This window comes from Pristis pectinata, chromosome 37 (genome assembly GCF_009764475.1).
Source record: "Pristis pectinata isolate sPriPec2 chromosome 37, sPriPec2.1.pri, whole genome shotgun sequence".
Taxonomy (NCBI): Eukaryota; Metazoa; Chordata; class Chondrichthyes; order Rhinopristiformes; family Pristidae; genus Pristis; species Pristis pectinata.
The window spans coordinates 14442005-14514093 of NC_067440.1; the positions used below are offsets into that span (position 1 = coordinate 14442005).

The 72089-nt window shown below is 44.5% G+C and overlaps 2 protein-coding genes across 3 annotated transcripts; both read right to left on the reverse strand.

Moving 5' to 3' along the window:
* Positions 1-1632: 1632 nt before the first annotated feature.
* psmb6 (proteasome 20S subunit beta 6) lies at positions 1633-36392 on the reverse strand. Of its 2 annotated transcripts, XM_052044795.1 has the most exons (7): positions 36237-36392; positions 28383-28450; positions 19124-19255; positions 18639-18768; positions 9896-9967; positions 2406-2550; positions 1633-1918 (listed from the first exon to the last, which is right to left on the reverse strand). In XM_052044795.1, the coding sequence occupies exons 1-7, from the start codon at positions 36345-36347 to the stop codon at positions 1791-1793; spliced, it is 786 nt and encodes a 261-aa protein (XP_051900755.1). In that variant the 5' UTR covers positions 36348-36392; the 3' UTR covers positions 1633-1790. The 2 variants fall into 2 exon arrangements, with proteins under 2 accessions (XP_051900755.1, XP_051900756.1); XM_052044796.1 differs by lacking the exon at positions 9896-9967.
* An 8680-nt stretch (positions 36393-45072) lies between these two features.
* LOC127586668 (ceramide-1-phosphate transfer protein-like) lies at positions 45073-60516 on the reverse strand. The gene is made up of 4 exons (XM_052044785.1): positions 60304-60516; positions 51811-51881; positions 49754-49923; positions 45073-45612 (listed from the first exon to the last, which is right to left on the reverse strand). The coding sequence occupies exons 1-4, from the start codon at positions 60473-60475 to the stop codon at positions 45087-45089; spliced, it is 939 nt and encodes a 312-aa protein (XP_051900745.1). The 5' UTR covers positions 60476-60516; the 3' UTR covers positions 45073-45086.
* Positions 60517-72089: the final 11573 nt, after the last annotated feature.

The following is a 72089-nucleotide window of genomic DNA, read 5'->3' on the forward strand; positions in this document are numbered from 1 at the left end:
AGACGGCTGTGGAGGCCAAGTCGTTGGGTATATTTAAAGCGGAGGTTGATAGGTTCCTGATTAGTAAGGGTGTCAAAGATTATGGTGAGGAAGTAAAGGGTTAAGAAATTGTGACCGTACGTATAACTAATGAAACAAATATCACACACGCAAGCCCCTGAATCAAGACCAGGTGGTGATTACTGTATCTGGAACTTGATTGTAAGCCAATTATACTAAACAATAAGTGTGAGGTTTGTCTTAAACAATGAGTGTGATGGTTGTCTTTGCATCTTAGGCTCCCCAAGTGAAATTGGTGTAGTCGCATTGTTTAAGTATGTGACAAGGACCATATAAATTAATATCTGCCCCTCTGTATTGTGGAGACCTCCGATAAAGACACTGCATGAGAGTCAGGAGAGTTCTCCCTTGCACTGTACTGCTAATAAACGCGTTTTAACAGAATTAATCCATGGCACTGTGTGATTTTGCAGCAGGCAGGAGTGGGAACTTAAAATTGGGATAACAATGGGGAAGAAGGCAGGAGAATGAGATTGAGAGCGAAAAGTAAATCAGCCATGATAATGGTGGTGGAGCAGACTCAGTGGCCTAATTCTGCTCTCATGTCTTATGGACTCCCCTGACTCTGGATAAACTATTCAACCTTCTGCCCTATCAGTAATTTTCTCTCTGTATTTATGATCAATACATTGTTACAAGAAGCCCTGAATTGCTGCAAATGCTTAAATCAGCAGGGGGAGGAGGGCCGCAGATTACTTCACTCGGTGATCTGCAGAGAATGCCCTCGATATACTGGAGGTTAGCAGAGAGCTCCCTCAGATGCTGGCCATCTGCAGAGATCTCTCCCAGAGGCCGGGATCATGAAGAACTGAGATACTGGGCTCAGCTCCTGGAGTTCTGCAAGGGCAGGTCCGGGGGACAGTCAGTGCCTGGAGAACGCTCTCAGACCACACTGATCCGTAGGGAACTCTCTGATCTTGGAGATAAAGGATTTTAGATCTATCGGGAACTATCTCTGATTTTTGCCTCTGATAGGGTGTCATGCTAATTCATCACAGCACAGGAGGATCTAATCGAGCTGCCTAATATTGGAGTTCATAAGGTAGATGGTGAAAAGAAAAATGCACAGAGCAAGGAGAGTCCAGGCCAGAGGATAAACTTCTAACAAGGACCTTCCTTGTGCAAAAGAAGTGAAGATTTAAATTGTAAATGTCAAAACTAAAATGTGTTGGACAAGGGTGTTAAAGAGACACAGAAGCCAGGCAGACAAACAGCAGAAGAGTTGCAGGGGACTAAAAGCGCCTCCTGCTGTTCAACTTGTTCACCAGCTTGAGCAGAAGACTGGAGCCACAAGAGACTGCAGATGCTGGAATCTGGAGCAAAAATTAAACTGTTGGAGGAGCTCAGTGGGTCAAATCAGCATTTGGGGGTGATGGGGAGAGGAATTATTGATGAATCCTGATGCAGGGTTTCCCTCCCACAGATGCTGCTCGACCCACTGAGCTCCTCTGGCAGATATCTTTTTGTTTAGAGCATAAGATTGGTTGGTACAATTGGGAGACAAAGGGTTGAAGGTGTACAAGATTGTTGCAATGAAGTGAACCTAGACAAGACCAGATTTCAGTCAACATATTCTCATTTCCGCAATTTTATTTGTGACATTTTACAAGTCGCGGTCTGAAACATTGACTAACACTGTGCATTGCCAAGTCAGAGTCTTGAAATTACATTTTTCAGCAGCAGGACTATTCGGGTGCAATGCAAAATGACAGAGCTGAATTGCTCCATCTTCAAGCTGAAGCAAAGCAAGGTAGTTGGCTTCCCGAGACAACCTTGCGTTCAACTCCTTTCTGAGTGATGGCTGCGAGACGAATCACCCCACCACTTGAACCATCACGATCCATCGCAAGTGCAATAGCTGAAACACAAATTGAAGTTTTAAATCACAAACCGCATTAAAGTAAAAACTTGCTGTTCCTTAAGGGACTAACTTTTGTCAAGACACCACACACAACTTGCCATTCACTGAGTGCTATACCATTTAAATAGAGCTTATCAAAAATCTTTTTCACAAACAATTTCTGCCAAGATAACTAAACATGGACTTCCGTAAGGCCTTTGATAAGGTTCCACATGGTCAGCTGGTCTGGAAGGTTAGATCGCATGGAATCCAGGGAGAGGTTTAGAGGGAAATGGGCCAAACACAGGCAAATGGAACTAGCTCAGGTCGGCACTATGATATATGCTTCTTCCTTTTTCCTGATCAAACCAGTTTCCTGAACTTACCATCTTTGCTTTTTATCCTTACAGGGAAATGCTGACTCTGAACTTTTACCACCTCACTTTTAAACTCCTCCCACTTATCAGATACTGCAAAAGATGTTCAGCACTCAGTGTATACTTGCCATTTGCTGTGAAGTCCAAGCACTCCTCTTTTGTCATTCCGGGTTTGTAGGTGGAGTCAACATAACCATATATATAGGTACTTCCAGAGCCACCAATTGAGAATGGCTGCTGCACCATCATCCCACCCATTGGGACTGTGTATACCTAGAATCATAAACATTATTAATTCTTCTCCAATGCTCCAAAACATTCATTCAAATCAAGAGTGGGATCGTGCAAAGTACCTCAGACCTTTAGCAACTGCTGAAAATTCACTGCACTGGTGACCATTCAATCCACTGTGTCTGTTACGGCCAAAGAAACTTAGAAACAAAGAAAACAGAAGCAAGAGTAGGCCATTTAACCATTTGAGTCAATTCTGCCATTCACCCTCATATCTGACCTCCTATTTTAATACCACAATCCCACACTCTCCCCATACTCCTCGATGCCTTTTGCATCTAGGAATTTATGTATCTCCTTCTCAAATAAATTCAGCCTTCTGTGGCAGTGAATTCCAGATGTTTGCTACTTTCTACATGAAGAAATATATCCTTATCTTGGTCCTAAAAGATGAGCTGTTCGGCCTCAACCCTCTTTGAAGATCTTGTGCTAAACTTGCCCTGTTATGCTTATCCAGACCTTCTTAAATAGTCACAGAGTTATACAGCATGGAAAAAGGCCCTTCGGCCCAACGCGTCCATCCTTACCAAGATGTGTATAGGAGCTGGTCCCATCTGCTTGTGTTTGGTCCATAACGATCCAAACCTTTTCTATCCATGTACCTGTCTAAATGTCTTTTAAACATTGTAATTGCACCCACCTCTACAGCTTCCTCTGGCAGCTCGCTCCATATATCCACCACCCTGTGTGTGGAAAAAGTTGCCCCTCAGATCCACTTTAAATCCTCCCCCCCTCCCATCATCGTAAATCTATATTCTCCAGTTTTAGACACCTCTACATTACATAGCATCGATAGGGTGGATGGTCAAGGTTCATCTATGATTTTATATACCTCCAATAATGACACCCCTCAAACCTTCTTCGGTCCAAGGAAAAGGTCCCAGCCGATCCTTATAACTCAAGCTCTCTGGTCCTAGTAACATCCTTCATCAGAACTATAACATAGGTTTAAGGTGAGAGGTGAAAGATTTAAAAGGGACCCGAGGGACAACTTCTTCACTCAGAGGGTGGTGCATATATGTAGTGAGCTGCCAGTGAAAGTGGTTGAGGCAGGTACAATAACAACACTCAAAAGTCATTTGTATAAGTATGTGGATAGGAGGGGCGTAGAGGGATATGATCCAAACGCGGGTAAATGGGACTAGCTTGGTAGGCACTATGGTCAGCATGAATAAGTTGGGCCAAAGGGCCTGTTTTCAAGCGGTATCACTCTATGACTCTAACTGCACACAATACTCCAAGTGGGTCTCACCAACAACTTATGTAGTAGCAACATGACAACCCAACTCCTATACTTAATGCCCAATGAAGGCCAGCCTGCCAAATGCCTTCTTCACCAGTCTACCTATGTTGCCACTTTCAGGGAACTATGTACCTGTACCCCTAGGTCTCTCTGTTCTACAACACTTCTTAAGGCCCTACCATTTACTGTGCAAATCCCGATGCCCGAGCCCCTTTGGATCAGAAGCCCAACCCTACAGAGCACCCGAGGCCAACTCCTTTTGCAGAGGCTCGCCTAGAAGCCCACTTCTCTTCAGAACCTTCAGACCTGTATGGGAACAACTTGCCTCACAGGCCAGCTGAATCCACTCCAGGTCTGTCCTTAAGCAGTTACCTACCCTCCAGTCCAGGTGGCTTCACTCCAGGACTTTCAAGTCCGAACAGACGCAGCCACTTACCTCGGAAGCGTGGTAAGAAGGCTGGGCTGCAGGTGAGGCTGAATCAGCGTGGTTTCAAGACTCCCCTCCCCAGCATACTACTAGCTAACATCCAGGCCATTGAGAACAAAGTTGATGAACTAAGGGCAAGACTAACCTACCAAAGAGAACTGAGGGACTGCTGTGTGCTATGTCTCACCGAAACGTGGCTGACACCTGCTTGCCATGACTACGCCGTGCAACCCGAGGGCTTCTTAATTCATCGGGCAAAGTTAGAGGTTGAGGGGTCTGCTTCTTAATCAACACCTTGTGGTGCCTGAACATGATGACATGGCGAGTTCCTGCTCACCCAGCTTGGAGTATTCTAACTGTGAAGTGTCGCCCATATCCCCTGCCACGGGAGTTCACTTCAGCTATCCTGACAGCAGTCTACATTCCACCCCAGACAGACGTGAAGCCAGAACTCATGAACTATACTCTGTGGTCAACAGCCTTGAAATGGGATACTCTTAGCCCTCTTCATTGCTTGTGACTTCAACCAGGCCAACTTCAAGAGTGTGTTACCAGAATACCATTAAGCATGTCTCCTGTCCCACCAGGCCCAAACACTCTTGACCATTGCTATACAACCATCAAAGATGCCAATGGGCAGTACAGAAAGTCGTACAATGCTGGTCTGAGAAAACATATGAGCTTCTATGCGACTGCTTTGAGTCGGTAGACTGGTCCCTATTCAAAGACTCAGCTGCCAGCCTTGATGAGTATGTCACTCAGCTGCCAGTCTCGATGAGTATGTCACGGACTTTATCAGCAAGTGTGTTGAGGACTGTGTACCAAAGAGGACAATCAAGGAATTCCCAAACTGAAAACCATGGATGAACCAGCAGATCCACTCCCTACTGAAGTCTAGGACTGTAGCATTCAAATCAGATGACCCTGACCTATACAAGAAATCGAGATACGACCTCCGTAAAGCTATCAGAGGCAATACCAGTCCAAAATAGAGTCCCAGACAGCCGTCAGTTGTGGCAGGGCTACATTATAACAGGCTACAAAACGAAGATGGGCAGCATTGCCGACAAAAGTGCATCCCTTCCCGATGTGCTTAATGAATTCTATACATGTTTTGAATGGAAGGGGACTGGTATGTCACCACCCGCCAAGACACCCTCCAATGCACCTGAACCCGTAGTCACTGTTGCAGACACAAGATCAGTTTTCTAGAGAGTGAACCCGCAGTAGCATCTGACCTGGATGATCTTCCTGGCTGTGTCTTTAGATCTTGTGCAGATCAGCTGCTGGGGTTATTTGCAGACATTTTTAAACTCTCCCTGCTTCAACCTGAGGATCCCACCTGCTTTAAGACCACCATTATCATCCCAGTACCTAAAAACAAGGTAATGTGCCTTAATGACTACTGCCTGGCGGCTCTGACATGCACCACCATGAAGAGCTTCAAGAGGCTGGTCACGGCACGCATTAACTCCAGCCTCCCAAACAACCTCTACCCACTGCAATTCACCTACCGCTGAAAACAGGTCTACGGCGGACACCATCTCCCAGGCCCTACACTCATCTCTGGAGCATCTGGACAGTAAAGACACCTATGTTAGATTATTGTTTATTGATTACAGCTCTGCCTTCAATACTATAATTCCAAACAAACTCATTATCAAACTCCGAGACCTGGGACTCAACACCTCCCTCTGCAACTGGATCCTTGACATCCTGACCAACAAACTGCAATCAGCAAAGGATAGGCAGCAACACCTCCGCCATGATTATTCTCAACACTGGTGTTCTATAAGGCTGGGTCCTCAGCTCCCTACTCTACTCCCTATACACTTGTGACTGCGTGGCCAGATTCTGCTCTAACTTCATCTACAAGTTTGCAGATGATATCACTGTAGTGGGCCGTATCTCAAAAAAATGATGAATTGCAGTACAGGAAGGAGATAGAGAGCTTAATAACATGGTGTCATGACAACAACCTTTCCTTAAATGTCAGCAAAACAAGAGAGCTGGTCACTGACTTCAGGAAGGAGGGGCAGTGCACATGCTCCTGTATAAATCAACAGTGCTGAGGTCGAGAGGGTTGAGAGCTTCCAATTTCCTAGCCTGTCCTGGTCCAACTGCGTAGACACCACGGCCAAGAAAGCTCACCAGTGGCTCTACTTCCTCAGGACACTAAAGAAATTTGACAAGTCCCCATTGACCCTTACCAATTTTTCATCGATGCAGCACAGAAAGCATCCTGTCTGGATGCATCACGGCTTGGTATGGCAACTGCTTTGCCCGTGACCACAAGAAACCGCAGAGAGTTGTGGACACAGCTCAGCACATCACAGAAACCAGCTCCACCTCCATCATGTCTATACTTCTTGCTGCCTCACTAAAGCACCCCAGACATTCTCTCTTCTCTCCTCTCCCATCGCACAGAAGATATAAAGGCCTGAAAGCACATACCACCAGACTCCAGGACAGCTTCTATCCTGCTGTTGTAAGACTACTGAACAGCTCTCTGGTATGATAAGATGGACCCTTGACCTCACAATCTACCTCATTACGACCTTGCACCTTTATTGTCTACCTGCATTGCATTTTCTCTGTAGCTGTACACTTAATTCTGACTTCTGTATTGTTTTACCTTCTACTGCTTCAATGGACTGTGTAATGAATTGATCTGTATGAACGGTATGCAAGACAAGCTTTCCACTGTACCTCGGTACATGTTACAATAATAAACCAATTCCAATTCCATGGTTTAACTTAGCAAAATACAACACCTCATACATGTCAGAGTTAATTTCCATCTGCTATTCCTTGGCCACCTCCTCACTTCATCCTGTTGTAATCTTAGATAACCTCCTTCACTGTCCACTACACAACCAATTTTGGTGTCATCCGCAAACTTACTAATCACGTTAACAACATTGTCATCCAAATTGTTAATATAGATGACAAACAACAGTAGGCCCAGCACCGATCCCTGTGCACACCACTGGTCACTAGTCTGAATAACAACTCTCCACTATGACCCTCAGTCTCCTTCCACCAAGCCAATTTTGTATCTAATTGGCTAGCTAACCCTGAAGCCCACGTGATCTAATTTTCTGTACTAGCCTACCACGTGGGACCTCGTCAAATGCCAGAATCAGGTTTATTATCACTGACATATGTTGTGAAATTTGTTGTTTTGTGGCAGCAGTACAGTGCAAGACATAAAAATTACTAAGTTACAAAAAAAAAGTGCAAAAAGAGGAATAACAATGTTACAAGTTCATGGATTCATTGATCATTCAGAAATCTGATGGCAGAGGGGAAGAAGTTGTTCCTAAAAAGTTGAGTGTGGGTCTTCAGGATCCAGTATCTCCTCCTAATGGTAGTAACCCGGCGGGCATGTCCCAAATGTTGAGGGTCCTTAATGATGGATGCCACCTTCTTGAAAGACTGCCTCTTGAAGATGTCCTCAATGGCGGGGAGGGTTGTGCCCTTGATGGAGTTGGCTGAGTCTATAACCCTCTGCAGCCTCTTTTGATCCTGCGCATTGGAGCCTCCATACCGATGATGATGCAACCAGTCAGAATGCTCTTCACCATACATCCAAGGAAATTTGCAAGAGTCTTTGGTGACATACCAAATCTCCTTAAACTCCTAATGAAGTAGAGCCACTGGCGTGCCACCTTCTTGATTGCATCAATGTGTTGGGCACATTATATTCATATCCAGGAACTTAAAGCTGCTCACCTTTTCCACTGCTGACCCCTCAATGAGGACTGGTGTGTGTTCTCCAGACTTCCCCTTCCTGAAGTCCACAATCAATTCCTTGGTCTTTCTGACGTTGAGTGCGAGGTTGTTGTTGTGACACCACTCAACCAGCCGATTTCACTCCTGTAAGCCTCCTTGTCGCCATCTGAGATTTTACCAACAACGGTGGTGTCATCAGCGAATTTGAGCTGTGCCTAGCCACACAATCATGAGTGTAAAGAGAGTAGAGCTGTGGGCTAAGCACGCATCCTTGAGGTGCACCTGTGTTGATTGGCAATGAGGAGATGTTGTTACTGATCCGCACTGACTGTGGTCTCCGAATAAGGAGGTCAAGGATCCAGTTGCAGAGGGAGGTACAGAGTCCCAGGCTTTGAATTTTGTCAATTAGTACTGAAGGGATGATAGTGTTGAACGCCGAGCTATAATCGATAAACAGCAGCCTGACGCATGTTTTGCTGTTGTCTAGGTGCTTCTAAGCCGAGCAGAGAGCCAGTGAGATGGCATCCGCTCTAGACCTGTTGTGGCGGTAGGTAAATTGCAGCGGGTCCAGGTCCTTGCTCAGGCAGGAGTTAATTCTAGCCATGACCAACCTCTCAGCCTAACGGCATGAACATTGAATTCTCCCACTTTAGGTAACCCCCCCCAACATCATGCTTCTTCTCTTCGTCCCTTTCCTAGCTTCTTCTTTTCTACCTTCTTTTTCTCCTCTCTCTCCTTACCTTTGACCCATCCCCTGGTGGATCTACTCTCCCCTCCTCCCCCGCACCTGCCTATCACTATCTCTTACCTGCATCTACCTATCACTACCTTGTGCCCACACTGCCTCCCCTCTTTTGTCCACCTACCACTGCTCTGCTTTTCTCTTCTATACATTGGACTTCCCCTTTTCCTATCTTCAGTCCTGAAGAAAGGTCCTGACCAGAAACATTGACTACCTGCTTTTCTCCATGGATGTTGCCTGGCCTGCTGAGTTCCTCCAGCATCATCGTGTTTTTCATCTAGATTCCAGCATCTGCAGTCCTTTGTTTCTCTTGAAGCACTTCATCACAGTAGATATGAGTGCTACTAGGTGATAGTCATTGAGGCAGCATATCTTGATCTTCTTGGGCACTGGTATGATTGGTACCCTTTTGAAGCAGGTGGGAATCTCCAACCGCAGCAGTGAGAGTTTGAAGATGTCCTTGAATACTCCAGCCAGTTGGTCTGCACAGGTTTTCAGTACCCAGCCAGGTACATCATCAGTGCCTGATGTCTTGCGAGGGTTCACCCTCTTGAAAGATGTTCAGTTAACAGCCAACAAGACACAAGATCTGAGACACAGGGTCGTCAGATGCTGTGGGGATTCACACAGGTGTGTTATTGTGCCTTTCAAAGCATGCATGAAAAGGCATTAAGCTCATCAGGGAGTGAAGCATTGCTGACTTTTATGCTGTTAGGGCTGTTAGGTTTCGCCTTACAGGAAGTAATGGCATGCAAAGTCTGCCACAGACATCATGAGCCCAATTGTGTTTCTAACTTAACACGGAATTGCCTTTTCGCTCTCACGATGGCCTTCCGTAGATTATACCTGGACTTCTTGTAGGGTTCTGGATCGCCGTTCTTGAACGCCGCAGATCTAGCCCTCAGCAGACTGCAGATCTCCTGGTTCATCCAGGGTTTCTGGTTTGGAAAGACTTGGTATGTTCTCAAAGGCACACACTCATCCACGCAGGTCTTGATGAAGTTGGTGATGGCCGTGACATATTTATTCAGATCCGAAGATGAATCCCTCAATAAGGTCCAGTACACCAATTCAAAGCAGTCCTGTAAATGCTCCTCCACCTCCCTTGACGATACTTTCACTGTCCTCATCACTGATGCCAGGAGTAGAAGTACATATATAGCCAGGTGATCAGACTTACCAAAGTGTGGGCTTGCGATGGCACGGTAAGCGTTCTTGATGGTGGTGATCGAGTGCGTTGGCTCCTCTGGTCCTGCAGGTGACATGTTAGTGGTAGGTGGTCAGAAACTTCTCCAAGCTGGCCTGGTTGAAGTCCTCCGTGATGATTGGGAAGGCTCAGGGTGCACTGTCTAGTGACTGTTAATCACGGCGCTCAGCTCCTCCAGTGCCAGCTTGACATCTGCCGAAGGTGGATTGTACACCACTGCCAGGATGACAGCAGAGAATTCCCTTGGCAGGTAGAACGGATGACACTTGACCATGTGTTCCAGGTCATGAAAGCAGGACTGAGACAGAACCGCCACATCTGTGCACCACAATGAGTTAATCATGAAGCAAACACCACCAACTCTGCCTTTACCTGATGCTGCCATCCGGTCCATGCTGTGGATGCTGAAGACCTAGGGCTGCAGTGATGTGTCTGGAGTGCTGGGGCTGAGCCATGTCTCTGTGAAGCAGAGTACACAACAGTCCCTGATGTCCCTCTGGCACAGCAGTCTTGCTCTGAAGTCTTCAACTTTTTTTACCCCCCAGAGACTGTACATTAGCCAGGAGGATGGTGGTGGGGGGGAGGGGGGGGGGTTGCTGGGGCAGCCTTGGGACCCTGTGTTTCAGTTTTACCTGCAGCCCTGGCCCGCAGCCACCTTTCCTCAGACAATGGAGACGTTCTCCGAGCTTCCAGCTGCTTGCACTCTCTCCTGGAGTGGTCTGGGGTCCCGAGTCTGTCCGTTCTTAAGATCGCTAGTTTTTTTAAATGACTTGAAACAACGTTACTTACTGCAGTCTCTGTGGCTGCAGATTCCAGCTGTAGTAGTCGTAAACTGGAGTATTTTATAATTCCCTTCGGACCTGCACACAGAATGTTGCCCCTCTCTGGCACCATCTTGAAAGGTATCAGTTTAGCCTTTAGCCTTGCTAATGTCCATATAAAAAATGTCTACCACCCTGTTCTCATTATCAAATGTGATGAGGGTTTCTGCTGCTAGACATTGTAGTTCCAGATTTCAGGAAGGGCGATATGGATATTCATTAACATCAAAATGGAGGAAGTATCAGACATCTTAGTGACCATAAAAGTGATAAATCCCCAGGACCTGGTGAGATGTATCCCAGACAGGTACAGGAGGCAAGGCAGGAGATAGCTGGTCCCTGAGGGAGGACAGCAAGTGTGGAAAGCCATGAGTTGATCAGAAGTAGTCAGCACAACTTTGTTGATTGGAGATCCTATCTAACAAACTTGACTAGGTTCTTTGAGGGTGCAAAAGACTGCAGATACTGGATCAGGGTCTCAACCCTAAACACCCACCATCCCTCACCCTCCACACATGCTGCCTAACCCACTGAGTTCCTCCAGCAATTTGTTTTTTGCTTGATATTGATGAGGGCAGTGTGGTTGACGTAGTGTATGTGAGGTCCAAAGGCATGTTAACAAATTGGATCAAAAGTAGGTTTGATATTAGGAGACAGAGAGTGATGAAGGTTTGATTTTGTGATTGTAAGCCTTTGGACGGGGATATAACACAGGGCACAGGGATTGGTAGTGGGACCCTTACAATTTGTCATAAACTTTAACAGTTTATATATGAATGCAGGAGGTGTGATCAGTACATTTGTAGATGATATGAAAATTGGTGGTTTTGTTGAAAGTGAGGAGGTTGGTCTTGGGTTACAGAATGCTATTGATCAGTTGGTAACATGGAGAGAGAAATGGCAGATGGAATTTAATCCTGGTAAGTAGGAGGTGATGCATTCTGGGAGGTTTAATAAGGATAGGACATATACCATCAATGGTGGGGCCCTACAGGGCATTGAAGATCAGACAGATCTCGGTGTGCAAGTGCACAGATCCCCAAAAATGGCAGCAGAGATAGGTGGGGTGTTGAAGGCAGCATATAGGATGCTGGCCTTCATTAGCTGGGACATGGAATAACTTTACAGAACTTTGGCAAGGCCACAGCTGGAATATTGTACACAGTTCTAGTCACCATGCTACTGTAAGACCACTGGAGAGGGTGCAGAGATTTACTGAGATGGAATATTTCAGTTAGGAGAGACTGGATAGGCTGCTTGCTTTCTTTCTTTGGAGTGGTTGAGGGGGATTGATAGAGGGATGTAAAAATTATGAGGGGCATAGAAAGGTTGGATAGTGAGAAACTTTTCTCCATAACAAGATGTCTAAAACCAAAAGGTATAGGTTTATGGGGAGGAATAAGACGGTTAGAGGTTATCTGGAGAAAATAAATTTCACGCAAAAGGTGGTTGCAATCTAGAAGCATTGCCTGAGAAAGTAGTGGAAGCGTGTACTCTCACATTTAAAAAGTACCTGGATTAGCACTTGAATCACAAATGCTTGGGAGGCTATGGACCAAGTGCTGGTAAATGGGATTACTATAGATGGGTACTTGACAGATGGCATGGACACAGTGAGCCAAAGAAACTGTTTCAGTACTGTACATCTCTATGATACTTTTTCAGACTACAAGTTCCAGATTCCTACATAGACCAAACTAAAAAAATCTCTTTTCAACTCCATTTTAATCAGTCCTCCAATTACTTTATTGACTCTGGTCAGTGTAGTTGGTCTTTGTTACATCACTGTCAATTTTAGGTTGGGTTATTGCTCCAAAGAAAATAACCCAAACTGGCCAATAGTTCCTCACTGCTAATTATTGCCAGCCCCAAAACATAACCTTAAATATCCTACAGTCTCCAGTGCTATCACATTATTCCTATAATATGAAAGGCCCATAGCAGTATCCAAAAGAACAGAGCTATTAAATCACACAACCAATGCACCAACAGATCAGATCAATTCCTCTCCGTGGTTTCTACTGCTCTTTGACCACGTTCCACCTATTGTCTGCCAGCCCTGCCTCATCCCTTCCTCTAACCTCTTTATATTGGCTATCTCCTCTCTACACCCAGTCCTGATGCCATGATCTCAACCCGAAACATTGACTTATCCCCTCGCGTCCACAGATGCTTGCTGGGCCACTGAGCTTCTCCAGCAGTTTTGCTTTTGGCTTCAGATTCCAACATCTGCAGTCTCTTGTATCTCCATTTCAATATTCCACTGCAAAGTCTCTTCTAGGTTTGTACACTTTTGAAAATGTTTTCCTCCTCTCTTCGATAGGAATTCTGCAAATCCCTCTCTCACTGCTCCCCCTCTATGATTTCTTCTGCTCTTCGACCACATTCAACCTATCACCTGTCAGCCTCTGCTTTACCCCTCCTCCTCACCTCTTTATACTGGCCATCTCCCTTCTACCGAAACGTCAAACATCCTTCACCCTCCACAGCTGCCTGACAGAGTTCCTCCAGCTGTTTGTTTTTTGTTCCATTTTCCAGGATCTGCAGTCTGTTGTGTGTCAGATCAATCTCTCTTGTGCTACCACATCGTCAGGGAGGAGAGCAGCTCTCAGGAGCATCCCCTGCCCTAACCGGAATCAACAAATACAGAGCACAGATTTAAAGTCAGTAAATGAAAATCGAATTCCTACAGATGCTGGAAGTCTGCTATGTCCTCCTCTACACTCAAAGTGGTGAGAATATGGAATTTGCTCCCTCAGAACTTGAACTGACTAGCAGGTGCATTTAAGGGAAATCTGGATAAACATGAGGGAGGACATTGAAAAAACAGGTAGCCTATGTCCTGTTGTGTGCTGAAGATTTAACATATTTCAATGTAATACCTGTTAACTCGAGAGGGACCAATGTCCTTGTGGGCAGGTTTAAACCAGGTTGGCAGGGGGATGGTAACCAGAGTGTTTGATTAGATGATGGAGCAGTTGGTGTAAAGGTAAATGTAATATGCAGAGAGACTGTGAAGGAGGATAGACAGTGGATAGGGCATAAATGCAGTCAATTGGATGGGTTGAAATGTGTTTAATGTGAGAAGTTTTAAGAATAAGGGTGATGAACTTGGAGCATGGATCAGTACATGGAATTACAATGTTGTAGCCATTACAGAGACTTGGCTGTCACAAGGATAGGATTGGCTGCTTGATGTTCTGGGGTTTAGATGTTTCAAAGGGGATAGGGTGGGAGGTAAATGGGGGGGAGGGGGGGAGTGGCATTGCTAATCAGTGATAATATCACAGCTGCAGAAAGGGAGGATGTTGTGGAGGAATTGTCTACTGAGTCAGTGTGGGTGGAAGTCAGAAACAGGAAAGGAGCATTGACTCTATTGGGAGTATTCTATAGGTCCTCCAATAGCAACCAGGACGCCGAGGAGCAGGTAAGTAGGCAGATTTTGGAAAGGTGCTAGAATAACAGGGTTGTTGTCATAGGTGACTTGAAGTTCCCTAATTTTGATTGGCAGCACCTCAGTGCAAAAGGTTTAGATGGGGCAGAATTTGTCAGGTCCGTCCAGGAAATTACTGACACAGTTCATGAACAGGCTGACCAGAGGAGAGGCCATACTGGATCCAGTAGAAGGGAATGAACCTGGTCAGGTGACAGACCTCTCAGTGGGCGAGCAATTCAGAGATAGTGACCACAATTCCCTGACTTTTAGCATAGCCATGGATAAGGACAGGAGCAGATGATATGGGAAAGTATTTACTTGGAGGAGGGCTAATTACGATGGTATTAGGCAGGAATTTGGGAGCATAAATTGGGAACAGATGTTCTCAGGAAAATACACAGCAGAAATATGGAGGTTGTTTAGGGACCACTTGCATGGGATTCTAGATAGGTTTGTCCCACCGAGAAAGATGGTAAGGTAAATGAACCATGGTTTACAAGAGAGGTGGAACATTATAAGGTAGCCAGGAAGGAGCTTAAGGTCTTAGGAGAGCTAGAAGGGGACATGAGAATGACAAGAGTGAGGGTAGGACCGTTTAAGGATAAAGGGGGGAAATGTGCCTGAATGTGGAGGAGGTAGGGGAAGTGCTTAATGAATACTTTGCTTCAGTGTTCAATGGGGAGAGGGACTTTAATGAATGTGAGGTCAGCGTAGAACAGGCTAATGTGCTGGAGCACGTCGAGGATAAGAAAGAGGCAGTGTTGGAGCTTTTGAAAAACATTAGAATAGATAAGTCCCCAGAGCCGGACAGGACATACCCTAGGTTACTATGGGAAGCGAGGTAAGATTGCTGGGGCTTTAACAATGATCTTTGCATCCTCCCTGGCCACAGGAGCGGCACAGAGGACTGGAGGATGGCAAATGTTGTTCCATTGTTCAAGAAAGGTAATGGGGATAATCCTGGGAATTATAGACCAGTGATTCTTAGGGACAGGATTTACGAGTACTTGGAGAAGCATAGTTTTATTAGGGGTAGTCAGCATGGCTTTGTGAGGGGCAGGTCATGCCTCATGAGCCTAATTGAGTTTTTGGAGGAGGTGATAAAACAAACTGACAAAGGTATAGCGGTGGATGTGGAGTATATGGATTTTACTAAGGCTTTGACAAGGTTCCCCATGGTAGGCTCATCCAGAAAGTCATGAGGCATGGAATCCATGGAAACTTGGCTGCGTGGATTCAGAGTTAGCTTGCCCATAGAAGGCAGAGGGTGGTAGTAGGTGGAGCATATTCTGCATGGATGTTGGTGACTAGAGGTGTTCTGCAGGGATCTGTTCTGGGACCCTTGTTCTTTGTGATTTATATAAATGACTTGGATGAGGAAGTGGAAGGGTGGGTTAGTAAGTTTGCAGATGACATGGTGGTGGTGTTGTGTAGAGGGTTGCTGTAGATTACAGCAGGACATAGACACAATGCAGAGTTGGGCAGAGAAGTGGCAGATGGAGTTCAATCCAGAAAAGTGTGAATATGCAGAGAGAATATCCAGAGAGTATGCATTATGAGGAGAGACTAAGGGAGCTAGGGCTTTACTCTTTGGATTGGAGGATGACGAGAGGAGACTTGATAGAGGTGTACAAAATATTAAGAGGAATAGAGGGGACAGCCAGCACCTCTTTCCCAGGGCACCAATGCTCAATACAAGAGGGCATGGCTTTAAAGTAATGGGTGGGAAGTTCAAGGGAGATATCAGAGGAAGGTTTTTTTACCCAGAGAGTGGTTGGGACATGGAATGCGCTGCCTGTGGCAGTGGTGGAGGCAGGTACATTGGTCAAATTCAAGAGATTACTAGATAAGCATAGGGAGGAATTTAAAATGGAGGCATATATAGGAGGAAGGGGTTAGATAGTCTTAGGCGAGGTTTAAAGGTCAGCACAACATTGTGGGCCGAAGGGCCTGCATTGTGCTGTACTGTTCTATGTTATAACGTCCCAACTCTATGTAAGTGATACACTGGAAGATCAAACTTGAAGGCAGAATACAAGGTTAATGGCAGGATTCTTACCAGTGTGGAGGAACAGAGGAATCTTGGGGTCCAAGTCCATAGATCCCTCAAAGTCACTGCACAAGTTGATAGTGTGGTTAAGAAGGCATATGGTGTGCTGGCCTTCATCAATCAGGGGACTGAGTTCAAGAGCTGCAAGGTAATGTTGCAGCTCTATAAAACTCCGGTTAGACCACACTTAGAGTACTGTGTTTAATTCTGGTCGCTTCATTACAGAAAGAATGTGGAAGCTTTAGAAAGGACGCAGGGGAGATTTACTAGGATGCTGCCTGGATGTCTTATGAGAAAAGGTTGAGCAAGCTACGGCTTTTCTCTTTGGAGCACAGGAGGATGAGAGGCAACTTGATAGAGGTGTATACGATTATGAGAGGCATATATAGAGTGAACAGCCAGCACCTTTTTCCCAGGGTGGCGAAGACCAATACCAGAGGACATCTGTTTAGGGAAAGTGGAGGAAAGTTTAGGGGAGATGTCAAAGGAGGTTTTTTTTACACAGAGTGGTGGATGCCTAGAATACACTGTCGGGGCGGTGGTAGAGGCTGATACAATAGGGACATTTATCATTATTTAACATCTCTACAGTTGTCTCCTCTTTCATCTTATACAAACACTTAACCAACACTCATTGCCAATTGTGGAGATCACATGCTGTTAATCATAGAATCTCTTATATGAGCTTCTGCATAAGAACCTGTTAAGCAGATGGTGTGCAATTCAGGAGGCCAGGATTGAATCCAGGTTGCTGAAGTTGAGAGGCAGCAGCTCTATTAGCTGTGCCACTGTGCTACCCTTAAAAATCTTTCAGATCTTGGCACTTTTGGAGTGGAAGTAGAGGTAGGAAGGCATGAAGACAATGAGGGATTTGAAAACAAGACTGTGACTTTTTTTGTGTTTTAATATGGACCATGGTTACCTCAATCCAGAATGTCTTTCAGCTGCATGCACTTGTGCTGTAACTTACTAATTATCCTTTAAACAGAATTGACTGTTGGGTTATAGATTTATCACTTTTAGCTACTTCTGTTCTGTACTGATGAGTTTGAGGATCTAGGTTTTGTCAGTCGATGTACAGTCAAATAATCCTGGGCTAGATTATATTTGTGGGTCTAGATTTTGCCAAATTGAGAAAAAATGACTTCAAAGAATACACTCTTCTATCATGACATGAGATGATGATGACAGTAATGTGACCTGGCTGATCTCTTATACCACCAGAATCTGGTGATGCTCACAAAGTGAAGAATGATGCCCTGAGTGAGGAAAAACCGCACGTAAAGAACTAATGAGGGTGAGTTTACACCCAAGTGACCTGCATGATAATCTGGTAGACCCAGTTGCCCGGCCTCCAGAGAGTATGCACTATTTCCTTTTCGTTGATTTAAATGGAAAGAAAATCATCCTGGTTCTACATTGGGCAAATGATAGTCTCACCATATACCATCTGACAATGACAGGAGAGAGGTAAAACTCGAACACAAGAAAGTAGGATGAGTAGGCACCTGGCCTCTCAAGCCTACCCTGCACTTAACGTGATCATTGCTGACCTCAACTCCTCATTTGTCAGTGACTGGATCATCTCAGACGTTTACCAAGGTAATGACCCACACCCAGCGCGTGGCCTCAGTAGTTAGCTTCCCATCACAAAGTAACTACAATTTTTCTTGCAGTAACCTGAACTACACTCTTTCTTATAAAAGCCACATTGAGAAGATGAGATGAAAAACAAGTGCCTAAAACATCATCAGGAAGCTTGCAAATTCCAAATAGGGGCACACTCATCCATAATTAAGACCTCTGTGTTTGCCCTACTGTTACCCCACTGCAGAGTACCCTTGGCTGGTATAAAAATGCTCTTCCCATGCATAGGAAAGATCAGCTTTGTGCTGATATGTCAGCTGCAGAATTATCACTGGCTGAAGTCAATGAATGTCAACGATCAAAAACTGCTGCAATGAAATGAGACTGGACTGCAATACCAAAGTTCTGTGACTAGGCAAGGGGCAACATTCTCTTGATCTGCTCACTACTTGAGATGGGCTAAGCAGAGTTCAGGATCTTGTGGAGGTCAATGTGAATTTTCTACTGTACCGGGCAAGACTTTGATGGATGGACACCAGAAAACAAAATAGGAAGATAGTTTTCCACATTTACCTGTAATTTTAACTGGGACAGCATCAATAATGTGGGTAGGACAGAAAGGTTCTGAAGGGACTCCCAATTAAACTGAAAGCGAGACCAATGTAAAAGAACTGATAACTAGGAAGTTAAATATGGTCACTTGGAGATTCAGGGAAAAAGAATTACTTTATTCTCCTATTCCATCAGACTGAGGCCTCATAAACCAAATTCTTGAAATCAGTGAGGCACTGGGTTCGCAATTGAAATCCCTAAAATCTTTACCTGTCCACCATTTCTTCTGTCCCACCCAGCGACGATGATCCCAGCCATCAGCTCCTCCCGGTATTTATAACACATGTCTTTGAACAAATTGGCAGCAGTCTGCACCAGCGGAAGTTCATCAAGTTCAATGCTGCGAAGAAAGTGAAGTGGAGGAATAAAAAATGTGCTACAGCATCAGGCACCACAACTTCCATGAAAGCACACAACACAAACAGGTAGCGAGAGCCTGGGGACAGGTTGGATACAGAGAAAGCTCCTCTTTATTCAGCAGAACCTATTCTGGGCATCACACTCATTGACCCTTTACATAATGATTAAAGAATGGAAGGGAAATTGCCTAAAATCCATACTGATCAAGTTTGTACAGGAGGTCAGGGTGATCTTTTGATCTAATTGAAAATCTTTATCAGTAAATTTTCACAGAAGATCTTAACAAATAATGTCTCATTTCCTACTGCACATGAATAACATTTGATCAGACAGACCTGTGGAAGCCGAGCTGATAAGTCACTGCATCTGCAATTGCCTGGGTGTCAGCTGCCGATCCTGAGCGGCAGCAGAAGATCAGATCGTGAATAGGAGTCAGTTTATCTGTGACCCTGTTTGCAATGTATGATCTGTAAAAATGAAATAATGCTATGTCAAAAGCAGCACACAAAGTTGGAAAACAAATACCTCCAGGGAAAGAGCAGAGGAGTAAATGATTATTTGCATTTGTCATCAGTCCAACAATCACCACAAAACAACTTACTGAAGTATAATTTCTGTAAAACATAGGGACACACAACAGTCAATTTCTGTAGAGCAAGTTCTTGGAAAACATTGAGATTAATAGCTTGTCCACTTCTGAATGTCATTTGTTGTTTTGTCTACAGTAACTGGCTATATTCCTGAAGGTTCAATCACATGACATCTGTTGCCATTTCAATTCTTATTAGCGCTCTTGTTTCCTCCACTTTTGGATCAAGGTATTCTGTTACTTCCTAAAAATTGCTTAGCTGTACATAGGCACTAGCGTTTTCCCTTCCTTATGGTTACAGACTGAAAGTGTACTTATGCACAAGAACTGTTGGTTATACTTGGTTAAAGTTAAGGAAGAAACAATGAACTTGGGGCAAAAAAAACATAGTTTGGCAGTATCCATACTATTATGTCCAGATAAACATAAAAGTTAAGAGCAGAAGCATCCCACTCAGCCACCTTGATCCTGTGTCACCATTCAATAAGATCATGGCTGATCTGACTGTGATCTCAACTCCACATTCCAACTATCCTGGTAACCTTTCACTGTCCTTGCTGTCAAGTATCGATCTAACTGTTCTAATTCAAATACTGCTTCCGTTGCCCTTTGAGGAAGAGAGTTCCAAAGACCCATGATTCTCATTTAAAAAAAATATTGGTTCATCTGTCTTAAGTGGACAACACTTTATTAACAGTGACCCTTGATTCAAGACTTTCTCAAGAGGAAACATCTGTTCCACATGTACCCTGCCAAGACCCCTCAGGACCTTGTACGTTTCAATCATCGCCTCTCATTCATCAGAATTTGGTTACAAGTCTTGCCAATCCAGTTTTTCCTCACAAGATAACCCACCCATTCTAGGAATCAATCCAGTACACCTTCTCTGAACTGCTTCCTATGCTTTTACACCCTTCCTTAAGTACCCTATATAATTGGAAGAATAACCTCCCTACTTTTACATTCAATTCCACTCTAATTCTTCACCTAACTTTAGGAAGGATTGGTATTGGTTTATTATCGTCACTTGTAACGAGGTACAGTGAAAAGCTTGTCTTACAAACCGATCGTACAGGTCAATTCATTACACAGTGCAGTTACATTGAGTCAGTACAGAGTGCATTGATGTAGTACAGGTAAAAACAATAACAGTAGAGTAAAGTGTCACAGCTACAGAGAAAGTGCAGTGCAATAAGGTCCATCTCATTGAATAAGGGAACTGTTCAATAGTCTTATCACAATGGGGTAGAAGCTGTCCTTAAGTCTGGTGGTACGTGCCTTCAGGCTCCTATATCTTCTCCCCGATGGAAGAGGAGAGAAGAGAGAATGTCCTGGTTGGGTGGGGTCTTTGATTATGCTGGCTGCTTCACCAAGACAGCGATAGGTAAAGCCAGATCCAAGGAGGGGATGCTGGTGTCCATAATGCGCTGGGCTGTGTCCACAACTCTCTGCAGTTTCTTGAAGGTCTGAGATAGGGTGCAGAAAAGATTTACTAAAAGGGTTGAAAGTGTGAGATATTTCAGCTGCAATGTTAAACTGAAGAAGCTGGGGTCATCTTGTTGGAGCGAAAGGCTGAGAAATTTATAGGTGTGTATAAATTCATGACTGATTTAGACAGCAAAAATTGTTCTAATTTTGGGATAGTTCAAAGACTGGGGCAAAGATTTAGAATTTGGGCCAAAATATGCAAATGGTAGTGATGATCTGGAACTTACTGCCTGTAGGGGTGCTGGAAATCAGTGTCCTTAAAAGTGAATTGGATGGGCACTCGTGGCAATGAGACTGATGGAATGCTGGACGACAGACTCAACTGAGTCAAGCTGCTCTCCTGTGCCATAATTTCAAGATACTAATAATTCAAATTCTAGACACTCTGGATTTGCTATGATTGTAGTTTTCCCACAAACGATAGATGTATACAAAGTTATGAGTGGCAGAAATAGGTTTAAGCTGAGAAGTAAGAGGGTTAGAGGGAATCTGAGAAAAAAAATCATCCCGAGGGAGGTTGTGATCTGGAATGCACTGCCGAAGGGTGGTGAAGGCAAGTACACAACAGTTACAAAGGATCTGGATGAACAACTGAATCGCCAAGGCACGGAAGGTGACAGACCAAGTGCTGGTAAATGGGATTAACAAAGATGGGTACTTAATGGTCAGCATGGAGAGGGTGGATTTGCCTGTTGCTGTGCTGTACAACTCTACAATTTGAAGATCAACTGTGACAAAATGGAAAGACCCTCCAGGGATGTCCCACCAGCAATGGCAAATCTATGTTCCACACGATGAGAAAATGCTGATGGGCAGCCACAACATAATGTTAAACATTTCCCCAATTATGAACATAGAACAATACAGCACAGGAACAGGCCCTTCGGGCCCACGATGTTGTACCAAACTAACTAAATTAGTAATCAAATGCCCAACTAAACGGATCCCTTCTGCCTATATAATGTTCATATCCCTCCATTTTCTGCACATTCATGTGCCTACCTAAGAGCCTCTTGAACACCTCTATCCTATTTGCCTCCACCACCACCCCTGGCAGCTCATTCCAGGCACTCACCACTCTGTGTAAAAAAAACTTGTCCTGCACATCTCCTTTGAACTTACCCCCCTCACCTTAAATGCATGCCCTCTGGCACTTCAACCCTAGGAAAAAGATACTGGCTGTTTACTCTATCTATACCTCTCATAATCTTATAAATCTCTATCAGATCTCTCCTCAGCCTCCACCGCTCCAGAGAAAATAACTTCTGCTTATAGCACATGTCCTCTAATCCAGGCAGCATCTTCTTCTGCCAAACTTCTTCTGCACCCTCTCCAAAGTCTCCACATCCTTCCTGTAATGGGGCGACCAGAATTGAATGCAGTACTCCAGATGCAGTTTAACTAGAATTTCATAAAGCTGCAACATAATTTCCTGACTCTTGAAATCAATTCCTCGATTAGTAAAAGCAAGCATGCCATACACCTTCTTTACCACCCTATCAACCCGTGTAGCTATGGAGTTGGATCCCAAGATCCCTCTGCACATCAACATTGTTCAGGGTCTTCCCATATACAGCGTACTGTTCTTTACATTTGATTTCTCGAAGTGCAACACTTCACATTTGGCCGGGTTAAACTCCATCTGCCATTTCTCCGCCCATATCTGCAATTGATCTATCTGTATCCTTTGGCAGTCTTCTACGCTATCCACAACACCATCAATCTTTGTATTGTCCGAAAACTTACTAATCCACCCATCTAAGTTTTCATCCAGGTCATTTAAATATCACAAACAGCAGAGATTGTGCTGACCCAACAGTTCAAAGTTTGACTTCAAATACAAAACATGACATATAGTGTAGATGAGTTAATCATGAGTTGAAGCTTCACAGCACAATGCTGACCAAAAAGACCAAGGAATTGATTGTGGACTTCAGGAAGGAGAAGTCGGTAGAACACACACCAGTCTTCATTCAAGGGTCAGTGGTGGAAAGGGTGGGCAGCTTCAAGTTCCTGGGCATCAACATCTCAGATATCTATCTTGGGCCCAACATATTGATGCAATCACGAAGGAGGCATGTCAGCGCTCTACTTCATTGGGAGTTTGAGGAGATTTGGTATGTCACCAAAGACTCTACAAATTCCTACAGATGTATGGTGGAGAGCATTCTGACTGGTTACATCGCCGGCGGATATAGTGTCTGCAACGTGCAGGATCGAAAGAGACTGCAGAGTGTTAGAGACTCAGCCAGCTCCATCACAGGCACAACCCTCCCTGTCATCGAGGACAAGAGGTGGTGCCTCAAGAAGGCAGTATTCATCATTAAGGACCCTCACCACCCAGGATATACCCTCTTCACGTTATTACCATCAGGGAGGAGGTACAGGAGCCTGAAGAGCCACACTCAACGTTTTAGGAACAGCTTCTTTCCCTCTGCCATCAGATTTCTGAACGGTCCATGAACACTACCTCATTATTCCTCTTTTGCACTATTTATTTATTTTTGTAACTTATAGTAATTTTTATGTCTTACGGCACTGTACTGCTGCCGCAAAACAACAAATTTCAAGACACACGTCAGTGATAATAAACCTGACTGATTCTGCTATTGCTTCTGCAGCGCAGTCAATTATTGGCATAATATCGAAGAGTCACATTGCACAGAAGCAAGCTCTTTGGCCACTGTGTCCATACCACACATTAAGTACCCATCTAAACTAATCCCATTTACCAGCACCTTGTCTGCAGCCTTTTATACCTTGGCGATTCAAGTACTCACCTAAATACTTCTTAAGTAGGCATTTAAGATTCTAACCACCCTCTGCCCTCTGGGTGAAAAAAGTTCTTCCTTCAACTTTCTTTAAACCTTTTACCCCTTATCTTAAACCTAAGCTAACCTATGCGCTCTACTTTTAGACACACATGAATGTTCCTCAAAATTTTGTATATGTCTATTAGGTTCCCCCCTCAAACTATTTCATTCCAAGGGAAACAAACACTTTTCCAGTCCTCATAATTGAAACACTATCCTCGGTCACATCCTGGTGAATTTCCTCTGCACACTCTCCAGTGCTGTCAGATCTTCATAGTGTCAAATTGTACCAGATGCGGCTGAACCAATGTGTTATAAAGTTGTACAATAACTAACCTGCTCCGAGATCCCAGTTGCAGACTATTTCAACAACCCTTCCCATTCCCACACAGACCGTCCATCCTTGGCCTTATCTACTGCCAGGAAGAAGCCCAACACAAACTGGAGGAACAACACCTTATATTCTGCCTGGATAGTCTACAACCCAATGGCATGAATATTGAGTTTTCCAATTAAGGTAACCCCACTCCCCCCCCCCCCCCCCACTTCCAATCCTCCGGTCCTCCTATTTTCATCCCCTTTCCCACATCCCAATCCCAACCCCCCCCGACCCTCCCTTCACCCATTTTCATCCCCTTCCCTCTGTTGTTCCAATTACCCACTTCACACACAGGTTACCCCCCATCCCCTCCTCATCTCCCTCTAGCAGCAGTCTCCTATCTTCACATTCCCCTCCAGCCACCTTGCTCCATCTGTTCCCCCCCCCAACCTTTTTCCTCTCTCTCTCTGTCTGCATCTATCATTCACCTGCCACTGCCTTCCAACTCTACACCCGCTCTGCTCCGCTACCTGGGCACTACCTGCCCATCATCTTGCACCAGTCCACCAATCACGGAATCCTTTCTCACCATGCACCTTCTCCTCTTTATGCTGGCCATCTCGTCTCTCCACTCTTGGTCCTGGGGCAGGGTTTCGACCCAAAATGTTGACAGTTCCTTTCCTCCCACATGCTGCTTGACCCATTGAGTCCTTCCAGCAGATTGATTATTCCTTATATTCTATACCCCAGGGTATGGAGGAAACTATTCCATATGCCTTCGTCACCACCTTATGCTGCCACGTCAGGAATTCCTAGGCTTGTATATCAAGGTCCCTCTCTTCCTCCATTCTCAATAGGCACTACCATTCATTGGGCATGTCCTACCCTAATCAGTCCTCCAAAAATTTATCACCTTGCATACTTTCAAAATTAATTTTCATCTGCCATCGTTCTTCACATCTTACCAACTGATCAAAATCATTATGTAGCCTACAACGGTCCTCCACGCAATCAACAATACCATCAATTTTCATGTTATCTACAAACTTACTGATCATTCTACCTATATTCATTTTCAGATATATTTAACAAACAGTAAGGTTCCCAGCACCAATCCCTGTGGTACACCACTGGTCAAAGGTTTCCACTAAAACAATCATCCACCATCACCTTCTGTCTCCTATTACCAAACCAGTTTTGGATCCAATTTGCCAACTTGCTTCAGATCCCATGGCTCTAACATTTTGGATGAGCCTTCCACATGGGACCTTGTTGAAAGCCTTTGTGAAGTCCATGAAGATTACAACTACACTGCCCTCAATGCCTTTTGTTACCTCTTGAAAACATCAATCCAATTGGTCATTCAGGATATCCCCCTAATGAAGCCATGTTACCTTTGATTAAACCCTCTCTTCCCAAGTGTAGACTAATCCTGTCTGTCAAAATTCTTTTTCAATAGCTTCCCTAAATATTGATATTTGATTCACTGTCCTGTTACTACCTGGCTTATCCCTGTTGCCCTTCTTGAAGCCATACACTGATGGGGCTTAAGCAAAGGAATGATGAAGTGGAATGAATTATAATGTATGAATTGCAAATTTTCACTGAACCATAATATTCCTAAAAGTGCCCAGACAGAGTAGATGCTGAGAGGTTGTATTCCTTGGCCATCAAGTCTAGAATAGGGAACACAATTTCAGGTAATGGGGACTAAACATTTATGACTGAAGTCGGGAGAAATTTCTTCACTCAGAAGCGTGCGAATCTTTGGAATTGATTATCACAAAAGACCATGGAAGCTCAATCCATTTATGGCTGATATCAATAGATTATAGGAATCCATGGAATCAAAGTATTATGTAACCAGGTGTTAAAATGGAGTTGAAGTAGATCCAGGCATGGTCATTGTGACGGTCAGTATTCTGGATATCAGAAATGTAGATACAAGGTTGAGAAAACTAACACAACAAATTAAGAAGATTATGCTTGTACTGAAGAAAAAAAAATGATACAAATGTGAAAGCTGGGATAGATATGTCAAAAGAGACAACAGAATAGGAATGTGGGAATTGGGTTGTAGAAAAGTTAAGGGATAATTTGGAACTATTAAACAGAAGGGATGTTCCAAGTTGGGTCAAGAATAAGCAGCTATGGATGTTAATTATTTGACAGATAAATGGTAGCATCACAAAGTGTATACTTAGGACATGGTTTAGAAAGGATGTCTATGAAATGCAGGTGAGATAGCAACAGGGTTCATATTAGGATTACAAATTATAGCCAAGTTATCAGTTAGTAAAACCCAAGTGACGTGAACAATACAGGGAAATGTGCAGCTGGAAATCACAACAGATTTGCCATGGAGAAGAATAGATTGTTCATCAGAACAAATCTAAAACAATGCGTGCTCCTGAAGTCATTGTGTGCCTCTATCCTACCTATGCAATGCTGGAGTTTCTATGTGTTCTTAAAGAACCTTAATGTCAACTGTACCACTAAAGACAGATCAATGGACATGGCCCTCTTGAGGATGGCACATAAAGGACAACAGTCATATTGCAAACCTACTACGTTAACGGTATTCCTATACCAAACAACGATTAGTCCTGTTTTAAAGACAATGTTTGTTTTCAACTTCAAGTCATAACAAGTTTGGGCCAGAGGGAGCTGGTTGACAGTCACATACATTCAACCATGGTTACTGACATTTTGGAATCTATCAATGGTGAACTAATTCACAATTTTGAACCATGTGAAACATCTCTGCAGACTCTACCCAAAGAGCTAACTGAAATCCAAGGGTAACTCCACAAAGTGTTATATATGTTAATATGTAATGGACTCAGTTGAAACAAAAATAAAGAAAACAAAACATCTCATTGTGGATGACAAAGTTGGGGCTGCAATATACAAATCCATGCATGGCTTTAATTGACGATGCTATTTAGTATATCAGTGATGGTCACATTAAGAGTCATGGAGTTATATAGCATCGAAACATGCTCTTCAATCCACCCTGACCACATGCTGACCATCTATTACCTGTCTATACTAAAACTGATCTTAATCAGTTATTTGAAATGCTTCAGTAGACAAATGAAGACAAAACTTTTTGAATTAGAAGTATATGCAACAACTATACGTGATAATTTCAGATGAAGTTTGCATGATCAAAGGAGGCACTGTAGCAAGAGGGCCTTTAGTTTTCAACTAAGCCACTGTACATGAACTTAGTTAAGCAGGCTGGGAACTAATTAGGAAGAATAAAAGATGCAGTAGAATAAGCAGACAAAGTACAAAGGCCAGACTAACACAACAGATGGACGAACAGATAGAGACAAGGATGGTAGCTTTAAACAAATGAAAGGGAGGTAAATACATGGGCTAAGAGATGATAGTGCAGAGAAAGGCAGGAATGTCGATATTAGTAGCAACCCATCCTTTGGTTAGGCCGGTGCTTAATTACAAATTAAACATGATGAGGGACGTGAATTAGGAGTTAATATTTGTCCCACATTTCAGATTTTTAAGCAGCTGCCTGAGCAATTCGCAAGAAAACAGACTAAAGTTGATGATGATGGGCATGACCCTGAGTAACACTGTACGTGTGAACAGAGTCTTCCAGTGGAAATGAACAAAGAACTAGAAAGGATATAGAAAGAGGGGCCTTGAAATGGTTCGGCAGCGTGAACCTAGGGGAGAAAGAAGACACTTCGGTGCAAGTCACCAGCTCAGCCTGATCAACTAATAGGGAGAGCATAGTGACATCATCAGAAGAGCTACTACTTCACAGCTCTAGTGTCCAGAGTTCAATTCTGACCTCCCATCCATCTGTGTGGAGTGCACATTTTATTTTCATGTCTGAGTGGGTTTTCTCTGGATACTCCAGCTTTCTCCCACGTCCCAAAGATGAGCAGTTTGGTAGGATAATTGGACACTGTAAATTCCCCCTAGTGAATGGTAGAATTTGGGATAAGTTGATGGAAATATAGGGAGAATAAAAAGTGGGATTAGTGTAAATGGTTGGTGTGAACTCATCTGTTTCCATGCTATATGATTTTATGACTATAATTAATGCCAACAAAGGGTAATATTGAGATAGTAGTAAGTTCAGGTTTGTTTGCTGTACAGCGAATACATGTTATTGCTTACGTCACTTCTGTTTTCTAATATCATTATTTAGGTACCAAGTTTTGGTGAAGAGTGAGCCCTCATTTTAGAGTGAAGCAATGCCTCAAGGAAAGGATAAACTTAACATCACAGTACGCAATAAGCAACAGTACATATCTGAAATATCTGAAGAGTAGAGTGTGCATAAATTCAGTTTCTGTGTTCACCAGGCTCATTCTCTTATTACAAACAGTCTTTGAAACTAACAGTCTTACCCTGTTGTGGTCCTTGAATCTGCACCAATGACAACACCACCATCAAATTCTACGGCCATAATAGTAGTCTGCATCAAAAAAAAATCTGATTTTACAAAGGAAAACACAAACGAAACTCACCACAATAGGCAAGAGACTGATGATGCAAGAATAAAAAGCAAACACAATCAACAATCACAGTTAAACTCAGTTGCATATAATCATAAGAAAATAAGAAATTGGAAGAGTAGTAGGCCATCTGGCCACTCAAGTCTGCTCCACCAAAATCAGGATAATTTGACCTTGCCTTCAGCTCCATTTTTCTGACTGTTCCACATAACCTTTGGCTCCCTACTGAAAGTTTACCTTGCCTTGGAATGCCTTCAGTAATTCAGCCTTTACAAACTCTGGTGTAAAGAAGATTTACGTCCTTGAAAAGAACTTACTACCAATTGCCATCTTAAATGGGTTACAGCTAAATGGGTTACTCTAAAATTATGATCACTGATTCTAGATTTCCAAGAGGAAACATTGAAAACAGGATCTATCTTGTCAGGTCCCCCAGAATATCTCTGTGAATGCTCACTTCTCTGATTTCTTTCACATGGACTATAACCAAGATTCCATCCTTCACGTCTCAGATTCATCCATGATTACAGATGTATTCAAGAAATTCAGAGTTTTTTTGAATTGATATTGCTTGGGCATCCTAATATCCAAGTTTAATGCCATATGCTGGCACACGCATACTCTTGACTTCTCTCCAAAAGTAGTGATTTACTTTATCAAAACTGTTCAGTTCTGTTGTTTCTCTTCTATCTTCAAGAAAAGACATTTTTACTTATCCAGCATCAAAGGTAGCAATTCTTGAACTGTAGCACTCCAACAGTTCTTGCTCTCCTTTCACTTTTTTCTGACACCACTTCTTCCTTTCAGCATATCTGATCTTTCCCTCTCTAAACCCAAGAGATTTATCCTCAGCATAGCCACCAGCTTCACCCCCAGGCATCCCCACCTTCTTCTGCCACCTATGCCTCTGTACTTATTCCTTTGGCCAGTGGTCTGACATAGGATTTCAGCAACCCCCCCCCCCCCCCACCTTCTGCTTATTCACACTAACCTATCCATCTCCAAGCATCTGCTCCCGAAGGACTAACCACAACAATGGTATCAAACCTGCCAACCAGGGCAATGGTGTTGCTCCTAGGTGATCTCTAAGACTGACTGAGAGCTCTCCGAAACTTTAATTCATCTTTCCCTCTCGACCACGACCCCACCACTGATAATCAGCTACTGCCTCCCAGTCACTAACCTCATTTTCTTTGTAGATCCTGCCTTCACAACCTGAAACTCATTTGTCCCCCAAGCATGCACAAACTGCTTCTACCACCTCACCAAGATCCACAAATAGAACTGTCCTGGTAGACCCATTATTTCAGACTTTACTTGTGCCAGAAAACTTACTTTTTCCTGAAGACTCCATTCTTTCTGTCCTCATCTAAAATCTTCCCACTTGCACCCGAGATGCACCTGACACCTTCCACGTCCAACTGGCTGACCTACACCATGATCATTCACACGTTCACTCCCGAGGGCCCTATTGAGCATTGATGAATAGAAGGACCTTGGGGTACAAATCCATAGACCCCTGAAAGTAGCAGCACAGGTTGATAAAGCAGTGAAGATATTATATGGGATGCTTGCCCTCATTATGGTGGATTTGCCTAACATAAGAGGGCATGGGTTTTGGATGAGAGGGAGGAGGTTTAGAAGGTAACTGAGGATTTTTTCCCCATAGAAGCTGGTTGGATTCTGGAATGCGCTACCTGAGAGGTGGTGGCATCAGATAATCTCACAACATTCAAATATCTAGTCAAATACTTGAGTCACTAAGGCATAGAAATCTACAAACCTAAAGCAGGTAAATGCAATTAGTGCAGATGGATGCAATGGGTATCAGTGACATGGTGGGCTGAAGGGCTTGTTCCTGTGCTACACGATTCTATGTCTCAATCCCTCTGCATCTCCATTCCACATCAGTACAGTCTTTGGATCTATTATTTCTTCCTTGAGCAGAGGTCCAACCAGTCCACTTCCATCACCACCCTCCTTTTCCAGATTGAACGCATTCTCATTTTGAACAATTCATTCCTCCAGTCAAATAGTGTAGCCATGAAAACCCTCACGAGTCCCAGCTGTGAATGTCTCTTTGTAGAATTCATAACGATATCCTGATTTGAGTCCGACTCAGGCCCCTTCTTCATTTTTATTCCGAAATATTGCTTCCTGCTCTCATTCAGATCTTGGAAGTTTCACCTCCTTTGATTTTCACTCTGCTTTTACTGACGCTTTCTTTCCCCAACTTCTCCATCTGTAGGTCAGGGGCTGGTTAGCAACCAATATACATTAAAAGTCTACTGTCTCTCAACTATTGTGATAACAGCTCCTCCCTCCCTAATTTCTATAAGGAATCCACTTCATTCTCCAGCTTTGCTCTTCCTGTTCAGAAGATGACACTTTCCACAAGAATGCCTTCAAAAGAATGTCTTCTTTTTCCTGATGTGTGGTTCCCCTTCAGTACAGGTTACAGGGCTCTCAAATGCACCTGTTCCATTTCCTGCACTCCTGCTCTTACCAAAGAAAGCTCCTTGCCTTCCAGTGCATAAACCTCATAGTCAATGGATCATCCTCTACAGTTTCCGTACCTTCAATGTGGTCACCATCAGATACAGCTTTCCCTATCTCTCTCAGGTTCTTACTACTCCCGCTCCCCACCCTCCTACCTTCCCCCATCACCTGAACTCACCTATCACCTGCCTGCACGTTCTCCTCCCTTGACCTTCTTATTCCGGCTTCTGCCCTCTTCCTTTCCAGTCCTGATGAAGGGTCTCGACCCAAAACACCGACTGTTTATTTCCATCCATAGATGCTGCCTGACTGCTGAGTTCCTCCAGGATTCTGTGTGCATTCTTTCCCTCCCCTTTCAACATTCTAAATGAAGCATTACTCTGTGATTCTCTGGTTCATTCTTCCATTTCCACTGTCCACCTCCATTCTCACAACAACTTCCCATGCAAATACAGGCCAAACCTGCCCTTTTCTTTTCCCATCATCCAGCAGCCCAAATACTCCCTCTACGTGAAGCAGTAATTCACTCGTACTCTTTCCAATTTAGTGTATTATACTTGATACTAAAATCATGGTCTGCTTCACATTAGAGGAACCAATCTCAGAATGGCTACCCACTTTGCAGAACAAGATGGTGATCCTGAACTAACAATTGCCTGTCACTTCACTTCTTTAATTATCGATCTTCTTCTGACCTCTGCATCTTTGGCCTACACAAAGCCAAAAGCTCAAGAACCATTATCTCATCCTCCAGTTAGGCATGTTATGGCCCTCAGGGCTCAACATTAAATTCAATAATTTCAAACAACCACCCTCTCTAGATCATTTCAGAATTGGCCAGGTCTGATGAAAGGTATCATCAACCTGTAACAATAGTTGTATTTCACTCTTCACAGATGCTGCTTAGCTTGATAATTATTTCAGGACTATTAGTTCATTCTAATTTTTAGCTTACAAAACCAGCAATTCTCATTCAGTACCCTTTTGCAAAGTACTAGATTTTAAGATAACCTGTTCCTCAACATATTGGAATTGGTTTATTGTCACATGTACCGAGGTGCAGTGAAAAACTTGTCTTGCACACTATTCATACAGATCAATTCATTACACTGTGCATTGATATACAAGGTAAAAAATAACAGAATGCAGAATAAAGTGTAACAGCTACAGAGAAAGTGCAGTGCAGGCAGACAATAAGGTGCAAGGTCATAACGAGGTAGATCAAGAGGTCAAGAGTCCATCTTATCATACTAGGGAACCATTCAATACTTACAACAGTGGGACAGCAGCTGTCCTTGAGCCTGGTGGTACATGCTTTCAGACTTTTGTATCTTCTGCCCGATGGAAAAGGGGAGAGGAGAGAATATCCGGGATGGCTGGGATCTTTGATTATGGTGGCTGCTTTAGTGAGGCAGTGAGAAGTATAGACAGAGTCCATGGAGGGGAGGGTGGTTTCTGTGATGTGCTAACTTGTGTCCACAACTCTCTGCAGTTTCTTGCGGTCATGGGCAGAGCAGTTGCTATACTAATTTGTAATGCATCCAGATAAGATGCTTTCTATGGTACATCGATAAAAAATTGGTAAGGGTCGACGGGACATGCAAAATTTCTTTAGACTCCTGAGGAAGTAGAGGCGTTGGTGAGCTTTCTTAGTCGTGGTGTCCACATGGTTGGACCAGGACAGGCTATTGGTGATGTTCACTCCTAGGAACTTGAAGCTATCTAAGATTGATCGATGTCCATTGATCTATAATTGATCTTTAATATTGGTGATCTATAATTGATCTATGTATGTATTACAGGAATTCATTTTCTACATTTTCAGTAGAAATTTGACTTGACAAGTCTCTCTGCAGATTAAAGTGCCCTCTGATCATTGTAGTATATCACTGCATGCACCTCTAATTTCTTTTTTTAAATTTTGCCCGATATCACAACTACTGCTTGTCTTCCATTTGTCTTTTTAGCCCCCCTGCTTTTTTTTTAAGTTCTTCCCAGCTTGATTCTAATTCTATACCACTAGTTCCAATCTGCCAATCCATGATCCATTCTTGCCACCTCACCTTTTAACCGTCCCATCTAATTATCAAATGTCCTGGAATATTTAGTCCTCAGCTTTGGTCACCCTACAGTGTCTTCTCTGTAATGGCAATTAAATTGTTCTCATTTATTGCCCTTAATTCATCCACCTAGTGGCAGGTGCAGAATCCATTTAGGCATAGTGCTTTGGAATTTGGGCTTTTAACATTTCCATACTTTGATCCCATTTACCACTTGCCTATGCTTCTACTGCCTATATTGCTCACTCCATTTCTAACTTCCATTTCCAGTGTTGTTTCTCTGCTTCTAGATTCACTTCTCAAGTTTTCATCTTTACCAAAGTACCAGCAAATCTCTCTGCAAGGATATTGGTCCCAGTCCATTGAGTTGTAACCCATCGGACATGTGCAGGTCCTACTAGCTCTAGAAACGGCCTCAAAGTCTGAGAAATCCCATGCAACGTCTGTTCACCACACATTCATTTGCACTATTCTTTATTAGTTTGAGACACTGGTCACAATCCTGAAATTACTGTCCTTTCAGATCCTGTTTTTTTAACCTCTTCCCTAGCTCCCTAAAATTCACATCCCTGCTTCTAGCTATGTCGCTGATACCACAATTTCTACCACTTCATCCTTCTCCTTCAGAATATTCTGCAGCCATTTGATGCCTGTACCACAGGGAAACGTACCACCCTGGAGTCACATCTATAACTGCAGAAACATCCATCTGTCTCCTAACTATTGAATTCCCTATCCTGATTGCTCTCTCACTCTTTTTCCTCCCCTATCCAGCTGAGCTACTTATGATGTCACTGTCTCCCAGAGGAACTACTACTCTCACCAATATTCAAAGGGAAAATCTCTTAGAGTGAGATGGACAGGGTGCTCCGGCATTATCTGCTTCTTAGCCACCCATTCCCCCTTATCCATACAATTTTAAGCTGGATGTTGACTATTCCACTAAATGTGCTATCCACAAAGTCCTAAGTCTTGGACATATGCTACAGTAACACAGGCTGCTTCTCCTGCTGGAGATGTTTCCTGCAGATGCCATTGTCTAGGCCACTGGAAGCATCAACTTCCCACATAGCACAGAATGCATATTCCACGGCTCGGCTTCTCTGCCATGACATGTTTGCAGATAACTGATAAAGTACAAATTTGTCATAACATACGCAATAACTATTCACCAGTCAGCTAGCAAGCTAGCATTTAGAGAGATGGTCATACCACAGATTAAGAATGTGCAAGTGGAGAGGGAAATGAATGACTGCCAGAAAGACCAGGAGTGGCAGGCAAGCATCCCTGAATCCATCTCCATCACAAACTTTTCCCTTTTGGCTACCATTGGAGGTACTAATTACTGATGGGAGTGATGGTTAATCAGGAGTGAAACCAGAGTTGGGAATGTGGTGTCATGAGTGGCTCAGCTGCACAGAATGGGAGGAAGAAGACTAAGAGAGTTTTAGTGACAGGGGCTTCAATAATCAGGGAACAGAGAGGCATTTCTGGCTGCACACCATTCCAGGACGGTACGTTGCCTCTCTGGTACCAGGGTCAAGAAAGAAGTTATACTTGCCATAGAGGGAATGCAGCAAAGATTCACTACACTAGTTCCAGCAATGGCAGATTTGCCATATGGGGAGGAATTGAATAGATTAGAGAACACGTAAAACTGCAGATACCGGAATTTGAAACAACAACAAAAATACTGGAAGAACTCTGCCAGTCAAACAGTATCTGTGGAAAGAGAAACCAGTTAATGTTTCAGGTCAAAGACCCTACACCTGAGAAAGCAAGACAGAAAGAGAGAAGGTGGGGGGTGGGCAACGTGTGGAAGAAAGGAAATATTACCCATTGAATGGATAGTTAAGCTCCTTTGTAATGTGTTGCTAACATTGTGAGGTCTGGGTGATGTTGTATAGTCTGGCCTGCTGGGATGTACTGAGCAGACATAATATGCAAATGAAAGGGAAAAAAAGTGTGGGGGGAGGGTGGGGAAGAGCAATGGCAGCACAAATGGCCAGTCCTGAGACAAACAGAAAATTACCTGAAGTTGAAGAATTCAATACTGAGTCCTCTAGGCTGCTATGTACCAAGACAAATGATGAGGTCTTGTTCCTTAAGCTTATGTTGGGCCTCATTGTAATGGTGCAAGAGGCCACAGAGAGGTCCGAGTTGGAGTGGGATGGCAAATTAAAATGGCTGGCAACTGGAAACCCACTGTCCCTCCTATGGACCATTTAATTTCTCCAACATCGAGGAGGCCACATTGTGAACACTAAATGCAGTAGACGAGATCGGAGGAAGTGTAAGTGATGCTTCACCTGGAACGATTGTTTGGGTGCTCAAATGGTGGGAAAGAAATATGTGAATGAACAGGTGTTATATCTCCTCCGCTTGCATGGGAAGGTGCCGTGGGAAGGAGAGTGGCAGGCCAGGAAGTCATGATGTGATCCCACTCATGGTGGGATCAAGTCAGATGTGGCAGAAATTGCAAAGGATACTGCACTGAATATGAAGGCTGATCAGGTGAAAAGCAAGTACTGGGGAACTCTATCAGGGATGGGTGCAAGAGCAGACTTTGTGGGAAATTGACAAAATGCAGATGAGAGCTCCATCCACTGTAGCAGAGTGAATGCCATATTTTAGGAAGGAGGAAGAAATTTCAGAGGCATTAGAGCAGAAGGCCTCATCATTAGAACAAATGTGACAGACACAAAGAAAATAGGAAAAGGGTATGCTGCCCTTACAGGAGGCAAGCTGAGAGGACGCATAATTGAGGTAGCTGTGGAAGTCTGTGGGCTTGCAGAAGATGTTAGTGGCTAGTCTATCTCCTGATATGGAGACAGCAAGGTCCAGAAGAGGAAGAGTCATATAAGTAAGAACAGGGTAGAAATTGGTGGCAAACGTTCAGAAAACAAGAGGCAAACTGATTGGATATTACAAGGTTGTTACAGGGTTCAACAGGCTGGATGCAGGGAAGTTGTTTCTCCACGCTGAGGAGATCTGCCTCAGCATAAAGGGTCAGCCGTTGAAGACCGAGTTCAATTCTCTACCCTGGAGGTCTGTGGAGGCTCAGTCAGGAGTTCGATCAACACTGAGGTGGACAGATTTTGAGGGCCTTTGGGGCTGGGGTTGGAAGATGCTGTGGCCTCGGTGTGTAACTCTCCCTCCCAATCGCCGGGTGTCGTCTCCTACTTACCCCTGTACTGACTTCCCTCCTCATCCAGTCGGGGTGAAGATTGGAGCAGCACCGAGTGGGCTCAGGCCCCAACCTCTCAATTCGCCCCATCATCGGCAACATCACCGCCATCTTCAGCCGGCAAGAGGGAATGCCGGGAAGCTGGAGGACTGCGCTGCGCGGGGGCCACCGGGAAGCTGGAGGACTGCTGGAGGTCGTTGAAACAGCCGTAGAGGGCGGTGTTACAGCGTAGTGGGCAGGCTGGCTCGACAACATTAATGCCTGTAAGTAATCTTATACTGGAGACACCAGAGACTGCAGATGCTGGAATCTGGAGCAACACACAATCTGCTGGAGGATCTCAGCGGGTCGAGCAGCATTGGGGTGGGGGGTGAGGGGAGGGGAGGGGTGGGCGGGGGGAACCCTGCATCGGGACTGAAGTCCCATTCGTTCCTACTCTCTATTCCTGACGTCAACTAACTTTCAATCCATCGCAGTATATTACCCTTATCCCATGTGCTTTAATTTTGCACACAAACCTTCGATTTTATCAATGCCCACATAATCTAAATACACCACACCAAATGATTCTCCCTTATCTCTTCTAGTCATTGGTTTATTATTGTCAGATGTAGGGTTGTCACTAAGGTACAGTGAAAAGCTTTTGTTTCCATGCCATCCAGACAGATCATTTTAAACATAAGTACATTGAGGTAGTACAAAAAAAAACAATGCAGAATATGGTGTTAAAGTTACACAGAAAGTGCAATGCAGGTAGACAAAGTGCAAGGGCCATGACGTGGTAGATTAAGAGATCAAGAATTCATCTTTGTCTTATAAGAGGTCCATTCAACAATCTTATAACAGTGGGATAGAAACTGTCCTCATGCATGGTGGTATGTGTTCTCAAGCTTTTGTATCTTCTGCCCGATGGGGGGGGGGGGGGGGGGGGGGGGGGGGGGGGAGAAGAGAGAAGGAGAGGGTTTGGCAGTGGGAAATGTGGACAGAGAGGAGGGGAGGCTGGTTTTTGTGGTAGACCGGACTGCATTCACAACTCTGAAATTTCTTGTGGTCTTGGGCAGGCAGAACAGTTGCCATGCCAAGCTGTGGTGCATCCAGATAGTTGCTCAAAAAAGCTACAGTATGTTTGTGAACTGAAAGGGAACTACATTTACCTTCACTGATCGTTCTTTTTCCTTTTACATACATGCAGAAGATTTTACAATCTGCCTTTATATTTCATGTGAAGTTTACACTTGTACTCAATTCCAGTATTTATTCCGTAGCTTCCTGTGCCTGGGCGATTTAAGTGCAGACAATTAAATGCTGTCAGTGACTCAGCTTCCACCACTCTCTTCAGGCAGTGTATTCCAGGAACTCGACATTCTCTGGGTAAAAAAATGTTCCCCTCCGATCCCCTCTAAATTTCATACCCTTTACCCTTAATCTACGTTCGCTAATTTTATCTTCCTCTGATATGGAGAAAAGTTTTCCACATTCTATTCTGTCTGCACCCCTCATAATTTTATATACCTCAATCATGTCCTGACTTAACCTCCTCTCCTCCAGGGAAATCAGACCTTGCCTCTCCAGCGCAGGGAATGTCCTGATGAGCCTCCTCTGCATTCTCCCCAGCGCTATCACATCCTTCTGATAGTGCAGTGACCAGAAATGCATATGGTAATACTGCTGAAGTCTGTCCATTGTTTTATAAAAATGAAACACAACCTCCCTACTCTTTATTTCAATGTCCTGGCTAATGAAGTCCAGTATTCCATAGGCCTTTTTCACCAGATTATTTACCTGCTCTGACACCTGCAAGAATCTTTGAACCTGTACACTGAGGTCTCTCTGTTCTTCAATACTCCCGAGGATCCTACTGTTCATAGTTTAGTACTCTCAGAGTACATCACCTCACGTTTATCAGGATTAAAATGTCCACCTGCCATTTCTCAGTGCATTTCACAAACACATCGATATCATCACCCTCTGTCTCCTATTGCCAAGCCAATTTTTGATTCAATTTACCAACTAGCCCTGTATCCCATGGGCCCTAACCTTCTGGACCAGCCTCCTATGTGAGACCTTGTTAAAGGCCTTGCTGAAATCCATGTAAGCCTCATCTACTGCCCTGCCCTTGTTAATACATCTTTGTTACCTTTTCAGAAAATTCAATCAGATTAGTCAGACAGGATCTGCCCTTGACAAAGCCATGCTGGAATATTTTCTGGGAACATTCTGTGACTCATCCTTGGATCTAATACTTCTTTTGTTAGTCATGTTTGAGTCACTTTTCCTAATGTTTTTGTGCCAGGAAGGAATGTATAATTGTTGCAGTTCCTGCATTTGTTCCTGAAATGTTATTCATTCAGTATCCACCATCATAACTTTTCATGAAACACCCTGATCTTTCATAGCCTACTTTCTTCTCATATATGCTTTAATTTGTTTAGATTACGGACCCTAGTTTCGGATTGATCTTTCCATCTTAATGAAGAATTCTATCATGTTACGGACACTCTTCCCAAAAGGACCCTCACAAAAAGTTTCTTAATTAGCTCCTTCTCATTGCACAGTGCCCTGTCTGGGATGGCCTATTCCCTAGTTGCTCCTTAACATATTGGTTTTAAACTAAACTCTCTAGAAATTCGTCCTGCATGGCATTACTGCCAGTTTGGTTTGGCTATTTTATGTTTAGATTAAATTCACCCATAATTACAGTGGTATACGTGTTACTAATTTCCTGCTTGATGCCATTCCCCTGCAGTGATTGATGGGGCCCTCACCTGCATCTCCTCCATTTCCTGCACTTCTGCTTTGACCCCACCAGCCTCCACATCTAGAACTTCATCCTTCGCCATTTCTGCCAGCTACAACATAATACCATCACCAGTCACATCTTCACCTCCCTACCCTTTTCTGGTTTCTGCAGGGATCACTCTCTCCGTGACTCCCTGGTTCACTCATCCCTCCCCACCCGCCCCACCCCCTCCACCTCCCCAGGCATTTTCCCCTGCAACTTTAGGAAATGTATAACCTGCCTCTGCACCTCCTCCATCACCACCATCCAGGGATCTAAACAGCTCTTCCAGGTGAGGCAGAGATTCACGTGCACTTCTTCCAACCTTGTCTCCTGCATTCGGTGCTCTTCCTCTACATTGGTGAGACCAAGAGCAGTCTTGGCAACTGCTTTGCCAAACACCTGCACTCTGCTATGACCATCTGGAGCTCCTGGTTGCAAGCTATTTTAATTCCCCTCCCCAAGGATGGACCAAGGATGAGGACCAACACAAACCAGAGGAATAACACCTCATATTCCGCCTGGGTAGTCTACAACCCGACGGCATGAACATTGAATTCTCCAATTTCAGGTAACCTGCTCCTCCTTTGTCCTTTTCTCTCTCCTGATCTCCTCAGGTCTTCTCACCACCCCCCATCTTTCCATAAACCCCCTCAGGCCCCTGATCACCCACTTTCCCCTCCTCCGCATGTTCCATCTTCCCATCACCCACGTACTTCTTCTACTGGGTCCAGTATCCCCTCCCTCCACAGTTGTCATCTGCCCACCATTTGGTTTCACTCTTCACCTTTCTTTCCTATCAGATTCCATGATATGCAACACTTGTTGCCTCCACCAATCATCTTCCAGCCTCAGTCGCTGTCTCCACCCTTCCCTCCCCCACCTGACTCCATCTGCAAATCAACCCTTCCTTACCTATATCCACCCATTGCCTGCTAGCTCTTGCCCCATCCGTCCCCCTCACCTCTTTAGAGGCTGTCTTCCCTCTACTCTTAGTCCAGATGAAGGGTCTTGAAATGAAATGCTGATTGTCCATTTCCCTTCACAGATGTTGTCCAACCTGCTTAGTTCCTCCAGCAGTTTGTTTCTTGTTCCAGATTCCAACATCTGCAATCTCTTGCGTCTCTACATTGGCACTACTATTTGTGTTGAGAATGGCAACATAGCAGTGATTGTATTATATATTTTAAGTTTTTTGGCTGACATTGTTACCTTTCAAGGGTTTGTCCTTGTTTTTTTTATTAAACAGTTTCAGTTTTTGGTAGTGGGAGTATATTTTTTTAATAATAAAATATTCCAATTTTTCCTTTATTAACTAACTAGTACATGTGATTATTAGAGTATTGTGATCCTGTATGATTTAACACAATGTATTCAGTAGTATTTCTACTCTCTTTTTTGATGAATGTACTCTGTATTTTTTTTCGTGGATTTAATAAAAATATTGTAGAAGAAAGAAAGTTTATATGACTGAAGTAATAGTTTAGTGAAACAAGTACTAATTTACTTTGGCAAATAAGTCTCCTAGTGTCTGCTGGCAATGATGTTTAAGACTGGTGGGATGGCTTCTTTCCTCATGTTGAGAGACTGGGTAACAGAAAAGTTTTGCTGGTGCCACTTACACAAAATGCCTAATCTCATACTGCAACACATAACTGAACAGGGGCACTCAATCATTCACTTATTCATTCACTCATTCAGAGAGTGAAGTGAGCTTGGGCTGAGCAGGGCTGGTGATGGATCGAGCCATTGTCCACTCTGTTGCTGCGTCCCTAGAGGTGGTCATGACCAAGAGGTTAAGCCGATGGACTAGAAATTCATTAGGGTTTCCCCAGCCTGAATCTAATCATGCTGACTATGGGAGAAGCTGGTCCGTCTAGAGTAACTGGTGTATGTTTAATTTTGGGGGCTGCAGAGTGGTGCAATGAGTAGAGCTACTGCCCACTGTTGCCTTCCACTGTCCACCACCCCCAGGCATTTTCCGCTGCACTCAGGAGGTGCATTACCTACCTCTACACCTCCTCCATCACCACCATCCAGGGACTTAAACAGCCCTTCCCTGTCTAGCACTGCAGCCTCCAGCCCCTTACTCGTCCTCCAACTATTCATTACAGCCTTTGCTCACCCTTGAGGGAGGCGTTATATAGAAGTAATTATCTTTGTTTTTGCAAATTTATGGTCCAACTGCCTAATAAAAGAACAGATATGTAATCAGGCAGTATAAGTATACATTTTCACTTTGATTGCTGCAGTGATACAGTGCAGCAGATAGTGCTCCCACAACCCAGGTGTGATCCCAGCCTCTGGCACTGCCTACATGAAGTTTGTATGTTTTCTCTGTAATTGCATGTTTTTTTTTCTGTGTACTTTAATTTTCTCCCACTTACAAAAATGTGGTGGTTGGTAAGTTAATTGGTTGCTGAAATTACTCCTCGTGGGTGAATGGTAGGAGTATCAGAGTGGAGTTGGGGAGAGAGAATAGGTTGCATTGAAGTAAATGGGTGAAATGGGTTGATGGGATTGCCCTGAAAACTATCAAAGATGATGGCCTCCTATGTGGCAAGGAAATATGATAGAAGCAAATAGGGTAAGGCAATGTGTGATATGAGAGCATAATGAAGCGAATGTCCCCTTAATTTCACTTGAATTCACTCAGATCTTGATGTATTTCTAACATCGGATTGCCTACACATCCATTTGCATGTGGGAGTGGATGGATGGAGAGGGAGCAGGGAGCCAGAGGTTGCAGTGGATGACTAGGAGTGGGTGCAACAGTAGACAGTGTAGCCGAACGCAGCGCGTGGCAGGAAGGAAAATGCAGAAACACGGAGGCTGGACTGGAGCACACTTTACTGACTCAAACAAAGCGCGCGCGCTCACTGAAGTAACCGAGACCCCCTCCGGTGGACGTGACGTGTGGTCCCCGCTGGAAGGCTCACGTTGCAGTTAGTCCGCATCGTGCTCCCGTGCATGCACCCGCGGCCACCGATGGCGGTTTGAGTCTTGTGGGTCCGGGCTGCTACACCACCTCCCCCCCACCCCCCAGAATCACCCATCGGAGGCGTGGGATCCCCAGTCTGTGTGTCCACCTTGGGTGGCCTGCCCTGCCGGCGCGATGAGGGCACCTTCATGGGCTGTCCGATGTCCAAATGCGCCAGTCTGAGGCGGTCCACTGTGAAGGTCTCTTGGCGGGCCCCCATCTCCATGACACACGTAGATCCGTTGTGCCGGATCACCTTGAAGGGTCCTTCGTATGGCCTCTGCAGAGGGGACTTGTGGTCCATATACGCGGTGAAATCCTGTCCTTCGAGGAAATACCGGAAGTGCCGGATGGCTAGGTAGAGTGCTAGCAACTCCCTGTCGAAAGCGCTGTACTTCACCTCTGGCGGTCGCAGGTGTCGGCTGAAAAAGGCGAGCGGTCGCCACTGGCCCTTGATGAGCTGCTCCAGGACTCCGCTGACCACCGTGTCGGAAGCGTCGACTGTGAACGCCATGGGTACATCGACTCTTGGGTGTACTAGGAGGGCCGCCTTCGCCAACGCCTCTTTGGTCTGCTCGAAGGCTTCCGTGGACTCCACGTCCCATTCCACCTCCTTGGCCTTGCCAGCCATCAGACCGAACAGGGGTTTCATGATGCGCGCCACCGCCGGCACGAACCGGTGGTAGAAATTCACCATCCCCACGAACTCTTGCAGGCCCTTGACCGTGCTAGGTTTGGAAAACAGGCAGATGGCCTGAACTTTGTCCGGCAGAGGGGCGGCTCCATGCTGGTTGACCCGGTGGCCCAAGAAGTCGATTTCTGGCAGCCTGAACTGGCACTTTGCTGGGTTGATTGCCAGTCCGTGGTCGCTCAGGCGCTGGCAGAGCTGGCGCAAATGTGCCACATGCTCCTTGCGTGACTTGCTGGCCACCAGGATGTCGTCTAGGTAGATGAAAACGAAATCCAGGCCTCACCCAACCGAGTCCATTAGCCTCTGGAAAGTCTGAGCGGCGCTCTTGAGGCCGAAAGGCATCCTTAGGAATTCAGACAGCCCTAAAGGGGTGATGAGGGCTGTCTTGGGCACCTTGTTGGGGTGCACGGGGATCTGATGATAACCTCGGACCGGGTCGATTTTTGAAAAGATGGTCGCCCCTTGGAGGTTGGCCGTGGTCCTGGATGTGGGGCACCGGATATCTGTCGGCAGTTGTGGCATCGTTAAGTCTCCTGTAGTCCCCGCAGGGCCTCCAATCTCCTGCGGACTTGGGCATCATGTGCAGCGGCGATGCCCAAGGACTGTCTGAGCGGCGGATGATCCCCATCTCCTCCATTTTCCGGAACTCCTCCTTGGCGAGGCGAAGCTTGTCAGGTGGCAGCCTACGGGCCCGAGCGTGCATCAGTGCTCCTTGTGTGGGAATGTGGTGCTGTACGCCGTGCTTGGGGCCGGTAGTGGAGAACTGTGGGGTGATGATGGAGGGGAAATCCCCCAGCACCCTGGCGAACTCATCACCCGAGAGCGTGACGGAGTCCAGGTGAAGGGCCGGGAACTGGGCTTCCCCGTGCTGGAAGGTTTGGAAAGTCTCGGTGTGGACGCAGATGGAAGCTGCTTCCCGCTGCTTACTCTGCCACAAAATGTCCGCCCTGGCCGCAAGGCTGCACGGGTCACTGAAATCTTCACCCACGAGGAGGAGGCGAATGTCCTCTGGCAGTTGCTCGAGGAACAGCTGCTCGAAAAGGAGGCAGGGTTTATGACCATCCATGAGCGCCAGCATGTCGTCCATCAGCTCGGATGGCTTGCGGTCGCCCAGGCCGTGCATGCGCAGGAGCCGCACGGCTCGTTCGCGGCAGGTGAGTCTGAAAGTGCGGAGGAGGAGTGCCTTGATTTTAATGTACCTGTCCTCCGTAGGTGGATGGTGCAGGGAGTCGATGATCCGCACTGCCATGTCCTGGTCGAGCGCGCTGACCACGTAGTAGTACCGTGTGGCGTCGGCTGTAATGCCTCTGATGCTGAACTGGGCCTCAGCCTGCTCAAACCAAACATGGGGCTGAGCAGCCCAGAAAGTTGGGAGCTTGAGCAAGACTGCGTTGTGTGAGTCGTTGGGATTCATGTCGCAGGTTCCAGATGCCGTCTGAGAGCGTCGGGGTCACTAAATGTAGCCAAACGCAGCGCATGGCAGGAAAGAAAATGCAGAAACATGGAGGCTGGACTGGAGCACACTCTACTGACTCAAACAAAGTGTGCGCGCTCGCTAAAGTAACTGAGAGCCTCTCCGGTGGGCGTGACGTGCGTTCCCAGTCGGAAGGCCCGCCCCACGGTTAGTCCGCGTCGCGGTTAGTCCACGTCACGCTCCCTTGCATGTGCCCGCGGCCGCCGATGGCGGTTCGAGTCTTGCAGGTCCGGGCCGCTACAACAGCACAGGAAGTGGCACTTGGGGCTAGAGGGCATAGTATCAGGGCAAAGGATCCCTCTGTTCTTGCCTCTTCTGGGATCTCATTCTCACCTGTCTTACAGTCACTTCATAAGTCTAGACTGGATGTTGTGGATTGGGACTAATGTACGAGCAATAGCAAATTTGTCCACAGCAAGCTCCCAGAAACATCACAGCATTCTTAGCATTAAACTTTTGCAGAGAATCTGTTGTTGAAACATTTAGAGATGAATTTTAACCATGACAGAGACTTTCAGAAGGAAAACTTTGGAACTTCAGAAGGACAAGATAAAAATCTACAGAAATCTTAATGATAAGCAGGCTGGACTTGCGGAAAATCCTGACCAATTATTTATTTTTATGGGTGCAACTTATGAGCTTTTCCTGAACTAAGAGCATTACCATTGAAAGGAAGCTGGACAAGACTGGGAGAATTTAACAAGTTGCATTCCTGTTCTGGGATCTCTTGCTCCCTGGTAATTCCTTCAGTTGATGCAGGCCCCAGTATCACCCAATGTCTCAATGCTTTGTGCATATTGTGCAACTGTTTGTTTTGAGATTTAGAATGTTTATGGCGCTTTAAAATCAATTTAATGAGTGCTGTGGCTGACAGTGTTTCCTCCTTCTCATTGCTACACTGTCCTATTTGATGAAGTGCTCTGGGACTAGGGCAGTTCAAGCATTCCATGCTGTGCATACATGCGTTGTGTAATATTATAAACTCTTTCAATAGCATTGACGGAATTCCGTAGTTTCACTTCAGTCTCCTTGTTGTCTTGCACACACAATATGCGGAGAAATTTTGCTCGTGACGGCAGGGCAAGGAAGGCAATGCCAGCAGCCTTTTGTACCAACCAGCTGTGGTATTTGGCAAGGGTCCTCTGGTAGGCATCAGCGCACATATCAGACATTGAATTACTTTTGGAATTAGACCTTAACTTATCAAGAAAGAGCTGGAGCCATTGCAGTGCTCGATGGAGACGCAGTAAAGTGTGACAGCCAGACACCAGGCCATCACCACGAAGCCCACTGTCCTTCACCAGATTGTTTCTCAATTCATAATCAATCATGGATTTCATTGTGGTGTATTCCTTCCCATGCACTCCCCTTTGATGTTGGAAGATTATCTTCATTTTACTGGTCACTTCTTCAGATATAAATCCAAAAACAGTGCCAAGTGCATTCATAATTCTGAAAAGACAAGGCCACAATCAGTTACTTGGGCAAAGACCTGACTATCTCACAGCAAAATCATGAACTGTGTTACTGGAATAAGAACTGGATGACTGTAGATCCTCAATGGAACCCAACGTAGAAGAGCATCCATTTCGAATTTCTGGCTAGCAATCTGCTAAAATATTACTCAATGCATAGTTTTAATCTTTGGTTTGTATAACCTGTATCCTATCAAACACTACCAGGGCATGCACAACAGGGTGAGATTATGAATAACATTTTCTCCACACTGTCCCACCAAAGGCCCCAGGGAGGGTATGCATGTCACAATCCCACAAAAATAAGGGGTTTAATACAGAGTAAAGCTCCATCTACACTGTTCTATATTACACCTAGACTTCAGATCAACATACTTGTCCTCAATATTTTTCTGTACTCCCTTTGACTCACTTTAAGAAATTGAAGCAGAAGTATGTTGCTCGGTCCCTTGGGCAGGTTATTGGACCAAGTTACATGAGATAAGGGAGTGGTGCTGCAACAAAAAACCCTCACTCAATGTCAGCCAAACTAAAGAGCTGATTGTTGACTTCAGGAAGGGGAAGGAAAGCGAACATGCGCCAGTCTACATTGGGGGTTCAGCAGTGGAGAGGGTCAGCATCTTTAAATTCCTGGGTATTAACATATCGGATGACATGTCCTGGGCCTAGCGCATTGATGCAATCATTGTGCACCAGTGTCTTTACTTTCTTAGGAGCTTAAAGAGGTTCGCCTTGTCACCAAACACTCTTAACAAACTTCTTCAGGTGCGTGTTGAAAGTATCCTGACTGGTTGCATCATGGTATGGTACGGCAATTTGAATGTGCAGGAACGTAAGAAGCTGTAGAGAGTAGTGGACTCTGCCCAATATATCATGGGCACATCCCTCCCCACCATTGGTAGTATCTACAGGAGGTGCTGCCTCAAAGATCCCCACCATCCAGGCCATGCCATCTTTTCGCAGCTACCATCGAACGGGAGGTACAGAAGCCTGAAGTCCCACACCACCAGGTTCAAGAACAGCTACTTCCCTTCAACCATTCAGTTCTTGAACCAACCAGCAAAACCCTAATCACTACAGTTTAGCAACACTATGACCTCTTTGATCACTTTGCACTAAGATGGACTTTGTTTTTTGTTCTAATTGTGTTCTTTCTTGTAAAAATTATGTTTAATTTATGTTTTTCTTGTGACTGCTGCTTATTTGATGCTATGTGCCTGTGATGCTGCTGCAAGTAACTTTTTCATTGCACCTGTGCATACATGTACTTGTGCATATGACAATAAACTCGACTTTGAATTTGACTTTGACAAAGCATGAAAATTGCATCCTTGCCTGAAGTCTGTGGTTGGCAGCAGAGTAGGTAAGAACTGTTGGCTTTCACTATCAAGGCTGCAAAAATGGAGAGGTATTGGGCAGCAAGTGGTTGGGGGGAATCTGATGCCTGAGGCAACATGATGGGTGAGCTGTGGTTCCAGCTGAGGTCATGACCTACTGTTGGGGAAGACTTACCAAAAGTACATAAGGTGTCCTGGTGTATAAGTAACCCTGCCACTGACTTTTTTGGTCCCATCAATGACTTCCCAGAAAATTTTATTTGACAGATTTTACTATATTTGTGTCATTGGTCAGGCTGCCTCTTTACAACTCTGACAGAACCTGACTCTGCTCTTGCTTCAGCTAATCTGTTGTTGAAACCATTATTCTTGCCCTTGTTATTTCTAGATTCAACTGCTCCACAGTTTTCCTGCCCATGTCCTAACTCACACCCATTCAATTCAACCATCACCTCCTATGCTCGCTGACCTACACTGGCCTCCAGCTGAGCAATACCTTGGTAATGATATCCATATTTTTGGATATATAGTTAGCCTTTTTGTCATGTCTCCTGAAGGAAAGGGGTCCAGGAAGTGAGTGTTATTCTGCACTGTGAGTACCTTATCCTTTCCTATCTCAGAAGCCGTCAGTTAAACAGATCTCTGATAGCACAATTTTTCAGCAATTCTATCCTTTTGTGCATCCCCATTTCAATTATTCTTTCAGAATCTACTCCCCTAGTCTGTTGTACAAATAAATGGTTCATCCTTCAAAGGCCTTTAAAATCTACTCCTCTACCAAAGCTTTGGTTACCAGTCCTAATGTCTCATTGCATGGTTAACTTCTTGGTTAATTTCACATTTCCTCCACACTTTCACAGAGTCATAGAGCTATGCAGCATGAAACCAGGCCCTTTGGCCCAATTCGTCCATGTTGATCAAGTCATCTAACTGAGCTAGTCCCATTTGCCTGCATATGGCCCATATCCCTCTAAACCTTTGCTATCCATGTAACTGTCCAAATGTCTTTTAAATGTCATAATTGTACCGCCTCTATCACTTCTTCTGGCAGCTCTTTCTAGATACACACTACCCTCTGTATGATAAAGTTGCCCCTCAGTTCCCTTTTAAATCTTTCCCCTCTCACCTTAAACCTATGCCCTCCAGTTTAAGATTCCCCCTGAGGAAAAAGACAGAGGCTATTCACTTTAGAACATAGAACATAGAACATTGAACAATTACAGCACAATTCCGGCCCTTCGGCCCACAAAGCTGTGCCGAACATGTCCCCACCCTAGAAATTACCAGGCTTACCCATAGCCCTCTATTTTACTCAGCTCCATATACCGATCCAACAGTCTCTTGAAAGACCCTTACGTATCAGCCTCCACCACAATTTCCGGCAGCCCATTCCACGCACTCAACCACTCTCTGAGCAAAAGACCCACCCCTGACATCTCCTCTATATCTACTCCCCAGCACCTTAAACCTATGTCCTCTTGTGGCCATCAACTCAGCCCTGAGGAAAAGCCTCTGACCATCTACCCTATCAATACCTCTCATCTTCTTATACACCTCTATCAGGTCCCCCCTCATCCTCCGTCTCTCCAAGGAGAAAAGGCCGAGTTCCCTCAACCTATGCCCATCGTGATTTTATAAACCTCTAAACATTTTATAAATATTCAGTATTATTAAGAATGTTTCCTTCCAACTCCCCACCGATCCATGCCTTACCATTTTACAATTATCTTTTCTAAAGATCTCCAAGTTAGCACCTGGGTCTCAGCACTCTGCAATCTTCAATTCATCAAAAGCAGAGTAGCTCAGAACTCACACACACATGCACACACCTGCCCATATACTCAGTAACTGCCTTCACAGCTGTGTTGGGTAAAGAATTCAAAAGAGTCATGACCCTCTGATAAGAAAGTCCTCCTCGTCTCTATCTTGAATGGACAACCACTTATTCTGAAATTATTTCATATTTCCTTACATCACAGGAGGAGATTATTCAGCCCATTGAGTCTATGTTGGCCGTCGGATCAATCCCATTCCCTCAATTATTTCCCTATAACTCTCACATACCCATTAACACTCCCCAACTCTTCCACTAGCAACGTACAGTAGGGGCAATTAACCTATCAACCGGCATTTGATACATGAGCACCAGGGGGAATCCCATGCAGTAATAGGGAGAATGTACAAACACTTGTTTCAAAGATCATTTCTTAATCTTCCAAACCCAAGTAACTAGGCTCAGCCCGCTCCATCTGTATATCCTTTCATCCCAGGAATAAAGTAATGCAAGTGTAGCCTGCCCTAAATGTGGAAGAAAATCTGTATGCAGTACTCCAGGTTTAGTCTTGCCAGTGCCCTGTAAAAATTTCTTTCCCTGTAATCCACACTTGTTGTAATAAAGGCCAACATTCCATTAACCTTCCTAATTACTTTTACCCGCAAGCCAACTCATTTGTGCTTCATGCACTAGGACCCCCAGGACTCTCCGAAAACATTTTGCAGTCTCGCTCCAGTAAAATAATAATTTGCTTTTTCACACACAATTCCCTCAGGTGCTAATGACCCCCCCCCCCCCCCCCCCCGCCCCATTTGATCTCTTCCCTACTACTGCAGTGCCCTTTCTTTCCTTACATCCATGGATGTCCTGGTATGTAACACCAGGCCACTTGTTCTTTCTGTTCCTTTCCTGACCCTTAGTGCTCCCTATCTAGCTCCCTCTGGCCATCTCCACCTTGTCTGTCAAATGAAGATGATCTGGTCCATTGTTTTTGCTAGCTCACTTACTTTCGAAGTTCTGTCCATCCTTCAAGATAACTTTTCAGTGAAATATCTTCATCCTTTGTCACACAGGCCTGAAAGACAGCTTGGAGTCGGTGGATCTGGAAATTGCTGTTGTCACATTGTTGTCCAGAAATTCTATCCACGGGATTCACTGTTGCTGAAGCAGCAATGAGCTAATCACAGATGTGGAAGGGAAGGAGAAAACTATTAAAATTGAGTCAGTTCTCATAACATTGGATTACTCCTGGATGGAAATTCCCAAAACAATAGGCCCCTTCTCTCACTGCCCCTTGTTTTTCTTATAGCTCCAGCTCTTTTTTTGAGTGAGATGGGAATAAGTTGCATCCATATTATTGTGATTGAGACAGACCAACGTGCCTGGGCCATGATCCCACTGAGTTCGGCAGAACCAGCTCTTAAACATTTTATGCATGCCTTTCATGACAGCAGGATGCCCCAAAGTATTTTACAGTCAATGAACCTCTTTTGCTCAATTGGGAAACCTAATAACCTAATAACCAGTTCGCATTCAGCAAGCTTCTGACAGGGTAGTGAGCTAACTGACCTGCTTTGATGTTGTTGACTCTTCAAAAATTGACCTTGAATCTTGTATTCCTAGCTGAGATGGCAAAAAGTCTTATTCAAAATATTGGCAGGATGTGACAAGAAATGTTCCCCAAGGATCTGCACTGGAGCTTTAGCTTTTCAATACATTTGTCAACAACAGGGTGGAAAAACAGAGTCAGATGTCCAAAGCTGCTGGGATCAAAGGGACAATAAGCTGCGTGGATGGCAGTAAAAAGTTGCAAAGGCAGCGAGCTGCAAATCTGTGAGGACAGTGTTGACTACACGGAAGTGGGAGATCATTCACTGCTTATGGAGAAGACAAATTGGAATATTTTCTTAATGCAGAGACACTTGGAGCTATAAAGGCACAACAGAACATAAGTTATGAAAACTAGTGGACAGGCACTAAATATAATCAACAATAAACCTAATTGAAATTTACCATAGGTGACTGGACCATAAGAAGTTTGAAGGTTTGGGAGGAAGTAGGTGGACTTAGCTACAGTTGTATAAATGTCCAGTTGAATTCCATCTCTAGTAACTAGATTCAGTTCTGGGGCCTGAACCCAAGGATTAAGAGATTGACGCAGGAGGGACTGCAATCTGTTTATATAAAGAGTTGCTTTGTGTTTTTTTCAGTTTGGAAGGCATGATCCAGTTGAATAGCTACAAGTTGTATTGCATTGTATTGTTTGTGGGTGTGAGGGAATGCAGGAGGAGGTGAAATCCTTTGGCAGTTCTGTATTAAGCTGCTTAAGACAGATATTTTAATGTCTGATAAGTCCCAAGCATCAAGTGCATCGATATCGTCATTCCCAGGCCCTGTACATGTTCATTCTTTCCTCAGTAACCTCCACCATGGCCAAAGGGAGAAGAGGACCAAGAGGAACATCAAAGGCGGGGAGAGAGGATGGAGATGATAAGCCAGAGGAATCCATAGAGTTAAAAGCATTAGAGGAGAGATATACGTAGAACTTCTTTTCATCCAGAGGATAGTTGGGGTCTGAAACTCACTCTTGAAATAGTGGTAAATGCAAAAATCCTTAAAAACACATAAAAAGTATCAAAATATAAATGCGATGCAACGTAATCGATGGAGATACAGAAAGAGACCCAGGGAGTGTGATTAGGCTGGACAGCTTATGTGCAGTCAGCACGGATATGATGGGCGAAATGGGCTCCTCTTGCATAATCCTGTGTTCCCACCACCCGAAGTGTGCTCTAAGGTCCTGCACAGGATTATCACTTCTCTGCTTTTCAATCCCAATAATGAATCACGGTTCTTTGCATGATCTTGCTAAGCTATACATTATTGTAAATTCTTTGATTCTGTAACCAACTCAAGGGACTGGATGGCCTTGTAAAAAATAATCTCCAACAGGGTAGTTCTCCCTGATGATCCCAAACACGTATAACAGAATTTGGGCAGAGCTCCAATGCTATCAGGAGATGATATTCACTGTGAATAGATGGGAAATGGTTGGTTGTCTTACCTTGTTTTTGTGATGATGTCTTTGGCTACTCTCGTGTCCTGATTCCTGAGGGTTTAACTGTTGAAATTGGGCTGCAGAAATAATGAAAAGCTAAGAGCAGTTGGGCCTTGGTTTAGAATCAAACCTGGGTATAACTGGAGTAAAGTAAATGTGTTTCCAGTGACACTAAGCTGTGCATACTGTTGATTTACTCAGCTAGTATTTCACATTGAAATACATTTCATTGATGCCAAAAGGCACCCTGCAATTATGCAATTGAGTCAGAGTGAACAGATGTGTCTTATGCCATTATGCTTTACTTTTCTGTGGAAAATCATGAATTGTTCCTTCTGGAAAACATACCTCCCAAAGGGCATCACTTTCCACTTATCAGGATTAAATTCCATCTGCCATTGCTCTGCCCATTTTCCCAATGATAAATATCATCCTGTAACCTAAGACCACCCTTCTCACTGTCAACTACAACATTACCTTTCATGATGAATAGTTCCAACAAGGGTTAGGTCTGAAACATTGACGGTGTTTCTTTCCACAGACACTGTCTGACTTGATAAGTTTTTAAATCATTTTCTGTTTTTGTTTCAAATTTCCCTCGTTTGCACCTTTCACCAATTTTTTTGTCGTCTGCAAACTGACTAATCATAACTCCTATGTTCATAGATAAATCAATAATGTATATGATAAGCAGTCAGGGTCCAAGTACTGATTCCTGTGGGACACCACCTATCTCAGGCTTCCAACGTGATGCAGGTGGTGATGAGTTAGTGTATACGAGTGAGATAGGACACCTGGTTGAGTGGTGCTGCAACAACAACTTCTTGCTCAACGTCAGTAAAACTAAAGAACTGATTGTTGACCAGGAAGGGGAAGGAGGGCAAAGATGTGTCAGTCTATTCTGGGGGATCGGTGATGGAGATGGTCAACGACTTTAAATTGCTGAGCATTTAGATATTGGATGATGTGTCCTGGGCCCAGCTCATAGGTGCAATCACAAGGAAGGCGTGCCTACATCTTTACTTTCTTAGAAGGTTAAGGAGGTTTGGCATGTCACCGAACACTCCAACAAACTTCTACAGATGTACTATTGAAAGTATCCTGACTAGTTGCATCATGGTCTATTATGGCAGTTCAAATGTGCAGGAATGTAAGAAGCTGCAGAGAGTAGTGGACTCAGCCCAATACAACACTGGCACATCCCTCCCTACCATCAGAGGTATCAATATAAGGCACTGCCTCAAGAAGGCAATATCTATCATGAAAGATTCAATAACTACCAGGTTCAAGAACAGTTACTTCCATTCAACCATTCAGTTCTTGAACTAACCTGCACAACCCTAATCACTACCTCAGTCTAGCAACACTGTGACCACTTGCACTACATTGGACATTTTTTTTTGTTCTAATTGTGTCCTTTCTTATATAATTTGGTTTTAATTATATTTAATTGATTTTTATCATATGAATTTTGTGTCTCTAATGCTATGTGCCCATGATGCTGCTGCAAGTACATTTTTCATTGCACCTGTGCATACATGTATTTGTGCATATGACAATAAACACGACTTTGACAATCAGAAAAACAACCCTCCACTGTCATCCTCTGCATCAATACTAAGCCAGTTTTGGATCCAATTCGCCAAATTGCATGGGCTCCAACATTTTGGAGCAGTTGTTCAAGTGGGACCTTGTCAGAGGATTACTGAAGTCTATGTAGATTACATTAACTGATGGCCCTTATCAACATATTTTGTTACCATTTTGAAAAATTCAATGAAACTGGACAGACAGCACCTTCCTCTTAACGAACCATGCTAATTATCTGAATAATCCCTGGCCTTCCAAGTGTAGAGTAACCCTGTCCCTCAGGACTTTTTCCAACAGTTTTCCTGGCCTATCCCTGCTGCCTTTGAATAAAGGAACCATATTTGCTGTCTTCCAGTCATCTGGCACATTACCTATGATCAGCGAAGATTTAAAATTCTCTGTCAGGGTCCCAGCAATCCTTCCTTGCCTCCCATAACAACCAAGGATAGATCTCATCAAGACCTGGGGATTTATCCATGATTAAGCCTGCCAAGACTTTTTTTTAATGATAACATGATAGCGTGTTTTAGAATTTCACTGTTCCTCCTCCCTGAATTTTCCAGCTGCAATGTCCTCAGTAAATACTGATGAGAGGTACTCATTCAAGATCTCACCTACTTGCTCTGGCTCCACATACAGACCAATAACCTTCCCTGGTAAAAGTCTCTTGCCTTTAATATATTTATAAAATATCCACTCTATGACTTATATAAATGTATAAAAGTCATAGAGTGGAAATAGGCCCTTCATCCTGACTCATCTATGCCAACCAAGATGCTTATCTACGCTAATCCCATTTACCTGCATTTGGCACATATCCCTCTATTCTTTCCTATCCATGTATCTGTCCAAATGCTTTTAAAATTATTATTATTATTATTAATAATAAATGCTGTGATTGTACCTGCCTTCACCACTTCCTCTGGCAGCTCGTTCCATATACCCACCACCCTCTGTGTGAAAATCTTGCCTCTCAGGTTCCCTTTAAATCTTTCCCCTCTCACCTTAAACCTATCCCCTCCTACCCTGAGAAAAAGACTATGACCATCCACCTTCTCTCATGATTTTATATACATTTGCCCCTCAGCCTTCTATGCTGCAGCGGAAAAAGTCCCAGCCTATCCAGCCTACTGGGTAAGTGGGCCGAGGAATGGCAAGTGGGAGTTTAATTTGGAAAAGTGCAAGGTGTTATATTTTGGGAAGACAAATGAGGGTAGGACTTTCACAGTGAACAGTAGGGCCCTGGGGAGTGTTGTAGAACAGGGGGACCAAGGAGTACAAGTGTTGTGGCCATTACAGAGACTTGGCTGTCGCAAGGGCAGGATTGGCTGCTTTATGTTCTGGGCTTCAGATGTTTCAAAAAGAGATAGGGAGGGAGGTAAAAGATTGGGGGGGGGAGGTGGGCTGAGGTTGAGGTGGTGGGGGAGAGGCATTGCTAATCAAGGATAGTATCGCAGCTGCAGAAAGGGAGGATATCGTGGAGGGATCATCTATTGAGTCAGTGTGGGTGGAAGTCAGAAACAGGAAGGGAGAAATCACTCTATTGGAAGCATTCTATAGGTCCCCCAATAGCCACTGATTCACCGAGGAGCAGATAAGTAGGCAGATTTTGGAAAGGCGCAAAAATAACAGGGTTGTTGTCATGGATGACTTCAAATTCCCTGACATTGATTGGCACCTCCTCAGTGCAAGAGGTTTAGATGGGGCAGAATTTGTTAGGTCCATCCAGGAAGTATTCCTGACACAGTACGTGGACAGGCTGACTAGAGGAGAGGCCAAACTGGATCCAGTACGAGGCAATGAACATGGTTAGGTGACAGACCTCTCGGTGGGTGAGCATTTCGGAGATAGTGACCACAACTCCCTGATCTTTAGCATTGCCATGTACAGGGATAGGAGCAGACGATATGGGAAAGTATTTAATTGGGGGATAGCTAAATACGATGGTATTAGGCAAGAATTTGGGAGCGTAAATTGGGAACAGATGTTCTCAGGAAAATGCACAGCAGAAATGTGGAGGTTGTTTAAGGACCACTTTCATGGGGTTCTGCATAGGTTTGCCCTACTGAGACAAAGGATGGTAGGGTGAAGTAACCATGGTTGACAAGGGAGGTGGAACATTTATTCAAGAGGAAGAAGGAAGCATACTTAAGGTTTAGGAAGCAAAAATCAGGCAGGGCTCTTGAGAATTATAAGGTGGCCAGGAAGGAGCTTAAGAAGGGACTTAGAAGAGCTAGAAGGGGACATGCGAAGGTCTTAGTGAGGACGATTGAGGAAAACCCCAAGGCGTTCTACACATACGTGAAGAACAGGATGATGACTAGAGTGAGGGTAGGACCGCTCAGGGATAAAGGAGGAAACATGTGCCTAGATGCGGAGGAGGTAGGGGAGGTCCTTAATGAATACTTTACTTCAGTGTTCACCAGGGAGAGGGACTTTGACGAATGTGAGGTTAGCGTAGATAGGCTAATGTGCTGGACCATATTGAGGTTGAGGAAGAGTTAGTGTTGGAGCTTCTGAGAAACATTAGGATAGATAAGTCCCCGGGGCCGGATGGGATATACCCCAGGTTACTACGGGAAGCGAGGGAAGAGATTGCTGGGGCGTTGACAATGATCTTTGCATCCTGCCTGGCCACAGGAGTGGTATCCTCCAATCGAGGATGTCAAATGTTGTTTTGTTGTTCAAGAAAGGAGATAGGGATAATCCTGGGAATTATAGACCAGTGAGTCTTACATCAGTGGTGGGCAACCTATTGGAGAGGATTCTTAGGGACAGGATTTACAAGCATTTGGGCATTTGGGGAAGAATAGTCTTATTAGGGATAGTCAGCATGGCTTTGTGAGGGGCAGGTCATGCCTCACGAGCCTAATTGAGTTTTTCAAGGAGGTGACAAAACAAATTGATGAAGGTAGAGTGATGGATGTGGAGTATATGGATTTTAGCAAGGCGTTTGACAAGGTTCCCCATGGTAGGCTCATCCAGAAAGTCATGAGGCATGGGATCCATGGGAACTTGGCTGCATGAATTTGGAATTGACTTGTCCACAGAAGGCAGAGGGTGGTAGTAGATGGAGTGTATTCTGCCTGGAGGTCAGTGACTAGTGGTGTTCAGCAGGTATCTGTTCTGGTACCCCAGCTGTTTGTGATTTTTATAAATGACTTGGATGAGGAAGTGGGGAGGGGTGGGTTAGTAAGTTTACAGATGACATGAAGGTCGAAGGTGTTGTGGATAGTGTAGAAGGTTGTCGTAGGTTACAACAGGATATAGACAGGATACAGAGTTGGGTGGAGAAGTGACCCATGGAGTTCAATCCAGAGAAGTGTGAAGTGATACACTTTGGAGATTGAATGTGAAGGCGGAGTACAAGGTTAGTGGCAGGATTCTTAGCAGTGTGGAGGAATAAAGGGATCTCAGTGGCCAAGTTCAAAGAACAGGCCACTCAAAGGACTGCCAGGACTCAAAGGACTGAGTTATGGAGAGAGGTTGAGTAGGTTGGGACATTTTTTCACTGGAGCATAGGAGAATGAGGGGTGATTTTATAGCGGTGTATGAAATTAGAAGGGGCATAGATAGGGTGAATGCGCTCAGTCTTTTTCCCAGGGTTGGGGAATCAAAAACTAGAGGGCATAGGTTTATGAGGGTTCAGAGGCGAGAGATTTAATGGGAACCTGAGGGGCAACTTTTTCACCCAGAAAGTGGTCAGCATATGGAACGAGCTACCAGAGGAAGTGTTTGAGACAAGTACATTAACATCATTTAAAAGGTACTTGGAAGGGTACATGGATAGGGAAGGTTTAGGGGGATATGGGCCAAATGCAGGCAAATGGAACTAGCTTTGATGGGAATCTTGGTTGGGGTGGACCAAATGGCCCAAGAGCCTGTTTCCACTGTGCGACTCAATGACTCTCCTTATAACTCAAGCCCTCCAGTCCTGGTAATATCTTCATGAACCCTTTCCAGCTTAGACATCCTTCCCCGAACTGGGCACCTAGAACTGTGCACAATACTCCCAAGTTTACTTACTGAATATTGAAAGGCCTGGATAGAGGGGATGTGGAGAGTATGCTTCCAATAGTGGGAGAGTCTAGGACCAGAGGGCACAGCCTCATAATAAAAGGACGTCCCTTTAGAACTGAGATGAGGAGGAATTTCTTTAACCAGAGGGTGGTGAACCTGTGGAACTCATTGCCACAAACAGCTGCGGAAGCCAATTCATTGGTATACTTAAAGCAGAGTTTGATAGGTTCTTGATTAGTAAGGGCATCAAAGGTTACAGGGAGAAGGCAGAAAAATGGAGCTGAGAGGGAATAATAAATCAGCCATGATCGAATGGCGGACCAGACTTGATGGGTTGAATGGCCTAATTCTGCTCCTGTGTCTTATGGTCTCATGGTGTGGTCTCAGCAATATAACATCCCAACTCCTGTACCCGATCCCCTGACTGATGAGGTAAGTGTGCCAGGCCTTCTTTGCCATCCTGTCTACCTGTGTCACCTGCAGACATACTTATCAGATCACAGACGTTCTTGTCCAAGTCATTTACGTACTGTATATGACAAACAACAAAGATCCCAGCAACCGATCCCTGTGGTTCACCACTGGTTACAGACTTTCAGTCAGAAAAACGTCCCCCACCACTGCACTCTGCCTCCTATGATCAATACAATTTTGGATCCAGTTTGCCAAAACCCCTTGGATCCCATGTGCCCTCACTTTCTGGACCAGCCTACCATGTGGGACCTTATCAAAAGCCATGCTAAAGTCCATGTATACCATGTCTATCACCTTGCCTTCATTAATTTTCTTAGTAACTTCCTCAAAAAACTCATATTTGTGAGATACAAGAGAATGAAGCTTTGCGAGATAGGGTTTCCCATGCACAAAACCGTGCTGACTCTCCCTAATCAAGCCCTACTTTTCCAAGTGGTAATGAATCTCATCCCTAAGAATTTTTTCCAGTAGTTTCTCTACCACTGATAAGGGACCTGTTGTTTCTTGACTTATTCATACCATACTTCTTGAACATGGGAACAACATTAGCTATCTTCCAGTCTTCTGGTACCTCACCCGTGGCTAAAGATGATGCAATAATCTCTGTCCTTGGCTTGGAGATTTGGGATTTTCCTTTCATGCCTGCTAGCGATATTCCATGCCCGCTTTGACCTTCTGCTCTCTCTTTTAAGTATTCCTTGCCTACAGTTTCTATATTCTGGTCTCCAGTGTTTTCAGTTCTCTATACCTGTCATGTGGTTGCTTTTTTTTAAATCCAGTCTTTGATATCCCTTGATATGCTGGACTCACTGGGCTTGCTGTCGATCTCTTTCACCTATACGGGAACACAATAGGCCGTGTTCTTTCTAAATGCATCCCACTTGTCAGATGTAGCCTTACCTGCAAGTAGCTGCTCCCATTATACTTTTCTCCACATCCTTTCTTATAATATTGAAACTGGCCTGCCCTTAATCCAGGACTTTAATTTTCAGACTGTGTTTATCCCTTTCCGTAACTACCTTGAAAATTAGGAGATTGTCACTTTCTCCAAAATGCCCTCCCACTGACAGTCCTACCAGTTGCCTGGCTACATTCTCTAACGTTGGTTTATAAAGATCTTGTGGGTGCAGTTTAAAGGTTTTACCCCCTCTAAGCCCTTCACATCAAAATGTTCCCAGTTAATGTTAGGGAAGGTATAATCCCTTACTACTATAACCCAATTACTCTTATATCTCCTGTGATGTTTTTCTTGAAATTTTCCAAACCAAGGCCTCCAGATTTGCATAGTCAATGCGAAGGCAATGTGGATATGAGTGAATTAGGGGTTGTTTCTTAGTGAAGTTGTTTCTTCTTGTTTCTCAATAATGCTAAGAAGCTGTCCACTTTCCAAAAATGAACATTGGGAGAAGCTCAGAAGATTGAGTTGAGTACAGGGAGTGGCCATCTATATCTGGGTAAACCTATATAGTTGCCATTATTGCCTCAGGTTTGTTCACATTGTTTTGCAATGTTGCACATGGTTTTGCAGATAAACAAAGGTTGTTTGCTGAGGATATTTGATCTTTGTGTCCCGGCCATTGATTTGGCCAGCAACGATGATTTAACATGAAGTTTTTATATACTATTCTCATTGTAAAATCATCTGAAAACATTATGCTTTGTTAAATAAGGTACTTTTGAGTTTTTAAACGTTATTAAGTCATAATTTCTGCTGAACAACCTCTCTGATTCCCGTTGAATATTAACATACCATTTTTTAAATAACAGAAAAGATTCATAGTTTTACACCACAACATCTGCTTTAGTCCCATGTGGATGTACAATAATTATCTCACTGTTTTCAAGTAGTACCATAAAGGTAATGCTTTTTACTTGTTTTTTTTCTAAACTGATCTGCTGCTGATCCAGTTTGAAGATCTGACTATTGTTGGATTTTATAGATCCTATATAAGGGCCTAAGGCTGAGGCTGGTTGCATTTCTTCCTTAGTTTAAGTTCAGTTTTGCTGCTGCACTTGCATTGTTAACACTTTTTCCCCTGAACAGGAGATTCAGCAAATTCTCATTCATGTTATGGAAGGCAGCCCCTCACTCATACCCATACTCACGTGCTTGCATTCAAACACGAGACTCGCATAGTCACATTCACACATAACTCTTTCCCTGAGATAAAATAGTGGTCCTTCCTTGCTACCTCCCTAACATCAGCTAATCCTGCTTTATTGTCGCAAGCAGTACATTGACCAGCCAAGTAGCTTTCATTTTCTGAACAGTGAGCCTTATAACCAAGTCAATGAAAATCAAAGTCTCACTGACAGAGAAAAATCAAGTGAAACCTTCCCAGGCAAAATTGTTGTAAGGAATTGGAGATAAAAAAAAGACTAGCAGAAAGCAAGCTTCCAACAGGCACTACTTACAGAAATTAAAGCTCATCAGGTAGATGAGGAGCATGATGATGATCACTACAACCGGCAGAAATCTCAGAATTGTCCCCGAGCAGCCCAACAACTTTGCCTTATTCATTAGCTGCAGCTTTCTTTGATGCATCCTGAGATTTGCAGGGGTACAGCCCTGACTGTTGCATCCCATGCCCTCAAAGAGTCCTCATTGACATCTTAACCCAAAATCCTTGTTTGGTTTTGTGGACTCAAATGCAAACTAAAAACAAAAAGGTTCCAAAGTCCTCTCGCCTGTTTATTCCTCCCTTTCAGCTATCATTCACCCAGTGCACTGCAGTCTTAAAAGGGAAATGTGTTCCAGTATACTGAAAGGGAACAGACTTCTTCTTATATTTTTTGTATTTTTGGATTTTGTACCAAAATATCAGTACACCAATTATTAGTAAATTAAACTGCCTTGGGCCAGGAGACAAGGAGGGGGAATTCATTAGGAGTGCTTGGTGTGAACTCCTTACTCATTATGGGATTGGTTATCGCTGACCAATGCAGAATAAATAACAATGCGGAATAAAGTGTTACAGTTACAGAGAAAGTGCAGTGCAGGCAGACGATAATGTGAAGGAGTAACCTAGATGAATGGCTTCAGCAGTGCAGCAGTGGTGGAGGGAATGAATGCTCAGGCTGGCTGATGAAGGGCTAATCGAGCACTGCTTTCTCCTGGATGGTGCCAAGCTTTCTCTGATGTTGGTGGAGCTGCACTCACCTAGGCAGATGGAGAGTATTCCATCACACTCCTGACTTGCACCTTTCAGTTTACACAAAGATTTTGAATATTGAGAGATGAGATGGAGACATAGGAGCAATAAACAAACTCATGACTGATGCAGGGTATTGACCTGAAACATTGACTATCCTTTTGCCTCCACAGATGATGCTTTACTGCTGAGTCCCTCCAGAAGTTTGTTCTTTGCTTAGGAGGTGAGGCATTTGCCACATAATACCCAGCATTAGATCTGCTCTCATGGCCACTGTATTTCAGTGACTAGTTGAGATTCTGGAGAATATAGACCCCCAGAATATTCATGGTGGGGAAAATCTACAATGGTAATGCCATTGAATATCAAGGGTAGCTGGTTAGACTCTCTCTTATTGGCGATAATCATTGTCTGGCATATGTGGTATGAATATTACTTGCCACTTATCAACCCATGTCTGAGTGTTATCTTGGGCTTGCATGCAGGGATGGATTGCCCCATTTTACGGATTTGGGCCATAGAATTGGGCCGCCAATGGAATTGAGCCACGCGATTATTAGTTAACATTGCCACCTCTGACCTGATGATGGAGGAGGGTCAATGATACAGCAACTACAGAGAGTTGAGTGTGGGACACTGCCATGAAGGACTGCTGCAGTGATATCCTGGGATTGGGATGATTGAGCTCCAACAATACAATCACCTACCTTTGTGCACGATGTGTCTCCAAAAATTGAAATGTTTTTCTCTTGCTGGCCATTAACCTCACCAGGGCTCATTGATGCCTTGATGTCCAGGATAGTCACTCTTGCTTCACTATAGAATTTAGTCCTTTGGTCCAGGGCTGTAATGAGGTCTGAGTGGTCCTGGCAAAACCCAAACTTAGAAACAATAAGCAGAGTGATTAAGTGCTGCTTGATGATACAGTTGACACTTTTCATCACTTTGCTGATGATTGTAAGTTGATTGAGTGATAATTAATCAGATTGGATTTGATAAATTTGCTTTGAAGATGCAACAGGGAAAGTTGATAGAGATGAATTGTAGATGTAGTGTATTTCTAAAAGGTATCTGACAAGGTGCCACATAAGAGGCTGGTACATAAATTAAGAGCCCAAGGTATTGGAGAGGTGTGTTAGCATGGACTGAAAACTGACTGTCACCTAGAAAATAGAGTTGGAATAAATGGGTCCTTTTCAGGCTGGAGTGATGCAACTGGTGGAGTAGCACAACTAGTGGAGTACCACAGGGATTGGCTCTTGGCCCTCAGTGTTTATTATCTACATCAATGACCTGGAGGAGAGAACAAAATGTAAGGTTTCCAAGTTTGCCAATGATATGAAAACAGGTGGAAAAGTATGTTGCGATGAGAACATTGTGATTCTGCAACAGGATATAGGTAGATTGAGAGAGTAGGCAAAAACCTGGCAAATGAAGTTTAATGTGGGGAAGTGTGAGGTCATGCACTTTGGTGAGAGAAATCAAAAGATGGATTATTACCTAAGTGGAGAGAGATTGCAAATGAATGAAGTTCAGAGGGATCTAGGTGTTCTAGTGCATGAATTACAGAAGGTTAGCAGGCAAGTCTAACAAACTGTCAAGAAAGCAAATTGCATGTTGCCTTTTATTGTGAAGAGGTTGGACTTTAAGAGAAGCTAGACAGTTTGGGTCTGTATTCCATGGAATTTAGAAGAATGAGGGGTGACATGATTAAGATCTTAAGGGGGCTTGACTGAGTAGATATTGAGATGTTCTCACTAGTGTGAAAGTCTCAAACAAGGGGACATAGCTGCAAAATAAAGGGCCAGTCATTTAAAACTAAGGTGCATAGAAATTTCTTCTATCAGAAAGTTGTGAATCTCTACCTGCGAGGGTGGTGGAGGCCAGATCATTAGATATATTTAAAGTGAGGATAGGTAAATGTTTGAAATATTGTGGAATTGAGAACTTCTATGGGCCTTGACAACATTCTGGCAATAGTACTGAAGACTACTGCTCCAGAACTGGCCTTGCCCTTGACCAAGCTGTTCCAGTACAGCTACAACACTGGCGTCTACCTGACAATATGGAAACTTGCTCAGATATGTCCTGTCCACAAAAAACAAGCCAAATTACTGCCCTACTAGTCTACTCTCAATCATTAGGTAGGTGATGGATGGGATAATCTATAGTGCTATCAAGGGGCACTTGCTTAGCAAAAACCTGCTCAAAGAAGCTCATTTTGGGTTTTACCAAAGTCACCCAGCTCCTGACCTCATTATAGCCTTGGTCCAAGCATGGACAAAAGCGTTGAACTCCAGAGGTGAAGTGAGGGTAAGTGCCCTTGACATCAAGACAGCATTTGATCAAGTACGGCACCAAGAAGCTCTGCCTAAACTGGAGTCAATGGGAATTAGGGGGAAAGCCATCCACTGGTTGGAATCATACTGAGCACAAAAGGAGATGGTTGTGGTGGTTGGAGGTCAATCATCTCAGCCACAGGACATCTCTGCAAGAGTTCCTCAGGGTAGTGCCCTAGGTCCAACCGTCTTCAGCTGCTTCATCAATGACTTATCACGCTCAAATCCTCTGTACCGTGGAACCGTGAATTGTCAGCCCTGTCCTTTGTGTCTCTGTGATCTATCATATTTCCATGTGCCGATCAACACTAAGTTCATTTGTCTTACCAGTCAGGCGCCTTGATGCAATTAATCCTTCCAATCCTCCCCTGTCAGCCCTGCCAACTGGGCTGACAGTTTTTAAAAAATATTTAGCTGTACCTCCCATGCCCCCCCCCCCACCCCGCCACCCAACTTTATATCTAGTCTCTGCCCTATTCCCCTGCCAAATTAATGTAAACTCTCCTAAACAGCATGAACAAACCTCCCAGCAAGGATATTGAGGATGTTCTGGTTCAGGTGTAACCTGTCCTGCTTGTACAATCCTTCCTTCCCCAGAAAGGTTCCCAATGATCAAGACATCTAGAGTCTCCATCCCACACCTTCCCTATTGCCACTCATTCACCTGACCTATTGTCCTATTGCTATACTCAATAGCTCATGGCACTGGAAGTAATCTGAAGTAATCTTTATGAGACACAAGAAAGACTGCAGAGGCTGGAAATCTGGAGTAATGCACACAAAATGCTGGAGGAACTCAGCAGGTCAGGCAGCATCTATGGAGGGAAATGAACAGTCTACGTTTCGGGCTGAAACCCTTCTCACTCGACACCCTCCATTAAATTACCAATCTTATAGTTAGGGATCCTCTTGGAAAGAGTGATCACAGTATGTTTGAACTTCTCATACAAATGGAAGGTGCAATAGTTTGATCTAAAACCAGTGATTTATGCCTAAACAAGGGAGACTACAGAGGGAGGAATTGGCTAGTGTGGACTGGGAACATGGGCTATATGGTGGGACAGTTGAGGAATAGTGGAAGACTTCCAAAGGGATTTTTCACAGTGTTCAACTAAAGTATATCCCAGTTAAAAGCAAAGACAGCAAGGGTGGGGAGAGCCAGCCTTGGATAACTAAGGAAATAAAGTAAGGCTTCATACTAAAAGCTTATGAGTGGCCAAGAGTAGTAGGAAACTGGAAGATTGGGAAAACTTTAAAAAGCAACAAAGAACCACAAAGCAAGCAATAAAGAAAGGGAAGATAGATTATGAAAGTAAACTAGCACAAAATATAAAAACAGATAGTAAAAGCTTTAATAATTATATAAAGCAGAAAAGGGTGGTTAAAATGAACGTAGGTCCCTTGGGCTTTGAACAACTATTTTGTGCCGGTCTTCACAGCGGAGGACACGTCTAACATGCCAAAGAGAGATATTACAGATGCGATAGGAGGTGAGGACCTTGATATAGTCACTATCACTAAAGAGATGGTGCTGAGCAAACTAGTGGGACTTAAGGTAGATAAGTCCCCTGGTCCTGATGGAATGCATCCCAGGGTACTGAAAGAAATGGCGGAAGTTATAGTAGAGGCGTTTGTGATAATTTGCTAAAGTTCTCTGGACTCTGGGCAGGTCCTAGCGGATTAGAAGACAGCGAATGTCATGCCACTGTTTAAAAAAGGATGTAGGCAGAAGGCAGGTAACTATAGGCTGGTTAGCTTAATGTCTGTAGTCGGGAAAATGCTTGAAGCTATCATTGAGGAAAAAATAGAGAGACATCTGGATAGAAGTGGTTCCATCAGGCAGACACAGCATGGATCCAGGAAGGGCAGGTCCTGTTTGACAAATTTACTGGAGTTGCTTGAGGATATAATGAGTACAGTGGATAGAGGGGAACAAGTGGATGTTGTATACTTGGATTTCCAGAAGGCGTTCGATAAGGTGCCACATAAAAGAACCATAGAACTATAGAACAATACAGCACAATACAGGCCCTTCGGCCCACCATGTTGTGCCGACCTTTAAACCTTGCTTAAGACTATCTAAACCCTTCTTCCCACATATCCCCCTATTTTAAATTCCTCCATATGCTTATCTAACAATCTCTTGAACTTGACCAGTGTACCTGCCTCCACCACTACCCCAGGCAGTGCATTCCATGCACCAACCACCCTCTGGGTGAAAAACCTCCCTCCAATATCGCCCTTGAACCTCCCACCCATTACTTTAAAGCCATGCCCTCTTGTATTGAGCATTGGTGCCTTGGGAAAGAGGCACTGGCTGACTATCTATTCCTCTTAACATTTTGCACACCTCTATCATGTTTCCCCTCATCCTCCTTCTCTTCAAAGAGTAAAGCCCTAGCTCCCTTAGTTTCTCATAATCCATACCATCCAAACCAGGCAGCATCCTGGTAAATCTCCTCTGCACCCTTTCCAATGCTTCCACATCCTCCCTATAATGAGGCGACCAGAACTGTGTCCAGTTCTGGTCACCTCATTATAGGTGTGGTCTAACCAGAGTTTTGTAGAGCTGCATCATTAGCTTGTGGCTCTTAAACTCGATCCCCCGACTTATGAAAGCTAACATCCCATAAGCTTTCTTAACTACCCTATCCACCTGTGAGGCAACTTTCAGTGATCTGTGGATATGAACCCCTAGATCGCTCTGCTCCTCCACACTACCCAGAATCATGTCATTAACCTTGTACTCCACCTTGGAGTTTGTTCTTCCAAAGTATACCACCTCGCACTTCTCTGGATTGAACTCCAACTGCCACTTCTCAGCCCAGCTCTGCATCCTATCAATATCCCTCTGCAATCTCCTACAGTCCTCCACACTATCCACAACACCTCCGACCTTTGTGTCATCTACAAACTTGCTAACCCACCCTTCTACTCCCTCCTCCAAGTCATTAATAAATATCACGAAAAGTAGAGGTCCCGGAACCGACCCTTGTGGGACACCACTAGTCACATCCCTCCAATCAGAATGCACTCCCTCCACCACAACCCTCTGCTTTCTACAGGCAAGCTAATTCTGAATCCACTCGCCCAAGCGTCCCTGGATCCCATGCCCTCTGACCTTCTGAAGCCTACCATGTGGAACCTTGTCAAACGCCTTACTAAAATCCACGTAGACCACATCTACTGCACTACCCTCATCAATCTTCGTGGTCACCTCCTCAAAGAATCCTATCAGGCTTGTGAGACATGATCTTCCCTCCACAAATCCCTAATCAGTCCATGATTCTCTAAATGCTCATAGGTCCTATCTCTAAGAATCCTTTCCAACAGCTTGCCCACCACAGATGTAAGGCTCACTGGTCTGTAATCCCCTGGACTATCCCTACTACCTTTTTTGAATAAGGGGACAACATTTGCCACCCTCCAATCCTCCGATACCATTCCCGTGGACAACGAGGACTCAAAGATCCTAGCCAACGGTTCAGCAATCTCCTCCCTCACCTCACGGAGCAGCCTGGGGAATATCCCGTCAGGCCCCGGGAACTTATCTGTCCTAATATTTTCTAACAGCTCCAACACATCCCCTTTCTTGATATCTACATGCTTCAGAACATTAACCTTACCAACACTGTCCTCAGCGTCATCAAAACCCCTCTCCTTGGTGAATACTGAAGAGAAGTATTCATTGAGAACCTCACCCACTTCCACAGCTTCCAGGCACATCCTTCCACCTTTGTCTCTAATCGGTCCTACCTTTACTCTCGTCATCCTTCTGCTCTTCACGTACGTGAAAAAAGCCTTGGGATTTTCCTTAACCCTACTCGCGAAAGCCTTTTCATGTCCCCTTCTTGCTCTCCTCAGCCCCTTCTTAAGTTCCTTCCTTGCTATCCTGTATTCCTCCTGAGCCCTTTCTGATCCTTGCTGCCTACACCTTATGTATGCTGCCTTCTTCCTCCCAACTAGTTGTTCCACCTCTCTTGTCACCCATGGTTCCTTCACCCTGCCCTTCTTTCTCAGCCTCACTGGGACAAATTTATCCCTAACGTCCTGCAAGAGATCCCTGAACAACGACCACATCTCCATAGTACATTTCCCCTCAAAAGTGTCATCCCAATTTACACTCCCAAGTTCTAGCCCTATAGCCTCATAATTTGCCCTTCCCCAATCAAATATCTTTCTGTGCTCCTATCCTTGTCTATGACAATGCTAAAGGTTAGGGAGCGGTAGTCACTATCCCCTAAATGCTCACCCACCGAGAGATCTGTCACCTGACCCGGTTCATTACCTAATACTAGATCTAATATGACATTCCCTCTAGTTGGCCTGTCAACATACTGTGTCAGGAATCCATCCTGTGCACACTTAACAAACTCCGCCCCGTCTACACCTTTGGCACTAAGCAGGTGCCAATCAATATTTGGGAAGTTGAAGTCTCCCATGATAACAACCCTGTTTTTCTTGCACCTTCCCAAAATCTGCCTCCCAATCTGCTCCTCGGTATCCCTGCTGCTGCCGGGTGGCCCAGTAGAGTAACTGCTCCTTTATTGTTCCTAACTTCCACCCATACTGACTCTAGAGAGGATCCTTCTACATTATCCACCCTTTCTGCAGCTGTAAAAGTATCCTGGACTGGTAGCACTACCCCTCTTTCTCTTCTGCCCCCCTCCCTATCCCTTTTAAAACACTGAAATCCAGGAATATTCAATATCCATTCCTGCCCTGATGACAGCCAAGTCTCTGCAAGAGCCACAATATCATAGTCCCATGTGCTTATCCAAGCTCTCAGTTCATCACTCTTATTCCTGATACTTCTTGCATTTAAGTAAATGCACTTTAGCCCATCCACCTTTCTACTTTTATACCCTGTACTCTGCTTCTCCTTCCTCAAACCCTCTCTACATGTTAGATCTGACTTTTTCACATCCACTTCTTCCTCTGACCTACCCCTCTGGTTCCCATCCCCCTCACAAACTAGTTTAAGCCCTCCCAAACCACCCTAGCAAAGACATCCATAAAATAAGAATGCATGGAGTTGGGGTAATGTATTAGCATGGATAGAGGATTGGTTAACCAACAGAAGGCAGACAGTTGGGATAAATGGGTCAACACACATGAACTGCTGGAGGAACTCAGCAGGTTAGGCAACAGCTATTGGAGGGAAATGAACAGTCAATGTTTTGGGCCGAGACTCTTTGTCGACTGGTCATTTCCTCCACAGATGCTGCCTGACCTGCTGAGTTCCTCCAGTATTTCATGTGTGTTGCTCCAGATTTCCAGCATCTGCGGTGTCTCTTGTGTCTGGGATAAATGGGTGTTTCTCTGGTTGGCTGTCAGTGGTGAGTGGGGTCAGTACTGGGCCCTCAACTGTTCATGATATACATTAACAATTTGGAAGAGGGGACCAAGTGTAATGTATCTAAGTTTGCTGATGACGCTAAATTGAGTGGAAAAGCAAATTGTGTGGAGGATGTGGAGAGTCTGCAGAGAGATATAGATAGATAAAGTGAGTGGGCAAGGGTCTGGCAGATGGAATACAATGTTGGTAAATGCGAGGTCATCCACTTTGGAAGGAAAAATAGATCAGATTATTACTTAAATGGTGAGATATTGCAGCATGTTGTTGTGCAGAGGGACTTGGGAGTGCTTGTGCATGAATCGCAAATGGTTAGCTAGCAGGTGCAACAGGTTATTGAGAAGGCAAATGCAATGTTGGCCTTCATTGCTAGAGAGATTGAATTTAAGAGCAGAGGTTAGGCTGCCACTGCATAGGGTACTGGTGAGGCTGCACCTGGAGCACTGTGTGCAGTTCTGGTCTCCTTACTTTAGAGGCGGTGCAGAGGAGGTTCACCAGGTTGATTCTGGAGATGAAGAGGTTAGCCTATGAGGAGAGATTGAGTCGTCTAGGACTATACTTGCTGGAATTCAGAAGAATGAGAGGGGATTTCATAGAAACATAAAGTTATGAAAGGAATAGATAAGATAGAAGCAGGAAAGTTGTTTCCACTGGCAGGTGTGACTAGAACGAGGAGACATAAACTTAAGATTCAGGGGAATAGATTTAGGACGGAGATGAGGAGGAACTGCTCTTCCCAGAGAGTAGTGAATCTGTGGAATTCTCTGCCCAGGGAATCAGTAGAGGCTACCTCATTAAATATATTTAAGACACAATTAGATAGATTTTTGCATAGTAGGGGAATTGAGGGTTATGGGGAAAAGACAGGTAGGTGGAGTTGAGTCCATGGCCAGATCAGCCATGATCTTAATGAATGGTGAAGTAGGCTGGACGGGCCAGTTAGCCTACTCCTGCTCCTATTTCTTATGTTCTTATATTATGTTCTTTATCAGGACTGGAAAGGAAAAGGGCAGAAGCCAGAATAAAAGGGTGGGAGGAGGGGGAGGAGCATGAGCTGGAGGGTGATAGGTGAATCCAGGTGAGAGGGGGAAGGTAGGTAGATGGGGGGGCAGAGTGGAAGTGGGAATGTTGTGAGAAGCTGGAAGGTGATAAGTGGAAGAGGCAAAGAGCTAAGAAGATATAATGTTCTCCAATTTCATGTTGCAGGACCTCATCCCTCTTTTTACCTGTGTTGTTAGTACGAAAAGAGTTGAGTCTCTGTGCCTGAGCTCGTGAGTTTCACCTTGCAGAATCGGGATTTGGAGCAGGACCTTTGAAAAGAGGTGAGTCTCTGTGTCTGAGCTTGTGAATTTCACCTTGCAAGAGTCTAAACGAGGCACATTTGCGAATTGTTACCCGCTGATTGGTTTATTAACAACAGCAAATAAAGGTAAGGCAGTGGCCATTTGTTAGAGTGGGGAGTTGAGGCTTTGGTTCAAGCGGCTTTGGGGAGAAGAGACGAAAGTAAGTCTCTTTCTTTGATTTAGTGTTCCCTTTAGTGCAGAGTAGTGAGAATGGCTCCAGGGTCAGTGGTGTGTTCAGCTTGTGAGATGTGGGAATTCTGGGAGACATCCAGTCTCACTGATAACTACATCTGCACGAGGTGCATCCAGCTGCAGCTCATTACAGACCGTGTTAGGGAACTGGAGCTGCAGCTGGATGACCTTTGGCTCTTACGGGATACTGAGGAGTACGTAGACAAGAGCTACAGGGAGGCAGTCACTCTGAAGCTGCAGGAAGCAGGTATCTGGGTGACTGTCAGGAGGAGAATGGAGAAAAAGCAGGTAGTGCAGAGTACCCCTGTGGCCGTTCCCCTCAATAACAGGTCTACCGCTTTGGATACTGTTGCGGGGGATGGCCTACCAGAGGAAAGCTGCAGTGACCAGGTCTCTGGCACTGAGCCTGGTCATGTGGTGCAGTAGGGGAGGTGGGGGAGAAGAGGAGAGCGATAGTGATAGGGGATTCCATAGTAAGGGGGGCAGACAGGAGATTCTGTGGATGTGAAAGAGACTCCTGGATGGTATGTTGCCTCCCTGGTGCCAGGGTCAGGGACATCTCGGATCGGGCCCACAGCATTCTGAAGGGAGAAGGTGATCAGCCAGAGGTCGTGGTACATATTGGTACCAATGACATAGGTAGGAAAAGAGATGAGGTCCTGAAGAAGGAATATAGGGAGTTAGGTAGGAAGCTGAAAAGCGGGACCTCAAGGGTAGTAATCTCTGGATTGCTGCTTGTGCCATGTGCCAGTGAGGGTAAGAATAAGATGATTTGGCAGATGAATGCGTGGCTGAGAAATTGGTGCAGGGGGCAGGGTTTCAGATTTGTTGATAATTGGGATCTCTTCTGGGGAAGGTACGACCTGTACAAAAAGGATGGGTTACACCTGAACTGGAGGGGGACCAATATTCTTGTGGGCAGGTTTGCTAGAACTGTTAGCGAGGGTTTAAACGAGTTTGGCAGGGGGATGGGAACCAGAGTGATAGGTCAGATCCTGGTTCATTTACTGTACAAGTAGATGCAGAGTGTAGAAAGACTGTGAGGAAGGATAAGCAGTTGAAAGGGCAAAATTGCAGTCAGTTGGATGGGCTGAAGTGTGTCTACTTTAATGCGAGAAGTATCAGGAACAAGGCTGATAAACTTAGAGCGTGGGTAAGTACATGGAACTATGACGGGCAGGAATGACTGCTGGATATTCCGGGGTTTAGATGTTTCGAAAGGGACAGGGGCAGAGTTAAAAGAAGTGGGGGAGTGGCTTTGCTGATTAGGGACAGTGTCACAGCTGTAGAAAGGGAGGATGTCCTGGAGGAATCATCCACTGAGTCAGTGTGGGTGGAAGTCAGAAACAGGAAGGGAGCGATCACTCTATTGGGAGTATTCTACAAACCCCCCAATAGCAGCAGAGACGCTGAGGAGCAGATCGGGAGGCAGATTTTGGAGAGGTGCAAAAATAACAGGATTGTTGTCATGGGTGATTTCAACTTCCCTAATATTGATTGGCACCTCCTTAGTGTAAAGGGGATAGATGGGATGGAGTTTATTCAGTGTGTCCAGGAAGCATTCCTGACACAGTATGTGGACAGGCCAACTAGAGGAGAGGCCATACTGGACCTGGTACTAGGCAATGAGCCTGATCAGGTTTCAGATCTCTCAGTGGGAGAGCATTTTGGAGATGGTGACCATAACTCCTTGACCTTTACCATAGCCTTGGAGAAGGATAGGAGCAGACGATATGGGAAAGTATTTAATTGGGGGAGGGGGAATTATGATGCTATAAGGCAGGAACTTGGGAGCGTAAATTGGGAACAGATGTTCTTG

Bases quoted from the DNA above. Each gene is read 5' to 3' on its own strand.
- psmb6 (XM_052044795.1), bottom strand. From the start codon at position 36,347: ATGGCGGTGATGTTGCCGATGATGGGGCGAATTGAGAGGTTGGGGCCT. The intron at 28,451-36,236 runs GTAAGTAGGAGA...TTTTTGATGCAG, and splicing joins GGAGGGAAGTCAGTACAGGG to ACTACTATTATGGCCGTAGA. The intron at 1,919-2,405 runs GCAAGTATACAC...TTTGTGTTTCAG, and splicing joins CTTGGACTTCACAGCAAATG to CTATTGCACTTGCGATGGAT.
- LOC127586668 (XM_052044785.1), bottom strand. From the start codon at position 60,475: ATGGGATGCAACAGTCAGGGCTGTACCCCTGCAAATCTCAGGATGCAT. The intron at 51,882-60,303 runs GTAAGTAGTGCC...TTATTTCTGCAG, and splicing joins CCTGATGAGCTTTAATTTCT to CCCAATTTCAACAGTTAAAC. The intron at 45,613-49,753 runs GTAAGTGAGCTA...TTGTCTTTTCAG, and splicing joins GGATGGACAGAACTTCGAAA to AATTATGAATGCACTTGGCA.